The following is a 60,190-nucleotide window of genomic DNA, read 5'->3' on the forward strand; positions in this document are numbered from 1 at the left end:
TGGTAGTGATTTATAAAAAATACTATATATACTAAACTTTTAAGAGTTAGTAATATAATTAGCATATTTTGCCTTTTTTTTGCCACTGAATATAAAATTTTGTCCTAAATTGAACTAAATCTCCTATGCCCTGAGGAACAATAGACTAATACAAGAAAAATCAGAGTTAGCTTTGTGGATATTATTATCCAGAAAGCCCAAACTATATACAGCTAATATTCTTGGAAGCACATTTTACCAGCAGACTAAGCTACTGATTTTATATATATATGTGTGTGTGTGTGTGTGTATATATATATATATATATATGTTTTTTTTTTGTTTTTTTGTTTTTTTTTTTTTTTAAGCAAAGAGTTTGGTTTTACAGTGTTAACATGGCCTGGTGAGAGTAGAGAAGTGTAAGTTGGGAGCCTGAGATTTCCCTCTGATCTCAGATCCACAATGGATATACTGGTTTTCTGTCTCCACTCTGAATAAAGCATATTGCTGCCTATAGAATATATTATTTGAGAATTCTCTGTAAAGCACTTTGGAAGCTTAATTATATATTTTTCTGAAATAATAAAGGATAATTATTTGCTATCATGAAATGTGAAATTCCTACCCCATAAACAAATATGTAAAACGATACATTTTAAAATTTCACCTCAGAATTTATGTCTTTTCTTTTGACATGTGACCCCTCCCCATAAAGAAAAAAAAATTTTTTTCCCCTTTCAACTCTCCTACATTAGGCCTGAATGTGGGAGGGAAGGAAGGTCCTTAAAGTAAGGCAGAGTATTCATTTAGGACAACCATCTGGCATTTATTTTAGGGAGGGGTTCCAGTATCCCTTTGAACTCTGTCTGCACAGGTTTTAGGCTGTCTCAAATTGTGCACACATAAACCTCTAAATGCAATGCCTGCATCCCCAAAATGTTAGTTGCTAGACAGAAAGAACTCATTCTTTATAGGGTACTTAAAAATGAGAACTAACGAAATACAAATAAAGGACTCTACTTTTTTGTATCAGTATTTCATTGAAGGATGAGATGGGTCTACGACTAGCAAAGGGAATAAATACAAAGATGAGTCATATTCAGCTGTTTTCTACCTAAACATTAGAGTTTAATGCCCCACCCCCAAGAAAGAAAGGCACTCAAATTAACACAGTATGTACAGTTGTTTTTAAAAAGACACTGTGTGACAGAAAGTAGAATTCTTGGGGTTGATTTTTCTTACTCTGTCTTTATGATACTGTATTTGCCTAAACTTTCCAGTGCCTCAACACACATCTCAAATAGGAGCTCATTATAGAGCATAAGGAGGCAGCAGCACACAGAATGCTAGAGTTTGCAGTTCTATTTGAGAAATTCATTGGAAAGACAAAAGGTTTAGGTGTTATAATGTTGTTCAAACATTTTAGCATATTTTAAGTATCTTAGCTTTAAACCATAATTTTCTAGTAAGAAAATAACAGTAAACTTATAACAGCTTTTTGCATCCCCCCACCATGTTCTACTTTCTCTTGCAACTAAATCTTCAGCATCTTCTATAATTCAGGGGAGCTCAAGTAGAGATTGTTGTATAGCAAGTGTAGTTCCACTATTAAATTGCATTTAGCCCATGTCATATGCCATCTGGTGCTATGAGAGAAAATTATAAGACTGACAATTTTTGTAGTAATATTACAGATCCTCTATACATGCAGCGCGTGCACATGCACGCACACACATGCACACACATACACACACACACACACATTCATTCACCAAATGCAAATTAGTATGAACTGAACATATCAAAATTACATAAATATATATGCTTTCCTACAGATGCTGCATAAAAATTAAAAAACTTACGTTTCCACATATCACCTAAGTCCTTAATTGAAGACTTAAGTGCTTTTTGGTGACAACCTGTATACACCTAACCCACTAATTATTAATGAATCTAAGTATGATCCCTAGCACTGCTTAAAAAAAAAAAAAAAAAAGGAAAAATTAATGCTGCTCTTAATTTAAATCAGAACTGTATTAGAAGAATAAGAAGTATGACTGAAGGTCTGGGGCTGGAGTTTCTAAAGATGTAATAGTGGATATTAATATTTATCAGATCCTTAAGTTTAAAAAACAACTAATACAGGTTTAGAAAATAATTAAAAGGTTCACAGTTCAAATCAGTGGGGATAAAAGAAGCATAAAATAACTATTCACAAAGATATAATAAACAAGTCATTGAAATCAAAGAATTTCTTCAGTTGCCATCAAAGGGCTCAAGTTTTGTATATAAGATGTGTCCTTATATAAGTAAATAATTAATATTCTTAATGCAAGTGGGTTTCTGTGATTTTTAAATGTAGTTTAAAGTACAGCTAACTGATAATTCTAGAGCTGCATTTCTTGGCTGGGATTTAATGACTTTAAACAAAGTAATGAAAAAAAACAAATTTAAATTAACTTATTCTACATGCAATAGCTCTCCCTAAGTATTATTCAAATCCATTAATTTCTCAATCATCACTCTATCCATCACTCATGACCAATCCCTTCCTTTCTTCAGTTAATCAATCATTCATTTAATAAATGGTCAATGAGTCCTCACAATAAGCAAGGCACACAATGGAGTCTGGAAATACTACATTACCAAAATAGGTATACATAAAAAAGGCAGGGTGAAGAGTGTTATGAAGGTGTTAGTTACCTACTGCTTTTTGCTTGTCAGTAGTATTCTGGATCCATAGGATGATGACCTATTATTCTTACAGTGAAAGTGTGATGAAATGGGTCAAATCTAAACCATCTTTCCCTTTTAACAACTACATATTTGCAGAAAAATAAGGCTAACAAGTCCCTGAAAAGAGACATATTCTTTCTACCTTATGAGCTCATTTAGGCAAAGACATTATCATGCTAGTCAGTTTAAATGTCAATCACTTGGGGAAAAAAAAAAACCATACAGAGCAATTCTAAGTTTGCCTACCACCGAACACTTGAAAATGCAACTTTTAGAAATAAAGTAGCATACAAAAATCACATACTAACAGTATCCTTTGGATGTTTGTATTCTCATTCTCTATTGAAAACTGTATTAAGAAAATAAGACCAAGGTATATTAAAGGACAGCATGGCTTCCAAAAGAGGTGGGTTGAGCAGTTAACAACAAAGATACTGGGCAAAAGGTATAAAAAGGCATGGTGCACTATAAAATTTTAACTAATGTTCATAGGATATTATCTATACTCATGTCCTGACATGTATTCACATCAAAGTAGTTGCACTCACATCAAAGAAGCCCTATTACTTAGGATACTAAAAATGATGCTTGGGAAAACAGTAGCCAGAATTTGGCAACATGTATTACTGGAATGTGTGGAACCTCCCATGTTGTCTCTGTGTAGTTTCTACCCAACCCCAACTGGAGTTGAAAATCACAAATCTACTGGGTTTTATCCATAGAAATTTACATAGACCTTGAGGTATCTGATTCGAAATAAGTTCTGTGCACAAAGGATTGTGGAATTAAGTTCATTATGGCAATTATTTTCTCAAATATTGTATGAACTATAAAAATGGTACTTTTTGCCCCAAGAGATAAGAGCAACATCTGTCTACTGAGGCCAGGCTAGATAATTTTCCTGTTGTTCTTACAAGTGTATCATTCAGTTTGACAGTCTATCACTTAACAAAGTCATGATACTCAAATAAAGGATTTATTCCTCTTCCCTTAAAATAATACTTCTAACTCAAATCCAGGCTAGTCACAAGACTGAGAGAGGAGAGATCTGCCTTTCCCTATAGCCTTCTCCCCACCCTACAGATTACTAAGCAAGTAAAAAGGAGAAGAGGCAAAGCATGGTGGTCATACTTATTTCTACAACTATTACTCACATTTGTATACATGTAGGACAAGAAACAGCTTCTATCATTAGAGGAACTTTTAGAGGGGCAGTTTCTATTTGCATTTCCTGTATGTGTGTGTGTGTTTGTGTATTTATAGACGGGCATGAAATTTACTGAAATAGAGAAGATAATATCTTCAGTAGGCATTCCTGAAATAAGAAGAGAATTATAGACAAATCAAAATGACCAAAAAATATGGAATGGAGTGGTAAAATAAAGAAATGGTATATGGAAAGAAGAAACACAGACAATTTACAAAGGGGAAAATATAATAAGAAAGTAAACATTAACTGACCCTTTCCCCATCCCCACTTCACCAACCTGAAAAACTCAGCCCTTGTTATTGAAAATGTAAGATACAGCATTAATGTAGATACTTTGGTACCTCATCCCTGATAAAATCCAGTATCAAAGTGTTCTGTTTTATTTTCAGAATAAAAACTGAAGAATTAATCTCCTAACTATTCTTTCCCCCTGGCTTTTGCCAGTGAACTTTTCATAGTCCACAAAAAATTTGTAGTTTATCCAGTGTAATCTCAATAACTTAAATTTTTAAAAAGGAGGTTCTATGAATACATTTCTATGTATATTTCTCCCATTTTCCATGAATGATTTTGAGAAGAAAAAAAGTAGTAATAACTAAATATGGCATTCTGGGTTTTTAAAAAAAATTTATTTTATCAGGGTTGATATGACTGTTTTGGCATATACCAAATATGAGGTAAAAAACAATCTATCAAAGCTAGTAATAAAAATAATTTCCAGTACTACACTTACATAAACTCTTAAATTAGATTTCATTTTTAAATAACCATTTAAAAATGGGTTACATTGGAAGCATTTTTTCATATAAATTTTTAATACTTCTGACTTTGGTTATAAGTAGTTTGTAACTTGAGTAGAACGTGCTAGAAAAACAGAACTGATATATATTTTCATATATCCAAATATCTAGCCATTTGATTCTGAAAATAAATTAAGTTCTTCTGCATCTGTGTTAATGTTTATAAGCTGAACTACAACATTAATTTTTAATTTAAAAAAATCTGCCTATATAGCAATCAAAGTGAGGTGGGTGGATGCACATGTGAACCAATTATAAGAACGGAGTGAGAAGCCCCATATATAGAAATACAAAAGATGAGGAGTTAAAAGAAAAAATTTAAGACTCACTTTTTTGTAGGAAGGAGCTATACAATTATTGATCCCCAAAGGAATGCCAGTTCTTAATAAAATAAATAAAATTTGAAAGGTTTCCTATGGACTTTTAACCTACAGATGAGGAACACATAGTTAGCCAGTGATAACAAACAGTCCATGCAACTATGTCAATAAGAAAGGAAAGCAATATTGCACTAAAAGGGGACCCTTATAGGATTAATCCACTTTCACTGACTCAAAGTGACTAGCCATTTCCTGTATGCTTTGGCATACCTGGCTTGCTCTATGTTCCGGCAAGTGGACAATACTTGATCAATGAACCTGTGCTCCATTTCTAGGCCCAAAGAATCTGGAGCTGGGGTTCGTTTCAAGCGTTTGGTTTCCTGGGAATAGCCTTGCTTGCTTGAGTCATTCAGTCCATCTATTTCCATTGCCTGAGACAGTCGAGGATCTGCTGGGATGAGGTGCAAGTCACTCAAAGTCTCGCCAGGGCTGTCTGCAGGTGACAGCTGGGTCATGCTGTGAGGAAACCTACCGTTTTAAGTGATGTGAAGGTAGAAAACATGACGCCTGTGATGAAGGAGGGGGGAGGAAGAGAATTAAAAAAAAATCTCATCACAAAGTCAAGCTTTTCAGGGGGAAAAAAAAAAGTTGATCATATCAACAAATACAAAGTACTGAGTTTGCTACCCACTTCATAACCCAAGGATAACAGGGGGAAGTAGGGAAAACGGTTGACATGAAGTCTGGGTATTTGGACAAATACTGGAGCTTACTGAATTGTGAGAAAGAACACTATTCTAAAAGGTTTTTTCCAATAAGCATTTACTGAGATGTTAACAATAACTTGGAGTTATTACTTTCTGGTAACTTTAGCATGAAAGTAGAAATAGGTCTTAGTCCAATGAATATCTGCCATAAGCTATTATGTAAAACAAAATAGAAAACTAATCTCATGGACATCTTAGAAGACAAGCGATTCTAGAAATGAGGGGAATTAAAGGGTTCATCTAGCTGCTTACTCCATAGCCTTTATCCAATCCTTTTAATTAAAATTACACATCTGTTGCAGTTGGTCTTATTATCTACAAATCAACTGACCTATCTTGTATATAAATCCATCACTAGTTTTAAAACATCCACATGTAGTGGATCTGTGTTGAGCTCTGAGCAAAACACTTTAAAAGATACACTTTCTGTTCTTCCTCTAAAAAGGCAGTTCTCCTGTCCTTAAAAATCACCTGGAACTGTTTATTACAATGAAATACTGATTTTGGGTAGGGGGCACCTTTCCTATAGACAATATGATGAACTACATAGCTTCTAAGTTGTTATATCTCATCATCCATATTAGCAACTCTAACCCCTTAAAAGATAATTCTGTTTATTTCCCCTGATATTCTGAAGTTGATAAGGAACATATAATGTATCCATTTTATAGAGGGTAAAACAAAGGATAATGTAATGAATCAGCAGAAAACTGGCCTATATAATACATAGGTCCTCCAACTTTTTTCCTCCCTTCTCCTCACTCTCTAACTCCAATATTCATCTTGACGTGAATACTTTTTAAGTCCCAAGCCTTGCCACTGATATGCCTAAATAAATACAAAAGAGAAGAAAAATCTTCAATATCAAAACAACCTCAAGTCACTATCTTCTCTTTTGAAAATGTGGAATAAGGGTGTCTTGATTTTAAAAGAGAATTTTTAGCTGGGCTTGATGGTGGATGCCTCTAATTGTACTGACTTGGGAGGCTGAGGTCTTTAAAAGAATCACAAGCCCAAGACCAACCTTAACAACTCAGTGAGACTTTGTCTCAAATGAGAAAAAAAAAAAAGAAAAGAAAAGAAAAGAAAAGAAAAGAAAAAAGGTGCTGGGGATGTGGCTCAGAGATAAAGGGTTCTATTCCTAGTATCAAACACACACACACACACACACACACACACACACATATATAAAAGAGAATTCTCTATTCATGAAGATGCTAAAAAGGAGAGATTGTCGTTAATCTTCTGAATATGCTGAGGATGTATTAGCAGCTGAACACATCTCCTCAAATAGCCTACAACAAATATTAGATTGGACAAGGGTAGATTTCAGTAATTTTATTAATATACAGACTTTTAAAATGCCTACTTCCTGACTAACACAAGCCTTATATTTATAAAATGAATTCTACAGACTGAAGTAGAATCTGTCTTTATGAAGTTGGGGATGCCTACAGAGAGGAAAATCCAAAGTAAATGAAGGGCATTCACGTATCTGGGCCTCACTCCAACATGAAATTTACTCAACATTGAATATACTCAAAACTCAGCTTAATAATTGTTAACTCTCTTTCGCACCTTTCTACTAGTTGTTCTCTGCTTCCCAGAGAAATTCTTTAATTTTTAACATTTAAATAAAGTGTCAAGAGATTATACTTAATTTGCAGATCATTAGAGTAAAAAAATAATAAAACTTACTTTTTTCTCAGGGTTTAATTAATAGTCTCAATTCTGACTATGCATCAAAATGATCAGTCCAGAATTTTTGGTTGTTTTTTCTTTTTAAACAACAATAAAACAAATGAAAACATTCCACCTCAGATATGCTAAATATTAGGGTCTCCAAAGAGGAAGTCCACAAACATTTATTAGTCTTGTTTTCCTTTTATTTTGGAAGTAACACAGGTTATTCTGTTGCAAAGTAAAAGCTGACTACCACTGTCCTAAGCCATAGGTAAAGATCTGCATTAACTTCATGTTAATGATAATGATACAGGAACACAAACCCTTTCTTATTCATATAGGCAAAGATCCAAAATCAGATGCCCATGAACACCCAAACAGGCAGAAGTCAGATGTAACACCTGCTGCAGCTCTCATCAGGACTTGCCAGTTTCATGCGGGAAATGGGTTTTTCTCTTCTCTTACCTATGACACCAAAGGGTTTCATGTCCTGGGTAAGAATCAATAAGATCTGTGCTGAATTCCACTTCTTCTTCAAGGAGATGGGGAAGATTTACCCTTAGTTCCTCTGTTGAAGAAGTTGCTTCTTCATCTTTTGGAAGAACTAGGGCTGGTTCATTTCTCAAAGGATTTTTCTCCAACACAGAACTGTCTATCACAGTTTGATTAATCAAAGATTTTAACAAAAACTGGCGGTAGTGAAATCCACTGTGGTCTGAAACATGCATGGATGCCCAATGTTTAGTAGAAGATAGTTCATCAAGAAGAATCTTGAGGGAAGAAAAAAGGAAAATGAGAAGAATTTCCAAAGGTTTTTCTACTCTATTAGCACCTCTGATTTCTCTTTTTTTTTTAACAATACCATTCCCACCAATATTTTGTATACCTTATCTAGCACAGTGCTGTCATTTAGAAGTTTAATGCATGCTGGTATCTCTTTTCCTCATAAAGTTATAGGAATTTCTTTTAAAACTACAGAATCAAAGGACTGGTCATTCTTTCTCTTGACCTTGACTATTTACATTCTGATAGGCACCTAGAGAAAAGTCAAATTTTAAAATAACATCAAACATTAAGAAGTTACTTACAAGTATGTTAATATAGAAGGAAAATATAAACACAGAAGTTAATCTGATATAAACTTTATTGCATTTATATGTATTATATCTAATATACATGAATATACACTGTATATGTTCAACAATAGACTAATGTAATTATCTGTTCTTCTATTACCTGTAAGTGCCATGAAGTCAGACACCACACCTGTTTTGGTTCACTCCTTAATTCTAAGAGCTTAGTACAAACCATGATATGTGAATATAGGATTTGGTAAGGGCTCATGACTATTTTGTCTCAAATTCACCATCAATGATAAATGACCTTTAAAGTAGATGAAATAAAATTCAGCAGTAAACTGTTCAAATCTTTGTATTACCAATCCCGTAAATAAAAGAATTTCAAATGGAATGAAAGAAACAAAAGCAGCATTTGTTGGGGGTGGAGAGGAGAAAGAAAAGAAAGTTTTGGCACTATCTCAACAGGAAGCCAAGAACTTTGAACAATGAACAGAATTATCAAGGGTCCACCACAATCCATCTGGGGATTTTTAGACCAACTAAAGAAAAACAGACATACACTTGTCAACAATGAATAATAGACAGCACGATGTCAAATGATGCCTTAACCTGTCTGTCACAGGTTCCAAGAAAATACCTTCTGTACTATGATATCCTCTCCACTCCTCACACAGCCCTTTCTTCCCTACAAATCTTTCTCTCTTCTGAACCTTCATAGTACTTTTATGATCCACCATATACACTGAAAATTTTTTTGCATGTCTTCATTCACACTAAATTCTGAAGGTGCTTTAATTTGTTTTTAAACTCTGCAAGATGCTTATTCATTTCTAACTCGTGTGTCCATTACCCCATGCCCACTGTCATCAGAGTGGATACATATTTACAAAGGAATGAATGAATGAAAAATTTAATGAAAGACGTGACAAGTACAAAGGAGTAAGCTCGATTCCAAGTAGGATATTCAGGGTTTATCAATGACGTGTTTTAAACATCTCCTGAAAGTCCTAATCAGTTTATTAATCCATCTAAATTTATTAAGAGGCAATAGCTCAAGAGTCTGAGAAATGGAAAATGAGATGATATTTTTGATTTTAAAAGGGGAGCAAAAATAGTACCAGATGACTTTCCACCTGGAAAAAAATTAATTTTAAGGTCATTACATTTTTTTTGAAGAATCAACCTGCAGGACATGAGGCTAAAATACAGCAGCTTTTTACTTTTAGCCTGGTATCTTAATATGGATTGAAAAAGAATACTCCACTTATTTAAAATGAACCTATATGCCGTGAAAAATTTTTGGATTATTTCTTACAGAATATTTCTATGTTAAAAATGAAATTAAGGTCTGGGGCTGTAGTTCAGTGGTAAAGTGCTTGTCTCCCACATATGAGGCTCTGGGTTTGATCCTCAACACCACATAAAAATAAAATAAAAAGATACTGTGTTCATCTACAACTAAAAAAAATTTTTTTAAATAAAATTAATTTTGAGGAAAAAAGAACATAGGTAAAAGATATTCGACAAGATTTAATTTCTTAAAAAACAATCTTACACTGTTTAAGAAAAAAATCACCATATCCTTTTCCTTAAGATATATAAGGATGCATTATTAATCCAAAGTAGAAACTTTAACAAGAATTTTAGGGCATTTTGTTACCAAAAGGAAAGGTATACAGATAAAGGCAATAACCAAAAACAAATCAATTACTTTAAAATAATCTTGAAGACATATAAAGATAGGGATTAAATCTAAGAAACTGACAAAATGAATGCCTTTATGTGATACACCTGAAATGAACTTATTCTTTTCTAACTTCCATATTAAAATATAAGTAAATAACCTAAAAGAAAACTAAAGAAGCAGGGCTATGAATTAGAGGAATAACAGTTTTAAAATGAAAGACTACAGAAAATACACGTCATCAGTTTTGTACATTTTTTAACAACTTCTAGTTTTCAATCTAATTATAAAAGTGATAATTATTATAAAAAATTTAAATAAAAAATATTTTTAAAAAGCAAAAATAACCTATTATCCTATGGGCCATAGATTACTACTCTTAACACTTTGACATATAGCCAATCTTTCAGCTTTTTTTCCTACTCATGCCTTTACAAAGAGGTTTTATTTATTTATTTATTTAATTAGAGTTTAATGGTTATACATAGTATTTGGGTTCATCCTGACAATCTCATACATGCACGGAAATTGATTTCAGTTCACTGTCCCTCAAAGAGTTTATTTTTAACACAAATTCAGGATATTCTTTTGTACCCATTCTATTCCACTTAAATTATAAGCACATTCTCATGGCATTAAATATTATTTTATAATATACTTTTAACACTTGAAAATTTTTATCCTACAGATAGCACAATTTTAACTATTCCCCTAGTTATTTCTACTCATATAAGTAATATTCTTATATATAAATTCATGGGCATATCTAATTCTTTAGGAGAAATTTCTATAAGTATACTTGCTGGAACAGAGAACAATTGTGTAAGTTTTTGATATATATTGTCAAAGTACCCTCAAGAAATGCTATATAATTTATATTTCTATTGGAAGTACATTAATGCCTATATCCTAAATTTTTCATCAATACCTTAATCTTCACTAATTTACTAAGTAAAAAAACCATGTTTCATTTAACTTACATTTCTTTAATTATCATAAAGCCTAAATATTTTTGTATGCTTATTTTTTCCTTTGTTTCTTCCTTATAAAGTACCTATTTTGCCTAATTCTCTTCATTTATGAGTTACCTAATTTTGTATTTGTAAGTCATTTTTTAGTTTTTAAAATATTTATAAATTAAAGAGATAAAGTTTCAATTTGTCACACATACTGTAAATATTTTTTCTCAATATAATTACAATTGATTTTAAATCCTTTTCCCCACCCCCAGGTTTACTGAGATACAAATGACAAATAAAAATTGTGTATATTTATGGTGTACAATGTAATGTTTTATGTGTGTACTGTGAAATGACTATCACAATCAAGCTAATTAACTGATCACCTCATAGTTGTCAGAGTTAGAACATTTAAGATCTACTCTTTGCAATTTCGAAATACGTTATAAATAACACAGATCTCCAAAACTATTTATCCTAAATGAAACTTTGTACCAGCAACTCTCTATGCTTCAACACACTCCAACTCCTACAACTATTATTCTTTTTATGTAATATGAGGTAAAATATATATATATAGAAAAAATATTCTTTTTAAAAAGTAAGTTTTTATCAACACCGTAAATTGAACAAAGACTCTTTTCTCTAATTATATGAAATGCCATAGTCATCATTAATGAAATCTGTACATAGTATGTAATGGAATTTGTTTCTGGGTTTTGTATTCTATCCATTTATTTTTGAAACAGTACCATAGTTTTAATTATTCTCTTAATAAACATTTAACTATCTAATGCTATAGTGTTCATTTTCTTCTATTCAACAATTTCTTAACTATTCCGTAAAATATTTTTCTAATGAACTCTGTGAAGTCAATTTTTGAAGTTAAAAAATAAATCAGTAGTTTTAGTATACTCAGAATTGTAGAACCATCACTACTATCTAATGTAAAACATTTTCATCACACCCCCAAAATAAAAACAAAAACAAAACCCCAAACCAGACGAAAACAAACCAAAAAAACCCATTCTCATTTATGAGTCATTCCCCAGTCTCTCCTCCCTAGTGTCTGGCACTCAATAATCTGATTTGTATATATTGAACATATCATATAAATGGAATCATGTATTACATAGCTGCTTTCAATCAGTAAAATGTTTCCAGGCTCATTCATATTATAGGATGTACCAGTATTTCATTCATTTATTATGACCAATATTCCATTCCATGCACATACCACATAATTATTTTCCTTTTCACAGATGATACACATTTTGGGTTGCTAACACTCTTCAGCTACTATGAATAATGTAGCTGTTTTGGTATGAACAAGCTTTCAATTCTCTTGGGTATACACCTATGAGCAGAACTTCAGGATTCTCCATGGTCACTATTTTTTTCCCCTAAAGAATATAATATATTGGTGTTTTCAAGTGGCAGACTAGAGGGTGGCTGCATTTCTTGTTGCTCCAGGACTCAGGATTCAAAGAAGAGAGATATTGAGAGACTTGGGACCAATTCAAAGTCACCGGGTGGTCTCTCCTGCTGGGGAGGCGTCCCGGATGGGGCGGTAGTCCCGGAACGCAGGGAACTTTGTGAAGTAGACTTGCCCAATGAGACACCCCTCCCCCCACGGGAGCCGTGAACTTGGACAACTGGGAGCATCGTAGAGGAGGCCGCTCAGCACAGCGCTTGGACTCAGACCAACCCACCGTGGCTCCGGGCGGCTGCCCAGAGAAGGAGGTACGCAGCCAGTTGTATGGACTCAGAGCACTGCTCCTGATACCAGGGGGTTGCCCAGAGGAGGAGTAGGAGTGCGGCGGGGTCGCTTGGACTCGGAGTGACTGCACCAGGGATACAGGAGGCTGCCCAGAGGAGGAGCAGCACGGTGGGTCGCTTGGACTCGGAGTGACTGCACTAGGGCTACGGGCGGCTTGTCGGGAGGAGGAGGTGCACAGTGAGTTGCTTGGTCTCCTGCGCACTGGAACTCCGGGCAGCTGCCTGGAGGAGGAGAAGGTGTGTGGCGGGTCACCTGGACTTAGAGTGACTGCACGGAATACTGGGCAGCGGGTCGCTGGGACTCGGAGCGACTGTACGGGGCTCCAGGTGGCTCCTCAGAGGAGGGGCTGCATAGCCAGGCGATTAGGTGCAGAGCAGGACCTAGGCAGTTTCTTGGTGGAAGAGCTGCACAGAGACAAGCTGAGGGGTGGAGTGAAGGTTCCAGGACTGCGGGCAGCTTCTCTGAGGACGGGCAGCCTAAGGAGAACTCGTCTGCGAAGGACGAGGCTCCCAGGCCCAGGAGGTAGGTCCGGGTCCCTGGAAACGTTGCACAGGAAAGCTGCCCAGCCCAGGCGGTAGTTGTGATTGAGGGGAACCTCTAGGAAGAGGAACTGACCAGCGAGACCTCCCCACCGGGTGAGTCTTCCATGCCGGGTGAGGTTTTCCCACAAGGACGGTAAAACCAGAGACACAGGCACAAACAGGCCTTGCCTCAGGCTGTAGCAGCCTTGTTCCCCTTTGGATGACCATTGGTCCACAAGTGGATGCACCTCTGCCCATTATCAGGGAATATACCCCACTTGAAGGCCACCACCCCTAGAGAGGGCAGCTTCCTTGTGGAGCACCCGCATTATCAACTTCCTCCAAGACTTCAGGCTACTGAAGGCTAAGAGGGGATATACTAGAAATCTTCAGGGACATTATAAGTCAATAGAGGAAATCTGCAATACCTTAATGACCCACTGATACCTGAACGATATGAGAAAACAAGGGAAGAAAAAATGCCCCAAACAAATCTAGATGTTAAATCAATAAAATCCAATGACAGCATGGCAGAAGAAAGGGGAAAGGGAGTTCAGAATGTACATAATTAAATGATCAGGGAAGCAAACGAGGAGATGAAAGAGCAAATGCAGGCATTGAATGATCGCACCAATCAACAGTTAAAGAGCAAATATAGGAAGCAAAGATCATTTCAATAAAGAGTTAGAGATATTGAAAACAAACAACAAACAGAAATCCTTGAAATGGAAGGAAACAATAACCAAATTAAGAACTCCATAGAAAGCATAAACATAGATAGAAACACCTGGAAGACAAAAACCTCAGATATTGAAGAGAAAATATTTAACCTTGAAAACAAAGTTGAACAAACGGAGAAGATGGTAAGAAATCATGAAGAGAATCTCCAAGAACTATGGGATATCATGAAAAGGCCAAATTTAAGAATTACTGGGATTGAGGAAGGCTTAGAGAAGCAAACCAAAGGATGACAATCTATTCAATGAAATAATATCAGAAAATTTCCCAAATCTGAAGAATGAAATGGAAAATCAAGTGCAAGAGGCTTATAGGACTCCAAATACACAAAATTACAACAGACCCACACCAAGGCACATTATAATGAAAATACATAACATACAAATAAAGACAGAATTTTAAAGGTTGTGGGAGAAAAGAACCAAATTACATTCAGGGGGAAACAATATGGGTATCAGCAGATTTTTCAATCCAGACCCTAAAAGCTAGAAGGGCCTGGAACACATTTACCAAGCCCTGAAAGAAAACGGATGCCAACTAAGAATCTTATACCCAGCAAAACTTACTTTCAGATTTGACGATGAAATAAAATCATTCCATGATAAACAAAAGCTAAAGGAATTTACAAACAGAAAGCCAGCATTACAGAACATTCTCAGCAAAATATTCCATGAGGAAGAGATGAAAAACAAAGAAGCCAATCAGCAAAGGGAGGAATTATCCTAAAGGAATGTCAAATAAAGGAGGAACCAAGTCGTGTCAAAAAAATAAACTAAAATAAAGAGCCAAATGACCGGGAATACAAATCATATCTCAATAATAACCCTGAATATTAATGGCCTGAACTCATCAATCAAAAGACATGGACTGGCAGATTGGATTAAAAAGAAAGATCCAACAATAAGTTACCTGCAAGAGACTCACCTCATAGAAAGAGATACCCATAGACTAAAGGTGAAAGGATGGGGAAAAACATACCATGCACGTGGACTCAGCAAGAAAGCTGGAGCATCCATCCTCATTTCTGATAATGTGGACTTCAAAGCCAATGTTAGTCAGAAGGGATAAAGAAGGACATTTCATACTGCTTAGGGAAGCATAAATTAGCAAGACATAATAATCATAAATATCTATGCCCCAAACAGTAACCTCATCCATGTATGTCAAACAATCCTTCTCAATTTCAGAAACCAAATAGACCATAACACAATAATACAAGGTGATTTTAACACGCCTCTCTCACCACTGAACAGATCTTCCAAACAAAAACTGAACAAAGAAACCATAGATCTCAATAACACAGTCAATAATTTAGCCTTAACAGACATTTATAGAATATACCATCCAACCAAGAGTGAATACACTTTCTTCTCAGCAGCACATGATCCTTCTCTAAAATACACCATATTATGCCACAAAGCTAATGTTAGCAAATATAAGAAGACAGAGACACTACCTTGTATTCTATCAGATCACAATGGATTGAAATTAGAAATAAAGAGTAAAAAACAGAAACTACTCCAACACCTGGAGATTAAACAATATGCTATTATATGATGAATGGATAACAGAAGATATTAGGAAGGAAATTAAAAAATTCTTAGAGGTAAATGAGAACAAAGAAACATCATATCAAAATCTCTGGGACACTATGAAAGCAGTACTTAGAGGAAAATTTATCTCATGGAGCACATTCAATAAAAGAAGTAAAATCAACAAATAAATGATCTAACACTACAGCTCAAAACCCTAGAAAAAGAACAGACCAACACCAAAAGTAGTAGAAGACAGGAAATAGTTAAACTCAGAGCTGAAATCAACGAAATTGAAACAAAAGAAACAAAACAAAAAATTGACAAAATAAATAGTTGGTTCTTCGAAAAAATAGACAAAATTGATAAACCCTTAGCCACACTAACAAAGAGGAAGACGAGAGAAAACCCATATCACTAAAATTGGAATGAACAAGGAAATATCACAACAGACACGAGTGAAATACAAAACATAATTAGAAGCTATTTTGAAAATCTATACTCCAAAAAAATAGAAAATTTCGAAGATATCAACAGGTTTCTAGAGACATATGAATTCCTAAACTGAACGAGGAGGATACACAATTTAAATAGACCAATTTCAAGTAATGAAATAGAAGAAGTCATCAAAAACCTACCAACAAAGAAACGTCCAGGACCAGATGGGTTCTGCAGTCCGAGTTCTACAAAACCTTTAAAGAAGAGTTCATTCCAATACTTCTCAAAGTATTCCATGAAATAGAAGAGGAGGGAACCCTCCCAAACTCATTCTATGAAGCCAATATCACCCTTATATCTAAACCAGAGACACATTTTGAGGAAAGAAAATTTCAGGACCAATATCCTTAATGAACATCGACGCAAAAATTCTGAAAATTTTAGCAAATCGCATACAAAAATATATTAAAAGATAGTGCACCACGATCAAGTGAGTTTGATCCCAGGGATGCAAGGTTGTTTCAACATCCAGAAATCAATAAATGTCATTCACCATATCAACAGACGTAAAGTTAAGAATCACATATTATTTCAATAGATGCAGAACAAAGCATTTGATAAAATATAGCACCCCGTCATGCTCAAAACACTAGAAAAAATAGGGATAGTGGGAACATTCCTTAACATTGTAAAGGCCATCTATGCTAAGCCCATGGCTAATATCATTCTAAATGGTGAAAAACTGAAAGCATTCCCCCTTAAACTGGAACAAGGCAGGGGTGCCCTCTTTCACCACTTCTTTTCAATATCGTCCTTGAAACTCTAGTCAGAGCAATTAGACAAACCAAAGAAATTAAAGGGATACAAATTGGAAAAGAAGAACTCAAAACTATCCCTGTTCGCTGATGACATGATTATATATTTAGAGGAACCTGGAAATTCCACCAGAAAACTTTTAGAACTCATAAGTGAATTCAGTAAAGTAGCAGGTTACAAGATCAGTGCTCATAAATCCAATGCATTTTTATACATAAGTGATGAATCTTCAGAAAGAGAAATTAGGAAAAACTACCCCATTCACAATAGCTTCGAAAAAAATAAAATACTTGAGAATCAATCTCACAAAAGAGGTGAAAGACCTCTACAATGAGAACTACAGAACACTAAAGAAAGAAATTCAAGAAAAACCTTAGAAGATGGAAAGATCTCCCATGTTCTTGGACAGGCAGAATTAATATTGTCAAAATGGCCATACTACCTAAAGTGCTATACAGATTCAATGGAATTCCAATTAAAATCCCAATGACGTACCTTACAGAAATAGAACAAGCAAACATGAAATTCATCTGGAAGAATAAGAAACCCAGAATAGCTAAAGCAATCCTTCTCAGGAAAAATGAAGCTGGGGGTATCGCAATACCTGAACTTCACCTATACTACAAAGCAATAATAACAAAAATGGCATGGTATTGGTAAGAAAATAGACAGGTAGATCAATGGTACAGAATAGAGGAAATGGACACAACCCCAAATAAATACAATTTTCTCATACTAGACAAAGGTGCCAAAAATATGCAATGGAGAAAAGACAGCCTCTTCAACAAATGGTGCTGGGAAAACTAGAATCCATATGCAACAGAATGAAACTAAACCCCTATCTCTCAGCGTGCACAAAACTAAACTCAAAATGGATTAAGGACCTCAGAATCAGACCAGAGACCCTGCAGATTATAGAAGAAAAAGTAGGTCCAGATCTCAACATGTCGGCTTAGGACCAGACTTCCTCAACAGGACTCCCATAGCATAAGAAATAAAAGCAAGAATCAATAATTGGGATAGATTCAAACTAAATAGCTTTCTCTCAGCAAAGGAAACTATCAGCAATGCGAAGAAAGAGCCTACAGAGTGGGAGAAAATCTTTGCCAATATACTTCTGATAGAGCAGTAATCTCCAGAATCTATAAAGAATTCAAAATCTCTACACCAGGAATGCAAATAACCCAATTGACAAATGGGCTAAGGAAATGAATAGACACTTCACAGAAGAAGATCTACAAGCAATCAACAAACATATGGAAAAATGTTCAACATCTCTAGTAGTAAGAGAAATGCAAACCAAAACCACCCTAAGATTCCATCTCACCCCAATTAGAATGGCGATTATCAAGAATACAAGCAACAACAGGTGTTGGCGGGGATGTGGGGAAAACGGTACACTCACACATTGCTGGTGGGCCTGCAAATTAGTGCAGCCACTCTAGAAAGCAGTGTGGAGATTCCTTAGAAAACTTGGAATGGAACCACCATTTGACCCAGCTATCCCACTCCTTGGCCTATACCCAAAGGACTTAAAATCAGCATACTATAGAGATACAGCCACATCAATGTTCATAGCTGCTCAATTCACAATAGCCAGATTGTGGAACCAACCTAGATGCCCTTCAATTGATGAATGGATAAAGAAACTGTGGTATATATATACAATGGAATATTACTCAGCTATAAAGAATGATAAAATTATGGCATTTGCAGGCAAATGGATGAAATTGGAGAATATCATGCTAAGTGAGATAAACCAATCTCAAACACGAAAGGACAAATGATCTCGCTGATAAGTGGATGATGACACATAATGGGGGGTGGAGGGGTTAGGGTTAGGGAGGGGAGCAAGAATGGAGAAAGGAAGCACTGTATAGAGGGAAAAGAGGGGTGGGGGGAAGGGAAAAAAATAACAGAATGAATCAAACAACATTACCCTATGTAAATTTATGATTACACAAATGGTATGCCTTTACTCCATGTACAGAGAAACGTGTATCCCATTTGTTTACAATAAAAAAAATTTAAAAAACCACCAGAAAAAAAAAAGAATACTATATATTGGTTTTAACTATATGTTTTTGCATATATACTAATTCCACATATAATGTGAGGAAATGCCATAGGAACTGTACCATTTTACATTCTTACCAGCAACAAGTAAGTCCTCTAAAGTCTCCATATGTTTATAAACACTAGTTATCTATTTTTCTTTTAGTCATTTTAGTTGGTTTGAAACAGTATCTCATTCACTGTGGCTTTGATTTGCATTCTTTTAAGGTTAATGATGCTGAATGCTTTTATGTCCTTACTGACCATAACACATTCCCAGCCCTTACCACCACCATTTATTGGGTATTGAACTCAGGGTCACTCCACCACTGAGCCAGCACTATTTTGTATTTTATTTAGAGACAAGGTCTCACCAAGTTGCTTAGGGCCTCTTTTTACTGAGGCTGGCTTTGAACTCTTGATCGTCCTGCCTCAACCTCCCGAGCTCCTGCGATTACAGGTGTAGGCCACTCCGCCCAGACTCCGGGCCCTTTTTTTCTGTTTTATTTTGAGGCAGTGTCACACTAAGTCTTTTGAGACAGGGCCTCATAAAGTTGCTCAGGTTGGTATCAAACTTGCAATCTTCCTGCTTTAGCCTCCCAAATCGATGTGATTACAGGCATGTACCACCATGCAGAGCTGTATATCTTTTCTGAAGAAGCTACCATGTGTTTTTTTCAGGTGATGTACCATATCAATTTAAAAAAATTGATTAGTACTTCCGTTTGACATTTAAAAATTGTCTAAAAATACATGTTCACTTAAACACAGACATCATAGAGAAACATAAAATAGCACTATTAACCATTTTTTAGTCTCTAACCCTTTTTTGACTAAAAAACTAATATATCCATATTATAAAATTAAGAAAAAAATATCCATTAATTATACATGTATGTATAAATATCTGGAGCATTTACTATATACTAGGCAATGTTCTAAACACTTATAAGTGTTTTATTATCTCATTCAATGCTTAAAAGATTAAAATTATATGAAGCATCCCACATATTTAGCTTATGACCTTAACCTATTATGAATTTCTATCTTAAGATAATTTTCTAAGTACTATGTTTAGCAGCAACAAAATATTCTAATCTGTGATAAACTGTAATGTAACTAATCCCTCAATACTAGACGATTAGTTTTTCTCCATTTTAAATGCGCCTTTTATATATTAGACCTTCATATTTAATATAATGGCCAATGTTTATTGGCTTCTTAGTAAAAGCACTGTCATAGCCTCTTTATGTGAATCTGTCATTCAAAGGAAGCCAAAAGTTAAGAGACACTAACTTGTTCACGGTTACAGAGCAAATTGTAGGTACAGTCAGGATGCAAATTAGGTCTGCATGAACATAGAATGGAGACTTAAGTCATTATACAATACTGCATCCCTGTTATTTCTTTAGGATGAATTCCTGTATGTAGAATTGTTAAAGATAACACCCTGCCCCATCTTTTAAAGTCTATTAAATGCTGACATGTTGCCCTTCAGTAAGATAACAATTTTTACAATGTTTATTTTCATACTCATATCATGCTGGATACTAGAGCACTTTAAAAAGTCATTTTCAATTTCCTAAGTTAAAAAAAAAAGCCAGTTTATTTTTCATATATTTTTAAGTTGCTCTAGATTACTGGTACTTTTGATATTACTTCCTCTAGTAGACAAAGCATAGCAGCAGAACATGTTATCCTAATTGGGTCCAATGGCTTGTAACAACAGCAAGGGGATTTTGAAAAGTTAGCACTCTTTCCTGAACACAATGAGAGCAAAAGATGCCGAGTGGCAATGGTGACAGGAAGAATGGCAGGCCTCCACATCCCCCAAGGGAGGTCAAGGAAGGTTGACAACATGTGAGCCTATGAGTAGATCAAGACAGCTCAGCCAAGAGTCTACTAATGAGCTGTCATCTTTAACATAAGATGGCCTCCAATAACAAAAATGGCACCTTGGTCCCTTATTCCTGATTTTATGGAATGCCACTTGAAAAGGTCTACAACATGGCAGGAGTGTTTCCAAAGACCTCTTAGCTCACCTGGAATCTGCCTTCCTTTTAACCCACATCACTTCCCATTATCAAATTGTAGAGTGCTTTAAAGTACTTCATAACACTGACAACACATCAGATAACATGTATGCGCGCTTCAGCTGTTTCCAATGGCTAGAGGAAGAGGTATTTTTCTGTTCTCCCGTGTATCCTGAGATTCCCTCAGTCCCTTCACGTATCATACTGCTTTATAAGTGTTGATTTGCTTCACCAACTAGTTTCAACTTATTGAGAGCAAGCTCTTGTCTTTACTACCATAATCAGTACACAGGAGAGTGATTGGGAATGATGGAGGTTTGGCACTTTTTCATGAATAAATTACACTGAATTGATCGAGCAAACAGGCAGCCAATTTTACCTAAATTTTTATCCATGGGAGAAGAAATAAAAGAACTAAAATTTAGTGAGCCTCTATAAGATGTCTAGTACCACACATTAATTCAGGCAATAATTCTCACAATAATCCAGAGATAGACAGTAGAGTCCTCATTTCAAAAATGAAAACATTAAAGTCTTATTCTCCATATATAGCTGGTAAGGGCAGAATCTGAACTCAGGATGATGGGAGTCTAATCTTTGATCTTTTTTCTACTCTAGCAGGTGGACTCCTCTCCTAAAACTCATAGCCATGTAAGCTGGAAAAGAAAGGGATACTCTTCCAAAATTGTTAGCTTAAAATCTTCTAAAAGTAAAAAAATCTCTCATTTGTCCTGGAACAATCTCTGGCTAGGAAACAAAATAGGGAATGAGAACATGGGAACAGAGAGTATAAAACTACAGAAAGAGAGTATAAAACTACAGAAAGTTTCCCCTGAATTTGAAAACATCACTCAGGATACTATGACCTCCATTTCAACCTCTTTTAAACATCCCAAGCATGGGAAACTTCTAGAAAAGTACCTTAGATTCTTATGGCATTGTAATACCATAAGAAAAAAAAGAAAAAAAAAATTGGGATGATATAATATGTAAAAAAAAAAGAACAAGGGATACCTGGCTTTCAGTGATGAACAATAAATGGTGCAACTGTGGCTAAGTCTAAACCATTAAAATTTTCTGGAAACCTCCACCTCCTCATTTTTAAATGAAATTAGGTTATGAGAGGTTCCAACATGACATTGCATCCAAATAATTCCCTGAACTTGTAGATACCACCCTCACTCTGATTTGTAGGCCTGGAATAGAACTTAGGAAACCCCAGGTAATTTACAGGCTCTGTCAAGTTTGGAAACACCTGGGTGGTACCAACTCTTCTCCCCTCAACTTCTAGGAGAGAAAATTGGGAAGAGACAGCCAAGTAATTCAGCACAGTAAGTCACATAACCAGAGACTATCAGAAAATAGTTCCAATTCTAAAACACTTAATAATCTTTTCCAGTTCAGGAGAAAGTGAGTGTGCAACCTTCCCTGAATGTTTTAACCTCCCTTTGGTCTACCAATGCACTAGCCTTACTGGTGCCCCAAAACCACACTAGTGAATAGTGTAAACACTTCTGTACTTGGGTTTGATCACCAGCACCACAAAAAAAAACAAAAACAAAAAACAAAAACAAACCCACACTTCTGTAATTGCCAGGTGTTCTCTAGAGGTATTAGCAGACATTATCTGCTCAGGCTGCTGAACCATTACTTCCTCTACTTCTTTAGAGCTAGCTTTGAAGTTCTTTTGAGGAAGAACTACTTCCAGAAGATTTAAAGGGCAGACTCAGTCTGCCCCCTGGGACTGAATAATAAACCTACCTTGACATCTAGCTTGGCCAAGTGTTGTAAAACCCAGATGCGATGAGACCAGGCATTATAATTGCTTGGATATCTCCCTGCTGCTTCACCACAGACTTCCATCTCTTCTTGTATTAGTCGCTGTGTCCTCTCTGCAGGAATTGTTCCCAAGTTTCCTTTGGTCACAAAGGAAGGCAAGGAAGTTTCCTGAATTAGGTGCTGTAGCACCCATCGCCTGTTAAGGAAGCATGTGGGGAAAGAAGAGGAGGAAAGAACATAAACCAGAGAGGAAAATAGTCTTCTTTGTTCAGTGTACTCTGCATTTACAGACAATGCAAAATAGTCCTAATCCATAAGTCCAATTTTGGGAGAGGTAAGAAGGGGTTGTTGTTTGAAGACAAATTTAGGAGCACAGATAAAACAGGACAAACAGCAAAGAAAAATCTTTCTAAAACTTTAAAATCTGTCCAAAAAAAGAATGTCATCAGTTCTTAATTACAACTCCCAAACTCCATTTGATCAGGAAATATAAAGGGAACTAGTCTGTATATTTGTGTGTAGTGGTGATGGTTATGGACTATTAATTAATGGCTGATAAATATTAGCAGCTGAGTTGTGGTTCACATCTTCAATTACATGTGCATGCATATTTGTTTACAAATAAGCAGCTGTACTTGGAAAGTTTACATTATGCAAAATTTCTATATGATAGCATAAAATCTAGAAGGAAATAAATATAATTTAAACCATCAGAAGTTTTAAAATGTCTTTATCCATAGATTTTTCCCTGTGTCTATCTAAGATCTGCATTAGTATATATTCAAACCAAAAGCAGAAAAAAGAATTTTTAATTACTTAATGCTTTTGTTTGTACAAATATTTTCCTCTTATAAAAGCATTCTTTTAGACTAAAAATTTCCAACTCAGAGGTAGAAAACTGAGTAAGAAAACTCATTTCGTTATGTTTAATAGAAGGTTTTGTTTAACAAAATTATTATTTATTAAAAAAATTACAGACAATTGTTGGACGCATTTTTAATATTTTCCGTGCCCTGCCCCACCCCCTTTTAAGCCCCATATAACACAATCCCATAACTCTCTGAGCCGATTCCAATTTCTAGTAAAGAAGAAAATACAACTACAGTTTGAGAGGAGCGCCATGCAACGCTAGCCAGAGGAACAATTATAGCTAAGACACCTTGTACTGACAAGATCACAGATATGCCCAGGATTAAAAATAAGTTAGAGTGGCTTAATGAGAATAGACTACAGAGTAACTTCTCCACTACTGCCAGGCAGCAAGCCCATAACATTTCATTTTAGTTAAATAAAAGCAGTTACAAATAAGAGGTATAAGCTTTCAGTTGGTCATGATTTTGAGGGTCCTTATTTGCATTCTGGCTACCTCAGGTCTTTAAAATTACTCTTTGCATTTATGATCTTAGTAATTTTAGCTCAGTCTATGCACCCTTCACCTCAGTTGCCTTCAGTTTACTTTATAAGTTAATTGTAATAACTGTTAACCGTCACCACCAACATCTTTATCAGGAATGCAACCTAATGTATTTAAAAGCAAGATGCTCATAATAGTTGAGTCTCTAAATGCAGTCTTCGCTCTGCTACAGACAGTAGTAGCTAACATTTACTGAGTATTTAATACATGACAGACACTTTGGTAGTGTTTATATGTGGAAGTGTTTCCATATACATTGAACTATTAACCCTATAAGTAATAATTACTGTCATTTTACCAGTGTAAAAAATGAGATTTGGAGATGTTAAATCATTTCTCAGGTAGCCAGTGATAGCCTCTAGATTTAAAATGTAGGTAACATGACTTTAGAATTCATGCTCTGAATCAATGTGCAACCCTGCTTCACAATGCTATCTTTCTTCCTGCAGCCATTCTTAATCTAAACAGGAATACTATGCTGTAAATTAATCACACCTGTGAATCCATGTTTCTGGACTCTTTGGAAACTTAGTTAAGGCCAGTTTTCCTAGATGTAAGTCCTTAATTGGATTTAAAGTGCCAGAGAGGATCAGCTCTTTCCTGTAAAAGAAAAACATTTTAAAAAAACGTTAATTTATTCTTCTGTTCAAACGTTCTGAATGACTTTTAATATAACTTCACTGTGAAGTGAATTTCCAAGAATTAGAGAGAGAATATTGAAACCCCAAACCACTGTGGCATATAAAACTATCATAAATATATTACACACAGTTGTCAAGAATGTATTCTCATAATCTCAAAATAACTAATAGGCAGAAAGAGAAGTGCTTAAATAAACAACAGAACTTTAGTTAACCATTTGGGAGTAGAGGAGTTTTCTAGCTTATGTCATTTCTAAAAGTTATATGACCTGAGAACGGTATCTATAGGGCATATCCAACAGTAGTCAAGAATTGTTCTAGCTTCTTCAATAGGACTTAATATGGTCAAGTTCATTAACAAAAAATAAATTATCCCCCAAACAACATTGAAAGAACATTCATATTAAAAAAAAAATGATTGAGATGTAAGGAAAAAACAATTTGTTGAATCATCATCCTAATAATAAAATTATTTTTATTTTTGAATAGTTCCTTCTTTCCCTGTGTGCATATATATTTTATACTGTGCTCTCATCACAAGAATTTCCCTATAGTTTCATATAATTTTTATAATGAACACTATGAATGATCATAGTTTTCATCTAGTAGCTGTGATGTAATTATAATGTCCTTTCTCCCATTGTTACACATTTAGGTTGCTTCAAATTTTTTGCTATTCTAAAAGAACTGTGGATGGGGGGGACAAAAAACAAAAAAAACAACAACCCTGTGCTCATAACATTTCTTTTGTATTATTACTTGGGGTAAATTTCCAAAAGAGGTATTACCAGGTGAGAGTTGCATGGCCCCTGGTACATAAGGCCACTCTTTTCTGAAATATAAACAAAAGTAACAGATATGTAAGGTTTTTGCTGTTTAAAGCTGGTCAAGCCCAATCGAAGCTTCAGTGCAGTTATAAAGAACATCATAGAAGTATTCGATACCTATTTCTCACTAAATAAAATTTGACATTTAATTTCTTGGATAATAGGTGCTGGTATTTCTGATTATACATCCCAATTAATTCTCAATGTATTCATTATTTTATAATAAAATCAGATCATTTGCTTTTACTTATTAATCCTAAAATGTTCTTCTTGTGGTAGAGCTGATTATTAATTTATTTTAGAGAAGTTTATCCCCAACAAAACCAGAGCTAATCTCTTATACTTAACTTGATTAGATGGATTTGGTTCCTAAACACCACAAAAAATTCTTTTCACCAGCAATGAACTATTTCTAAATTTTTATTTGATAAGGAAAATAACTTCCTTTTTAATGAAAATACTAACTAGTGGTAATGAATACTTGCATTTTATAATTGCTTTAAGGTTAGTAATTTTATAATGTGAAGTGACATCCAGAAGGTTTAGTCATTTTAATGAATGGATTTATGGACTATTTTCTTTTCAATGAACAGGAAACCTATTTATCATTTAAGAAGAAATGTAATGCAAGTCAAGTGCTTTTGCAGTCTTAGAAAATTACTGTTCTGAGATCACTAATATTTTCTGTATACAGTAAACAGGAATACTTATGAAGTAAAAGGAGGTAAAACATCACTCTGTGATTTTAACTACTTTTTTTTTCAGTACTCTATATATGTTTACTATATTACAGCTTGTTAATAGAACTTTTAAAATCTTCTATATGGCTAATGATATTTTTGTCTGCTCAACTGATAAATGATATGAGATTTATATTAAATTCTTCCATGAAAAAGTTAGATTTTTTCAGTTCCTCCTTACAGTACTATAAAGTGATGCTCTATTCTGTTTTTTTTTGGTGGGGTACAACTTTTCATTTCTATGGTTGTACACAATGTAGATTCACACCATTCATGTAATCATACATATACCAAGGGTAATAATGCCTGTCTCAGTACACCATCTTTCCTTTCCCCACCCCTTTTCCCTCTAAACTATACAAAGTTCCTCCATTCTTCTTTTACTGCCCCCACTCCCTTGTTATGCATAATCATCCACTTATCAGAGAAAACATTCGGCCTTTGGTTTTTTGGGCTTGGCTTATTTCACTTAGCATGATATTCTCCAACTCCATTCATTTACCAGCAAAATTATGATTTTATTCTTCTTTATGGCTAAGTAATATTTCATTGTGTATATATACCACAGTTTCTTTATCCATTCATCAACTGAAGGGCACTGAGGTTGGTTTCACATTCTACCTATTGTGAACTGAGTAGCTATGTATATTGATGTTGCTGCTTTACTGTAGTATGCTGATTTTAAGTCCTTTGGGTATAAACCAAGGAGTGGGATAGCTGGATCAAATGGTATTTCCATCCCAAGTTTTCTAAGGAATCTCTACACTGCTTTCTAGAGTGGCTGCACCAATTTGCAACTCCACCAGTAATGTATGAGTGTACCTTTTTCCCCACATCCACACCAACACTTATTATTGCTTGTGTTCTTGAGAACAGTCATTCTAATTGGAGTTAGATGAAATCTTAGGGTGGTTTTGATTTGCATTTCTCTAATTACTAGAGATGATGAGCACTTTTTCATATATTTGTTGATCACCTGTATAAAGCAGTGCTTCTCAACATGATTCCAACATCAGTCATCAGGAACTCAGTATAAATGCAGATTCTCAGGCCTCACCTGGACACACTGAATTGGAAACAGTGGGCAAGTAATTTGTGTTTTAACTAGCCCTTCAGATGAGGAACATTAACGTTCAAAATACACTATTACACAATTTATTCTATTAAGCTTAATTTCCATTCACTAAATTTAAGCCCTGTCCTTATTTGCAACTGCTTTCCTTTATTCCCATATATGAGAAGATAAAATTTTTCTCCAGAAAAGAGTCACCTAATAACTAAGTCTTTACTAAGTTTATTTAATAAGGGGCACTGATGAATCAAACACTATTACCCTATGTAAATGTATGATTACACAAATGGTATGCCTTTACTTCATGTACAGATAAACTATGTATCCCATTTGTTTACAATAAAAACAAATTAAAAAATATAATGGGCACTGAATTTATTTTGAACAAAGAAGTAGCATTTGGGGAAGATACCTCAGTCTAAAACAACCTCAATTAATGGTATATATGAATGCTTAAAAAGATCACACAACAGAACCATAAAAAAGAAAGCAAAATTTAAATATCAATTTAATGAACATTCCTGGAGGCAGGACTGAACACCTGTTAAGTGTTGGATATTGCTATAAACAAATTTTTTAAAGATCACCTTAAAAACAAATATGCTAAGTGGTTAAGATATGGCAATTGCATATCTTACAGATATAATTAAAAAACAATAATTGCTCTAATGAATTCACAGATTCAGATAAGAATATGGTTGGAGATAAAATTTCCAGTCACTCATGGATTCAGAAAGTACTGTAACTCAATCAAATTAGATACAATATGATAAGCTCTGGAAAACTACTAGATAACTTTAAAAAAGGCTTTTGTGATGATAGTCACTGATTAAGTCATGTGAGGCGCTTCAATAAAACTAGTTAATGAAATGTGAGTAGGAAAGTGAAAAACATAAACTAGTATATATATATCGCTTAATGTGCCATTTTACAAGTGTGTAATGACACTGAAATAAATATTTTAAGAAGGTCTTTACTTATTTCATGGTACATCCCCTAAAACTTACATAGTGCATTAGCCTAAGAAAAAGAATATAAGTGTGTGTGTATATAAAATAAAATTTGTCTCATTAGGGAAATGAGGTTCTACCTAAAACTTGAGGTGGGTTTACTTAGAGAGCTTTCATTTTTCAGTCAAAATGAATATGTTTAGCTTTTATTTTCATGCTAAAATTCTTAAATGACTGTTCACAGAAAAAGAAAAAAAACCAGGATCATCAAACAATCATGGAGTAAACTAACTAGAAAGGGAAAAGGCAAGGCGTTGGGGATAAGAGAACAAAGTTAGTGAGGAAAGTACCATGGTACAGGTACAACCTTTGTGGAAAGAAATTATGAGGGCTGCCTTCTAAAAAAGGTGAGAAGGAAAAAGAGTGAGGGACTTCTAAAAAACAACAAAAGAGGGCTGGGAAGATAGCTCAGTCGGTAGAATGCTTCCCTTGTAAGCACAAGGCCCTGGGTTCGATCCCCAGCACCACAAAAATAAAAATAAAAATAAAAAATAAACAACAAAAGAATTATAAAATGAATGCAGTCTTCCACAAAGCAGATTTTTCAAACAATAACTTACTACATTAATATCTATGCTGCATATTTCACTTAGCAACTTAAGATAGTATATGAAAAAAAAATAGTCCTCCTGTTCATCATATGAAAATTAGCTAGCTAGCTAAACAGGCCCATAGGAACCTTCAGGAATTACTAAGGTAAGCAATATGATTTCTTTCTCTAGGAGATAGTGTACCTTTTACACTTCCACAAAGTTTATTTTACTTTTCAGGTTTTTCTATTTTTGATCTCACAGTTTTAGTTATGGCTTCTCTTCTGCTCTCACTCAAAGATTTTTTGGAAGGGCATAAGTATATTGATTATGATCTCCATTGGTTAGTTCAGTAACTGACACATAGTAAATACTGAATAAGTAAATGTCATCTTTGTTCCCTTCAATCTCAATTATTTTGTCTGAAACAATAAAAATAGTAAGTTATCCTTATAAAAATTATCTACAGAACATTTCCTGAGTCAGGTACTGTGTTAAGTGATTTACATACATTACCTAACTACTATCACAACAATCTTATAGGTAATATTTGTTGAACCATAAGAAATTGCTAGCATTTAACTTTTCTAAAAAATAATTTTTTAATTTATAACTTCCAGATTTCTATAGAAGGTTATAAAGATAATACGGAGATTTTCTACACACTCTACCCAATTTCCCTCATCAATATCTTACATTACTGTGGTACATTTATCAAAATTGGTGAATCAATAATGACATATTACTCATATTACTACTGGAAGTCCATACTTTATTCAGAATCCTTATTTTTCCAAATGTCTTTTTTCTATTTCAAAGTCCCACCCAGGATTCCACATTCTATTCAGTTGTTATGTCTTCTTAGGTTCTTCAAATTTACATTGCTTTTAATAGCCTTGATAGTTTTGAAAGTATTGGTCAGGTATTGTATATGATGTGTTTCTCATGATTAGACTAGGGTTATAGGTTTAGTGGAGGAAGACTACACAGGTAAAGGGTCATTCTCACTTCATCACAATAGGGACACATACTACCAGGACAACTTATTCCTGTTGATATTGATTTGGATTACCTGGCTGAGGTAATGTATGTCAGGTTTCTTTACAACTTTTGCTAAGGAAGTCACTAAGATTTTTGTGCACGATGCACACTTAAGGAGTAGGGAATTAAGCTCCATGTCCTTGAGGGAACTATCCACATAAATAAGATAAATTAAGAAAAATAAGATAACTAACAAGATATCTGTCTATTCTCCTACTTACTAAATGATTCATTTATATCAGTACAGACTTAGTGATATGGGGTGTAAGCCAATACTATATTACAAAAGTTTCCCTTTATTTGAAATTTAAGTCACCCACAATCAACTGTAGTTTGAAAATTTTAAATGAAAAATTCCAGAAATAATCCACAGGTTTTAAAGTGCATGTTGTTCTGAGTAGTACGATGAAATTTCATGCTGTTTGGTTCAGGATGTGAATTATTCCTTTATCCATGCCCATTAATCACTTAGTGGAAAAAAATATATTCTCCTCAGTTTGAGGCACCCAGTAGGGGTCTTGGGACATATCTCCCCAAGATAAGGAGACGATATGTATTTATTTGTTGTTCAAATCATTTCAGCTTGTTACTGAAAGCTCTTTCAGCTGGTTTTGTATTCCTTTAGCACACCCTCACCATGTTTTTTTTTAAATTTATTTTTATTGTAAACAAATGGGATACATGTTGTTTCTGTTTGTACATGGAGTAACAGCATACCATTTGTGTAATCATACATTCACATAGGGTAATGAGGTTCGATTCATTCTGTTATTTTTTCCTTCCTCCCCACCCCTCTTTTTCCTCTATACAGTCCCTCTTTCCTCCATTCTTGTCCCCCTCCCACCCCCCATTATGTGTCATCATCCGCTTATCAGTGAGATCATTCATCTTTTGGATTTTTGAGATTGGCTTATCTCACTTAGCATGATATTCTCCAATTTCATCCATTTGCCTGCAAATGCCATAATTTTATCATTCTTTATAGCTGAGTAATATTCCATTATATATACATACCACAGTTTCTTTATCCATTCATCAATTGAAGGACATCTAGGTCGGTTCCACAGTCTGGCTATTGTGAATTGAGCAGCTATGAACACTGATGTGGCTGTATCTCTGTAGTATGCTGATTTTAAGTCCTTTGGGTATAGGCCAAGGAGTGGGATAGCTGGGTCAAATGGTGGTTCCATTCCAAGTTTTCTAAGGAATCTCCACACTGCTTTCCAGAGTGGCTGCACTAATTTGCAGCCCCACCAGCAATGTACGAGTGTACCTTTCTCCCCACATCCTCTCCAACACCTATTGTTGCTTGTATTCTTGATAATCACCATTCTAATTGGGGTGAGATGGAATCTTAGGGTAGTTTTGATTTGCATTTCTCTTATTACTAAAGATGTTGAACATTTTTCCATATGTTTGTTGACTGCTTGTAGATCTTCTTCTGTGAAGTGTCTGTTCATATCCTTAGCCCATTTGTCGATTGGGTTATTTGTATTCTTCGTGTAGAGTTTTTTGAGTTCTTTATAGATTCTGGAGATTAGTACTCTATCTGAAGTATGATTGGCAAAGATTTTCTCCCACTCTGTAGGCTCTTTCTTTGCATTGCTGATAGTTTCCTTTGCTGAGAGAAAGTTATTTAGTTTGAATCTATCCTAGTTATTGATTCTTGCTTTTATTTCTTGTGCTATGGAAGTCCTGTTAAGGAAGTCTGATCCTAAGCTGACAAGTTCAAGATTTGAACCTACTTTTTCTTCTATAATCTGCAGGGTCTCTGGTCTGATTTCAAGGTCCTTGATCCATTGTGAGTTGATTTTTGTGCAGGGTGAGAGATAGGGGTTTAGTTTCATTCTGTAGCATATGGATTTCCAGTTTTCCCAGCACCATTTGTTGAAGAGGCTATCTTTTCTCCATTGCATATTTTTGGCCCCTTTGTCTAGTATGAGAAAATTGTATTTATTTGGGTTTGTGTCCATTTCCTCTATTCTGTACCATTGATCTACCTATTTTGGTGTCAATACCAGGCCGTTTTTGCTACTATTACTTTGTAGTATAGTTGAAGTTCTGGTATTGCGATACCCCCTGTTTCATTCTTCCTGCTAAGGATTGTTTTAGCTATTCTGGGTTTCTTATTCTTCCAGATGAATTTCATGATTGCTTGCTCTATTTCTGTAAGGTACATCATTGGGATTTTAATTGGAATTGCATTGAATCTGTATAGCACTTTTGGTAGTATGGCCATTTTGACAATATTAATTCTGCCTATCCAAGAACATGGGAGATCTTTCCATCTTCTTAGGTCTTCCTCAATTTCTTTCTTCAATGTTTTGTAGTTTTCATTGTAGAGATCTTTTACCTCTTTGGTTAGATTGATTCCCAAGTATTTTTTTTTTTTTGAGGCTATTGCAAATGGAGTTGTTTTCCTCATTTCCCTTTCAACTGTTTCATCGCTTGCATATAAAAATGCTTTAGATTTATGCGTGCTGATTTTATAGCCTGCTATTTTGCTGAATTCATTGATGAGGCCTAGAAGTTTTCTGGAGGAGGTTTTTGGATCCTCTAAATATAGAATCATGTCATCAGCAAATAGTGACAGCTTAAGTTTCTCTTTTCCTATTGTATCCCTTTAATTTCTTTGGTCTGCCTAATTGCTCTAGCTAGAGTTTCGAGGACAATGTTGAATAGAAGTGGTGAAAGAGGACATCCCTGTTTTGTTCCCGTTTTTAAAGGGAATGGTTTCAGTTTTTCTCCATTAAGAATGATGTTGGCCATGGGCTTAGCATAAATAGCCTTTACAATGTTCAGGTATGTTCCTACTATCCCTATTTTTTCTAGTGTTTTGAGCATGAAGGGGTGTTGTATTTTGTCGAACACTTTTTCTGCGTCAATTGAAATAACCAGATGATTCTTATCCTTGTCTATTGACATGATGCATTATGTTTATTGATTTACGGATGTTAAACCATCCTTGCATTCCAGGGACGAACCCCACTAGATCGTGGCGCACAATTTTCTTAATATGTTTTTGGATACGGTTTGCCAATATTTTGTTAAGGATCTTTGCATCTATATTCATCAAGGATTTTGGTCTAAAATTTCTTTCCTTGATGTGTCTTTGCCTGATTTGTGTATGAGGGTGATATTAGCTTCATAGAATGAGTTTGGTAGGGTACCCTCCTTTTCTATTTCCTGGAATACTTTGAGAATTATTGGAATGAGTTCTTCTTTGAAGGTCTTATAGAACTCGGCTGAGAATCTGTCTGGTCCTGGGCTTTTCTTGGATGGTAGGTTTTTAATGGCTTCTTCTATTTCTTTGCTTGATATTGATCTGTTTAAATTGTGTATGTCCTCCTGATTCAGTTTGGGAGGAGCATATGTCTCTAGAAATTTGTCAATGTCTTCGGCAGTTTCTACTTTATTGGAATACAGATTTTCAAAGTAGTTTCTCATTATGTTCTGTATCTCAGTGGTGTCTGTTGTGATATTTCCTTTTTCATCACAAATTTTAGTAATTTGAGTTTTCTCTCTCCTCCTCTTTGTTAGTGTGGCTAAGGGTTTGGTTCAACCTAGTATCTCAAATTTACAGATAAGGAAACTGAGACTTGAAGAGATTGAGTAACTCATTCAAGGTTTCCTAGCTCCAAGTGTCAGAATCAAACACTGAATCTTCAAATATTTTAAATCGATATGCTAAGTAAAGAACTTGAAGCACTGGAAGCTGGTGTCAGTTATTCCAGTTGCTCAAAGATGTTTTGCTTTGACTATGAAAAAAACTGGATATTATTATGAAGCCAACCTCTTTCATTAAGTAATCCACAAACATTCAAAGCAAATTCAAAGCTGAAAAAACAGCTTTTTTATAACCAACAGAATTTTTTAAATTAATTAATTTATGTATTATACTTGGAACTAAACTCTGGGGCCCTCTACCACTGAGCTACATCACCAGCTCCAGTCCTTTTTGTTTTTTATTTTAAGACAGGATCTCACCAAGTTACAGAGACTTGTGATCTTCCTGCCTTAGCCTCTGGAATAGGTGGGATTACAAGCATGTGCCATAAAGCATAGAAATGTGCATTACTCACTAAAATCACAGGAGATAGCTCAAAAACGTATTCTTGTCCCTATATTTTCCCCTAAGACCACAGAACTTACAAACTAGAGGAGTATTATCTTTTAGCAGTTTGTAAAATATAGTAAAAATGACTCAATGTCTCCTAGGGCTACTGCAGAAGAAATATACCAACAATTAAACAAAGCGCTGATTATCTGATTTGCAATAGAGATCTTACACGTTAGACCAGTTTACTTCAAAATCTGGTTGATTTTTACTCAAACAGTACCCATGATTCTCTGTCCTTAAATCAATCAGTTACACTAATAAATAAAATTTACTAGAACCCATATCTGCAATTGACTTTTTAAAAATCAAGATTCCCTTTCTATTCATCCAGTAGAAAACCTTACGCATCTTATCAGAATAATTTCAAGATCAATTACTATAAACATCACAGAAGTTATAGATTTATGGGCCAATGTTCATCCCTTCATAAGACCAAATCACATATAATAAAAAGTCAGTTTCAAAAGGACCATAAAAATTTCAAATTTTTTAGTTCACAGATATAGAAATTAAAACTCTTGAGAAATTTAAAGTTTTGCCCTAAGCTAATAGATAATTGATGAAACAGAACTAAATTCTCTAGATCTTAAGAGTATGTTCTTTCTCCTACATTGAATTGCCTTAAAAACATAAAATAGTGTATATGTGTACACATATGTATACAGATATATGTATGTATACATATACACAGGTCTGTATGTTATGCTAGTTAAGAATTTTTTGCTGAGATTTTCACTTCTCAAACGACGAAGAATGTAACAACGTGAATAAAACTGAAGTGTCTTCATCTCTTTTTCACTTAATGTTACTTATTTTCACTTCCCAGCTTTCAAACTGCATATATATTATGTGCCAGGCACTAGAGAAACATAGGGGGAAAATAAATAAGACATGGTCCCCTCATATCAAAAAGTCTTCAACTGTAAGGTCATAGTACCTTCCTAAAAGTCCCCTTTGCTGATTCTTCCTCATCTTGAAATGCTAAAACTGTGTGATAGAAATACAATGTGAGTTACCAAGTGAGCACATACATGATTTTAAATTGTCTATTTCATATTAAAAACAAATGCAAATGTATTTCATTGAATTCAGTATTCGACAAGTAATCAATATAAAGATTATTGATATATTTCACTTTGGGGTACTGGGCCACTTGTGGTCCAATGGCTACTGTACTGGACTACACAACTCTTAAAACACTTAATGTCCCAGGGCCCAGTCTTTGGACTGGTTGTTTTCACTATCTGTACCCACTCCTTTAAAGATCTCAACAGTTTCATGGCTTTCAAACCACCTGTATGTTATCAACCCCCAATTTTTTATCTGGCCCAGACCACCTCCCTGAACTTTAGATTAATATAGAAATACATGGACAAAAACCAAACATGTCCCAAACTAAAACTCTTGACTGCCAACTAGCACCGCTCTCCACCACACACACAAATACCTAAAATAAACTCCTCTTTACACATCTCCATTTTGGTAAATGGCAACTATATCATTCAAGTAGCTCAGGGTAAAAATCAGAGTAAGAGTTGACTCCCTTCTTTTTATCATCTAAAGCTTAAAATCTATCTAGAATTTCACTACGTCTCACCATTTCTATTGAGCATCAAGCAACCAACATCTCTTACCTGAATTATTGGAAGTACTTCCTTACTTCCCAACCACTCCCCTCCCTATGCTCTTTATAGTCACTTTCCACACAGGAACTAGAATTTTAAAACCTAAGTTACTGTCCCTCCTTAGCTTGTAGAAGTTGAATGACTTTCTTTTTAACCCAAAGTCAAAGTCCTTACAACAGCTAACCCGTGTGGGAGCTGTCCCGTTTCTCTGGGCACATCTCTTACTCTGACTTTCACTCATGCTCCTCTAGGTACACTGGCATCCTCGCTATCCCAGCAAAACCACAAACATTGCAGGCAATACTGAGGCTTTTCCACTCGCTGTTCTTTCTTCTTGAAAGGCTTTTTACCCCATTAATCAAGGGACTACTCGAATATTACCTATTTAAAATTGCAATGCACCACCTCCCGTTGTTTCTGGCCTTCCCTATATTCTTTTCCTACCTACTTTTTCTCCATAGGAATTACCACCACATGGTCTGCTATGTATTTCACCTATGAATGTCCTTATTGCTTTTCTTCCCCTATTAAAAATTCCACAAGAATAGGAATTTTTGTTTGTTTTATTCATGGTTCTATTCCCAGGATCTAAAACCTAGTACATAACAGTTAATTATAAATATATGATGAAAGAACAAATGTTGTCAAGTATTGTTTGAAACATACCATATAAAGTCACAGGACAGTCCCTAGCATACAGTAGCTTCTCAATAAACATTAGTCTATTCCTTTACCACTACACTGCTTTTTGAAAGAGAATCAGATGTCTAAAATCATAAAAATGTACAGTCTTATTTCTTATTCTATGCTTTTTGTACTTTTTAAAATACCTAATTATTAATTATTCAAAGGACACTGTAAGAAGACATATAATAGAAGTTTTTTAACTTCCTAGAAATCCATTACACATATAAAATTCAGTAGGTATTATAAAACACTAACTCAAAATGTGATTCCTTAAAATACAGAAAATTATAAAGTTTGATTTAAGACATCCTTAAAGATGAAGAATTATAATCTCTTGCTCTTTTCTATGGGAAAATTTGAAATATATCTTGATCTGAATTGTGATATTTCTATCAAGTATTTTGTGTTTGAAAGCTGCAATAATCAGAATCCAAGAACATAATAGGTAAATAAAATGTGACATCAAACTATTGAGTGTCAGAGATTTTGAATGATTTGCCCCTCAATGTCAGTGATAAACCAAGACTGAAAGGCCTTGAATCCTCATTCTATGTACTTTCTACTGTACTGCAGAGCTTCTTATACACAAGATCAATTATGCTAGTTGCATATAACCCCTAGAAAGTAAGGAAAGTAAAAGCACATATCAAATCAAACAACATACTGTACATACTGTAACGCAACATGGCTATTTATATTTCAGACAAAAGTTTACAGAAAACAGACACAAATGCAAAAAGGGGCACAGTTTGTGTTAGAATTGCTGTGAAGATATTATAAAGAAGGAGTAGAAGAAATATGTAGGATGCCCTGGACATATGGTTTACATGCCATTTTTCAAACAACTAACAATTCACAGGGCTTCTAAGACTTCAGAAATATGAACAAATTTTATCTTAATACTCATGAAAATCACATACCTCACATTCCATGCCGTGGTAAAGTCTGGGTTTAAAAGCAGCAGAGTACACGTGACATCTATCAATTCTAAAATAAAAAGAAGTCATGTTAAAAACAAATAGTCTCACCCTTTACATTTTGGCCTCTTTATTTTAAGGTTCTCTCCCTTTCTGTCATATAATAGCATATATCTCAGGTAGTATTAATTTTAAAGACAGACACCTGGCTCTGAAGATTATCCTCAAGACTTTCTTCAACTTGGGTAAAACTTTTCTAAAAGTTGACTGTGAACAATTTTACAATATGCCAATAAAGAATAATTTACCTCTTCATTCTTTCAGTAGTTTTGGCACTGATTTAAAGTTTACCAAGGAAAAGAAACAATTTCTATACCACTTTCATTAGTCTATTCCTTTACCACTACACGGCTTTTTAAAAGAGAATCAGATGTCTAAATATCAAATATCTATGTGCAACTTTTCAAAAGGAAATAAAACACTCATAATACAACCCATTTAACATAATTCATTTAAAATCTGAGAAAAATTTTCCCTTCTCATGCTTATTTTTACATAGCTATAGCAATAATAAAATTATTATAAACATTTTTAAACAGACTTTGTATCTTATAGAATTCTTTTCTTATGATGTGTTTCCTGAAGTGGAACCACCATGTCAAAATATAAAAAACAAGTATGGGTCCTACTATGCATTTCCAAATTATCCTCCAAATAGCCTGTATCTATATATACTGCCAATAATAACATAAACGTATTTATGTTCCTCCAATTCTGACCTATATAATTGTTTTTAAAAGTCAATGTGATAAATTTTAAAAACTGGACTTTTGTTTTTAATTTTACACTTTTACATTTATTCATATAAACATTTTTTTCATTTGTTTGTTACTTATAGTTCACCAAGAATAGCCTACTCATGTGCATAAGCTATTTACCAATCATGGTCTTGACAAAATTTCAACATATTCTAATAAGCTCCATAAGCCTATTTTTAAAATAAAACAAAATGAGTAAAATTTATATAAAAATGAATTCTAGAATTCAGATTATCAATGTAGGGAAAAAACTCTAATCAGGTAACACTACCAAACTAAATAAAACTAAATAAAATAATAAAAATAATTGTTATAATTTATTTACCATTACTATGTACCTGACATATTATTCACATTCCTTCACTGAATTCTCATAATCATGGTACAAGATACACTTATTCAGCTCTATAGACAGGGAAAATAAGATATTCAAAGTTTAAGCAATTTGCTCACAGACATTCAATTAGTATGTGACAAGATTAATAACTTATTGCTTTTAACAAATTACATTGCAATTGAAATGTCTGTCTACATTAAGTAATTGGGATATTTTCAGTGTTTAAGTAAAAGATAAATTTTTTAAATCTAAGAACAAACATATAAGTGCATCCTATCATCAATTAAATATATTTTAGTTAACAAAATCAATTATTGTATTTTCATACCATCTTAATAAAAAAACATTTATTTTGAATTTGTGATTTCATCACTATCGAACATACTATAATGTTTAATAAATGAGCAAAGGAGGATTAACACACATTTATTTTTGACCTGTGTTCTTCCCACTATAAGTTATTACATGCATAAACATGTATGCTTATAAAGAATATCTAAATTAAGTTCTTGATTCTTTTAGTTTTAGGTATTACTTTACTATTTGCCAAGGAAAATACACTTTTAATTTACTGCTCTATGCCACTAGTCATTTAATTGCACAAACACTACAAGTACTGACAAAAGGCAAAGAATTAAATTGGACCCTTATAACTGAAAGAATGAATATAATTGTAAAAAAAGTCTCATTTTACCCCTGATAAAGTTACCCTCTAGTTGGAGAGAACATATAAATAATTATAAGGCAAAATTAAATAATTGTGAAGTAGAAGCATACACCATACCAAGCACACCAAAGAAGATAAAATTAATCGTTAGTGGAGGACCTATGGGAGACTAAATGGATATGGTTGCAAAGGCACTGCAGACCATGGAAATGTATGGCATGCACGAAGAAGCATGAACTTTAAGTACAGTCGGCTCTCAAAGAGACTATAGGTAGCAGAGCATGACTACACCACAGGGTGCTGGAGATATGTACTAGAAAAATGAAGCCTCTGTAACCTGGTCCCAATTTCTTTTCTGCCTGGCCTTCTACAACCTCCCTTCAACATGCTATGCTCCACCTGAAACCAAACCCCATCATTCTCAGACCATACTTCTAATCACCTGACCTTCTATTCTCCGGACATAACTCAGATTTACCTGCTTGCTATTCTTCCCACCAGAAATGGCCTCCTATGTTCAAATATTTAGAATAATAAATCTTTTATATCTCCAGAGCACATAAGTGTATCTTTCCCATAAAGGCTTTCCTGTCCTACTGAGCTAGAAAGAAATCTTTCATCTGTTTTGTATGAATCTTACTTTGTTACTTATATAAATATTATCCTCTTAATTAAACTTTAATTCAGGAGACAGATCCTCCCTCCTAACACATCTTCAAATTACTCATTTACTCAAAAATTCTGGAAGCATATACAACAAGCTAGATACTGAGCTGGGTCAAGAAGATTAAGATATAGCCTCTGCCCGAAAGAAATTCCATGTTTGTCCACAGAATTGAGGAGTGGAAAGAGCACAAGACTTAAAGACAACACCTGTGGGGTGCAGGGGTGCATACCTGTAATTCCAGTGGTTCCAAAGACTGAGGCAGGAGGATCATGAGTTCAAAACCAGCCTAGTAACTTAGGGAGGCCTTAAGCAACTCAGTGAGACCATCTCTACATTTAAATTTAAAAAGGGGGGTGGTGATGCTGGGGATGCTAACTGGTTAAGGGCCCCTGGGTTCAATCCCCAGTACCAAAAAAAAAAGGACACAACACCTGGGTTTACATCCAAGTCGCTCTGCTTACTTCCTACAAAATTCCTTTTAAAACCTCAGTTTCCTTACCTATGAAATGGGGATACTAAACACTGCACAGCATTTAATAAAATGTGACTTATTCCATTTCTCCAGTTTGGAGAAATGACTGCTCAGTAAGTATTTGTTCAACTAAATACCACTGTTACCAACCAAGAAATAAATATTTTTGACATTAACCAAAGAAATCAGATGAGTCAGTTGTTCCTATAGTGAATCTGTAAATTTCTAAACTTGTAAAATAAGTGACAATAATAACAACAAAAACAAATACTTAGTAATTGAGTAGTTAGGTAATACTTAGTAAATGAGTGAAAAGTTTGTGCACAAGGAGTCTCTAGAATTTCTTTGATGGCTACAGTTCTTTAAAAAGCCATTATACTAGTTAGGTACACTGGTACTTCATCCCTTGTACTTTCTTCCTTAAAAAAATGTCTGACTAATGGTAGTTGCTATCTGCACTTCTAACAACTCTCTTCCCCCAACTGCTACAAGGGAAGACAAGTTCATCCTTCATTAGAAAGAGATCTCTGTTACAGTAGCACAAAGCAAAAACCTACAAATAAATACAGCAAATACTCAAGCCTCCACTTTTCAATTTGTGGTTGATCAAAGTAACATTTTGTTTACTAGAAGATTTCCTTCTCCTTAGGAGAGCAAGAGCAAGTTTGAGTTCACAGCCTAGCTCTATCACTTACTGGGAGATCCCGGGCATGTCACTTACTCTGCCTTACTGTTCAGATTTATAAACTGAAGTTAGTAATAGTACTACCTCAGAGGGGTATTAAATGATTAAAACCATGGAATATCAGGACAGTACCTGACACACACTAAGCACACAGAATGAAAAATCCTGTTAAAAAGGTATATCATCTTGCCCAGTTCCACAGGTCATACTGGGCCTGGATATCTTCAGAGGAAAGAAAAGAATTTCTTAAGTGGGATGAGTAATGACCACGGAGTAGAGGAATACTTTCCAACTTCAAAGAATCACAGGACTTAAAACATTCAACAGCCCTGAGCAACCATTAGTGGGCTCAGTAACACATGGAACCATGGAACCATGGGGCCTTCCTCTTTGACATACTGCCAACTCTTCCTGATTCATGACTCAAGCTGAAATGCAAGCAGTGGGAGTGAAGTAGAATGTCAGAAGCAGGAAAGGGCTAATCAAAGAAAAGTAACTAGTTTAGAAATATTGGGTATCATTAGAGACAGATCCTCACAGAAACCCTCTGAGGTCTTGATTAGTATTCCCTGCTTTTGGTGTGGAAACAGGAAGAGTTTAAGTCATTTGCCTGAGGACTTCAGGGTGCTGATAAATTGAACTTTTATTCTTTATTTTTATTTGTTCTTTTTAGATAAACCTTACAGAGTGTATTTGACATATCATATATACATGGAGTACAACTTATTCTAATTGGGATCCCACTATGTGGCTGTACATGATGGGGAGTTTCACTGGTCATGTATTCATAAATGAACATAGGAAAGTCATGTCCAATTCAATCTACTGTTTTGCCATCCCCACTCCCTTCCCTTCATTCCCCTTTGTCTAATCCAATGGATTTGTATTCCCCCAGCCCATCACCATTTTGCATTGGCAACCACATATCAGAGAGAACATTCAACCTTTGGTTTGGGGGGACTGGCTTATTTCACTTAGCATGATATTCTCCAGTTCCATTCATTTACTGGCAAATCATTTCATTCTTCATTATGGTCAAGTAATATTCCATTCGGTATGTACACCACATTTTTTTTTATCCATTCATCTGCTGAAGGGCACCTAGGTTGGTTCCATAGCCTAGCTACTGTGAACTGAGTTGCTATAAACATTGATGTGGCTGTCACTGTAGTATGCTGATTTTAAGTCCTTTGGTTATAAATCCAGGAGTGGAATGACTGGGTCACATGGTGGGTTCATTCCAAGTTTTCTGAGAAATCTCCATACTGCTTTCCAGAGTGGTTGAACCAATTCGCAGTCACAACAACAATGTATGAGTGTACCCTTCCCTGCTACCCTAATATCCTCACCAACATTTATTACTTGGATTCTTGATAATTGCCATTCTGACTAAAGTAAAATGAAATCTCAGTGTGGTTTTAATTTGCATTTCTCTACTTGCTAGAGATGTTGAATATTTTTTCATATATTTGTTGACCATTTATATTCTTCTGTGAAGTGGCTGTTTAGTTCCTTTGTCCATTTTAATGATTGGGGTTTTTTTTTCTGGTGTTAATTTTTTATAGTTCTTTATATATCCTGGAGATTAGCAATCTGAGGTGCAGGTGGTGAAGATGTTCTCCCATTCTGTATGCTCTCTCTTCATGTTCTTGTTTCCTTTGCTATGAATAAGCTTTTTAGTTTGACACTATCCCATTTATTGATTCTTGATTTTACTTCTTTACTTTAGGAGTCATGTAAGGAATTCGGTTCCTAAGTCAACAAGATGCAGATTTAGGACTACTTTTTCTTCTAGTAGGTGCAAGGTCTCTGGTCTAATCCCTATGTCCTTGATCCACTTAAGAGTTGAGTTGTGTGCAGGGTGAGAGATAAAGGTTTAATTTCATTTTGCTACCCTATGGATTTCCAGTTTTCCCAGCACCATTTGTTGGAAAGGGCTATCTTTTCTCCAATGTATGGCTGATGGTGTCTTTGTTTAGCATAAAATAACTGTATTTATGTGAGTATCTTCTATTCTGAACCACTGGTCTTCATGTCTGTTTTGGTGCTGATACCATGCTGTTTGTGTTTCTATAGCTCTGCAGGATAATTTAAGATCTAGTATTGTGATGTGTCCTGCTTCACTTTTCTTGTTGAGGATTGCTTCAGCTATTCTGGGTCTCTTATTTTCCAAATGAATTTCATGACTGCCTTTTCTATTTCTATGAAGAATGTCATCAGAACCTTAACAGGAACTGGATTAAATCTGTATGGCACTTTTGGTAGTATGGCCATTTTGACAATATTAATTCTACCTATCAAACAACGTAGGCAATAATTCCATCTTCTAAGGTCCTCTTCAATTTCTTTAGTGTTCTATCATTTTCATTGTAGAGGTCTTTCACTTCCTATTAGACTGATTCCCAAATACTTTTTTTTTTCTTTGAAGTTTTTTGAATGGGATAGTTTTTCTAATTTCTATTTCAGTTGAATCATTATTGGTATATAGGAATACAATTGATTCATGGGTGTTAATTTTTTATCCTGCTACTTTGCTGAATTCATTTATGAGTTCTAAAAGTTTTCTGGTAGTTTTTTGGGGCTTCTAAATATAAAATCATGTCATCAGCAAATAGGGATAGTTTGAGTTCTTTTCCTATTCATATTCCTTTAATTTCTTTCTTCTGCTTAACTACTCTGGCTAGAGTTTCCAGGACTATGTTGAAGAGAAGTGGTGAAAGAGGACATCCTTGTGTTGTTCCAGTTTTTAGAGGGAATGCTTTCAATTTTTCTCCAATGATGTTGGCCTTGGGTTTAACATATGAAGCTTCTACAATGTTGAAGTATGTTCCTACTACCCATAGTTTTTCATGTTTTGAGCATGAATGGATGCTGTATTTTGTCAAATGCTTTTTCTGCGTCTTTTGAGATGATCATGTGATTCTTGTCTTTAAGTCTACTCATGTGATGATGTATTATGTTTATTAATTTCCACATGTTGAACTAATCTTGCATCTCTGGAATAAACCCCACTGATCATGGTGCACTATCTTTTTAATATGCTTTTGTATGTAATTTGCCAGTATTTTATTAAAAATTTCTCCATCTATGTTCATGATGGATATGGTCTGAAGTTTGCTTTCCTTGATGTGTCTTTGTCTAGTTTTGGTATCAGGTGATACTAGTTTCCCAGAATGAGTTTGGAAGGGTTCTCTCCTTTTCCATTTTATGGATTAAAATGAGGAGTACTGGTGTTAGTTCTTCTTTGAAGGTCTGGTAGAACTCAGCTGAGAATACATCTGATCCTGGGCTTTTCTTTCTTGGTAGGCTTTTGATGGAGTCTTCTATTTCAATGCTTAGAATTTACCTTTTTAAATTTTTCATGTCCTTCTGATTTAATTTGGGTAGGTCATATGTCTCTAGAAATTTGTTGATGTCTTCAAGATTTTCTACTAGAGTATAAATTTTCAAAATAGTTTCTGATTATTGTAATTCCATCATGATATCTACTTTCTCATCATGAATTTTCATAAATTGAGTTTTCTCCTTCTCTTTGTTAGCTTGGCTAGGAGTTTATAAATTTTACTTATTTTTTCAAAGACCCAACCTTTTGTTGATTTTTTGAATTTTTTGTTTGTTTGTTTGTTTCAATATCATTGGGTTTGGCTCTGCTTTTAATTATTTCCTATTGTCTACTGCTTTTGGTGCTGGATTGTTTTTCCTTTTCTAGGGCTTTGAGATGTAATGTTAGGTTATCTATTTGCTGCCTTCCTATCCTTTTAACGAATGAGCTCACTGCAATGAATTTGCCTCTCATATCTGCCTGCAGAGTGTCCCAGAGATTTTGATATGTTATCACTATTCTCCTTTACCTCTAAGTATTTTTTTACTTCATCCCTGATTTCTTCTGCTATCCACTGATCATTCAATAGCATATTATTTAGTCTATTATTTAGCATATTTAAGTAGCTTCTGTTTTTTACTTTATCATTGATGTCTAATTTTATTCCACTATGACTGGACAGAATGCAAGGTATCTTTTTTTTTTTTTTTGTATTTGCTAAGAATTGCTTTGGGGTCTATTATATGGTCTATTTTAGGGAAGGATTTGTGCACTGCTAAGAAAAAGTGTATTCAGTCATTGATGGATGAAATATTCTATATATATCTATTAAGTCTAAATTATTAATTATATTTTTCAGTTCTACAGTTTCTTTGTTTAGTTTTTAATTTGGAGGATCTATCCAGTGGTGAGAGTTGTGTCAAAGTCACCCAGTATTATTGTGTTGGGGTCTATTTAATTCTTGAGATTGAGAAGGGTTTGTCTGATGTAGGTGGATGCTCCACTGTTTCGGACACAAATATTTACGATTGTCACATCTTGTTGATATGTAATTTCCTTAAGCAGTATGAAATGACCTACTTTTGTCCCTTCTGACTAACTTTGGCTTGATATGAGGATAGAAATCCCTGCTTGTTTATGAGATCCATTTTAATGATATGTTTTTTCCCCCATCCTTTTACCTTCACTCAGTGGATGTCTTTACCTATGAGGTGAATCTCCTGGAGACAGCACACTGTTGGGCCTTATTTTTTAATCCATTCTGCCAGTCTGTGTCTTTTGATTGATGAGTTTAGGCCATTTGCATTCAATGTTATTTTTGAGAAATGATTCTTATTGTCTGCAATTTTGATTTATTTCTGGTTTTCAATTTTAATTAGTTTGATGAACTGAATTTTAATCCAGGTCTGTCTGTCTTCCTACATACAGATGCTCTTTCCATGTTAGCAAAGTATTAGCAAATATTTTGCCCTCTGTACAAAGGATGAACCAAAGATTTAAAGACACCCATGTGTAACCAACAGTTAATTCACTTTCTAAATTTCACCAATTATATACTGTTTCCTGTATAGGTTTATCCAAAGGTAAGAAGTACTGAAAAGTACTATAATCTCTTGAAATTAAAGAGGCCTTTCTCCAAATGCCAGAACATCTATGAGCAAACAGATGTTCCTTACACACACTCCAATATATGACCAACTCATGATCATATCATGGGGAAAAAAATGAGTCACGACACATTATACATAAAAAAGTACCTAAATTCCAGCTGTCACAGGGGAAGGACATAAGGATACTACAGAAGTCAGGGAAAATTCATATGATTTATTTGTTGCATTGCAATTCTAGAAATGATTCAAGGCCAGGAGCACATCATAATGATCACTAGGTTTGAAAACTGTCTTTGATAGAGAAAGGTTTATATGCATCTAGAAATAAGTCCAAAGTCAACTTGGATTGGTTAATCTCTTCATCAAGTATATTCAGGTTACTCAGGAAGAGAGATTTAAGGTAAATAAAACTATGTTTATGAGAGTGCACAGTCAATGAACTGACAGAACTCTTGCTTATCAAACTCTCATTATTCATTTGACAAGTAAAGGTGCTAAGTAAACAAAGAGAAGCCATAATCTCTGTTCCTAACAAATTTACTATCCAGCAGGGAAAAATATTGCTCAAATAATCAACTAGAATATGGCATACCAAGTGTTCCTATTATTCAAGTATCTGAATAAAGTACTTGCATAAGAGTGCAAAGAATTACTGCTTCCTGAAACTGTAAAAAAAAAAAAAGGCTTCACACAGTTAATTCTGTGTATATGCTGGCAACCACACCATTAAAACATGAAGCTGGCCTCCACAAAGGCAGAAAAGGTAGTACTACATAATTGCATCAGAGAATTAAGAACTGTAGGCTGTGGCTGGCACATATATCAAACAGCTACAAATGTAAATGCCTAATGGGTTCAAATGAATATCAAAACAGAGGCAAAGCAAAATTCAGTACCTGAGGGGTGTGAAAAGGTATGCTAAACCTGAAGACTTGCTCAGTTAAGAAAAAGAGAGGTCCTGAGACTTGACCAGTTGTTGCTGTGCAGAAACTTGTACAGTCAAGCTTTCTGATTTTACAAGTGAAGACAGAAATCCCAATTTCCATCCTGATTTTACACATTTATGCACTAATTAAGAACCATTTTTAAAACTTTATACAAGCCAAAGTGTAACCTATCTGTAGACAAGATTTAGCCTAGGGGCTCAGAATTTACCACCTTTGATGTTGAATATCAAGTCTGTTGAGGTAGCCTAGGAATGGACTGTAAAAAGCCTTGAATACCACACTGAAGAGTTTAAAGTCTACAATGACTCTGAAGGCATCATGAAATAAGATGAGCAGAAATATATTTCAAAAAAGAATCTCTCATTTAAGAAATGTTATTGGGAGTGTTATTTTAAGTGATTAGTTAGTAGCATGAAGGGCATGGACTATAGAAAAGCCTAAAAATGGGGTAGACCAGTTATGAGGTACAACATTTGTCCAGAAATAATCTACCTAGCAAAAGAAATGAGAAGCAGAAAATGGCTTTTAAAGAGAAAGCTCAGTTTTGAACTGAGATGGGGGGTGGTGTGAGAAATGGAAGAGTGAAAAAAGATGACATGAGGGCACACTAGAACAGAGAAAGAGTGCAGAAGAAAGCTCTGCCCAGTCAGGGTTCCTAATGTTGTGGTCATCTTTCTAGATTTGTATTTGTCATGGATTTCTAAAAAATCTGATTTATAGTATCATTGCTCTCCCAAAGCAAATATGGCTATTACTATTATAGACTTTAAAAAACTATCAATCTCAAACTTACTGCAAAGGATGTTTTCCAAATACCTAAGGAACTTTGATATATTAAGAAGAACATGAATTCAGTTTGGCCAAGAAGGAAAAAAATCTATCTTGGGAGTAAAGGTCACCTTGAGTTATAGAATACATTCTTATAAAGATGCCTAGGATTCTGGCCTGATCAATCATACAGACACTGATATTCTGAAACTCTTCCATAAGTTGTTAGTTTTCTTTACTTCACTCTTCTTACACGTATAGTACTTTCTTAAAAAAATGGTTTTAAAGGAATGCCATTTTCATGAAATAACTTTTCTTAACAATTTTGACATTTTATTTCTTAGCAAGATTTACCTCAATGCTCTAATTGCTTCAGTTCTTAAGAATAGTAGAAATATTCATATTAATGTTTTCAGATATCTTATTGTTGAATCAAACATTTACTTCCTTATTTTTACTAATACAATATACAAAGTGAGTTATATGTGATACCACGTTAAATCACCTCCAAAAGAATGAAATTGAAAACTGCTTCCATGAAGATACAGAATAGGGATAAACTCACAACCTATTTCCATGCATATGTAGTCACAACAGAACTTTAAAGTTAAGACACCAGATATTTGAGTGAGTGAGCTTAACCATCTAATCTTCAAGGTCCTCCTGGGTGTACCAATATGAAAAGCATGTGATAAGGAGATAGAGCCTGCAATACTGAGTCCAGAAGGACAAGAAACAGAAATGAAGGATGTGGATGGCCACAGGAAGGAGGTAGGTTTTTATGTAGCTAGCATACCTAAATGGGCAAAAGCTAATGCTCTGAAATGAACATAGCCTTTGGCTTTTTAAAACTCTTGTTTCTTCTCTACAGAAGAATCCCTCTACTCTACACCATCAGCATCCCCCACCTGCAAAGTCAATTATGTACTGGCTCAATTGTATATTTCTGTATACCAGAATACAAACAATGCAGTTTTGTTTGGCAAAAATAACATGAAGGATTCATATGATAGCTTCTACCTCAATGTTACTGAAACCTATGACAGGGTGATGAAACAGAACTACAGAGGGTCTATCAAAAGATACTCTCATATTTATGTCTAAACTTATACCTCAAACTTTATGCCTAAGTTCAGGCACAGTCTTCTAATTAAGAAATATGTTATCAAAGGACTAATGGTTTAGATATGAAGTGTCCCAGAAAAGCTCATACGTAGACAATGAAGAAAATGTAGAGGTGAAATAAGTGTAATGAGAGCCTTATTGTAATCAGGACATTAATCCACTGATAAGAATTAACTGATGGTAACTGTAGTCAGGTAGGATGTGGCAGAGATGGGCCAGCAGGGGCATGCTTTTGGCGTTTATATTTTGTCCACGGTGAATGAAGACAGCTCTCTCTTTGCTTTCTGACTGTCATGTCCTGAGCTGCTTTCCTCCATGCACACCTTCCACCATGATGTTCTGTCTCACCTCAGGCACAGAGCAATGGAGTCTGCCATCTATGGGCTGAGACCTCTGAACCTGTGAGCACCAAATAAACTTTTCCTCCTCTAATACTGTTCTTGTCAGTTCTTTTGGTGGCAACAAAAAAGCTGACTAAAACATCAAGTGAAACAATCAAACAGAAAATAGAAACTAGTTCTTACTAAACCTTCAAAGCAGACTCTTTTTATGGTCTAACCAGGAAAAGGGCTAACCGATTATGACACTATGTTAAGGCCAGTGCTGAGATGAATTCAGAAAAATCAGTACGTGATACCTTTGGCAACATTCTTCTCGAACTCACACCCCCAAAAAGACTGTCACTCAACTGTAAACTTCTGAAATAAAGGGACCATGTATTAGTCATCTTTTATCCTCCACAGTACTTAGAACAGCTTCTGGTATGAGTAGGCCTTTGGTAATGGCTACCAAACTGGTAATTAAAATTCTCCAGGAAACAAAGTTCTCATTCAAAATCAGCCCACAGGCACACTGAGCACTTCTGAACATACTGCTGTATGTAGGAAGAGAAAGAAGCTTTACAAAACAGTTCAGGACATGGTCTTGGGTGACTACTCTGCCCCAAAGTAAGACCTAAGGTGGGCCTAAAGGGATAAACAGAATTTGTGCACACAGAGGATAATTTGGGGAAACACTAAGAAAAAAAAAAAAAAAAAAAAAAACAGGAGAGTAATTAGGGATTATCTATTGCAGTAAAGAACTGTTTCAGAGATTGGATGCTCTCCCCCACCCCACCCCACCATTTCAGCACAAAAGCAGGACTCAGAAGGCCACAGCTCAATTGGGATTCACAGTGCAACAGTACATTCATAAATCACTGGGGTGGTTCAGAGCGTAACTATGACCATCACACCTCTGTTATCTCATTTGTAGTGCTACAAAACCAATTTCTGTTGCCCATAAAATGCTAAAGGATCAGAAATCAAAGGTAATAGAAATAGGGTAACAGTCCTCTTCAGTAACAGTTAAATTTTTATTTAAAAGGCATAAGATGCTATCTTCAAATAAAATCTTTAAAATGACCTCAATATATTAACAGATAAATAAAAATTGTTCTGGTTGCAGCAGGTGGTCTGGAATTCTGCTTAAGGCACTGCCGTATAATCACTGTGCAAAATCTGAAAACTTATGATCTAGTCCAAATTCCTCACTTCACAGAGAGGCTGCACACCTGCCCAGGCAGTGAAGGGAAGAAACGAAACTGGAATCCAGGAATATCAACAAGCAAATGAGGACTTTTTTCACTATGTTCGAAGCTGCTTCTCAAAACCAGAGGAAGACATATGATTGATACTTACCATCTTTGTTCAACCACTGCTTTCTTGTTCTGTACAAAAGAAGCTTATTGTGGACGTATGGTAAAAGGAACTTGACGCACCAGCTCTCCACACCAAGTTTGTTTTCAACCAGGACTATGGGACTCCGGTTATACCTTGCTTCAGGGCATGGGATCAGGCCAATTTCATCTCTTAATATGTAAAACAAAAAAGAAATAAAGATGGTTTTGGTATTTTCAAAAATTTTCTAATTCTACAGAGTACTTAAATACTTCCCTTTCTTTAAAAATATTATTTAGCTTACCTACTGGACTAGTAGAAATAAAAAACAAAACAAAACATTACCAAAAAAAAAAAAAAAAAAAAAAAACCCCAGTTTGTAGACAATGGCAAGAGTATGGAAAAATCAGTACACTCCACTATTCTGTTGACAGGAGCAAAAATTGATACCTTTAGATGACAATTTGAAAATGTTTTTCAAAATTATCCCATTCCCTTTGACCCGACAACTTCACTGCTCAGAAGTTACCCTGTTCCAAAATATACAGATAGGATTTTCACTGAAATATTGTAAGCAACACAGTAAACAATCTAAATGTTTATAAAAATAAGACTGGTAAAGTAAGAACAGCTCATCCACGTAAGAAAGTTGTTAAAGAAATAATAAGGTAAATCTGCATATACTGATGTGAAAAGTTTGCCAAGGTATACTAAATGAAAAAATTTAAAAATGCTGAACATAATGTACAGCACAAAGGCTTTTGTATAATTTCTTTAAAAATATGTAGATGCCTAAAATTTTTCTTGGAAGGGTATCAAGAAATTTTTGGAGAAAGAAAGGTATTGAGGAAGGATTTTATTTTTATAGTTTAAGTTATCTAGTTACTTGTAATATTCCTGTTTTAAAAATGTAAAACAGGTTTTAGCCTGCCTGCTAATAAATGTATATGAAACAAACACAGATGATCAAAGTTAATGTTGTTAGTAAGCTATTTGGCCATTTTTTCCCCTCTTAATACTCTTCTGAAAACAAAACAAAAATACTGTGGTAAAAGTCAAAACACAAAATACATTTCAGAATTTGATCATTTTGATTTGTGGTAGCATCAATATCCCTCCATTCACAACTTAAGCGAAAAGTTACATTGCAGGCAGAGATTTAAGAAGCAATATGTAGGGCATTTAACTTAACAACATAGTAAATCAGCAAACAAAAAAATGTTTTGCTAAACCTATTCTTGCCTATAGGAAGCATCCTTTCTCAGAATGTCCTTTAATGAATAACGAGAACTCTTGTAACAACAGTTGAAATATATAATATTTTGTGTCTCTATATTTTTTAAATGTGTCTTTAAAAAATAAAATGAAAAACTGGTTTTCAGAGTTTGTATATGGCCTATGTTCCTGGCATTCCCTTGTCAAGAACACAGCTGTTTAAAAGACTACCATGGGGGCAAACCCATTCAAAACTGCAGGTTTTAAGAAAAATCCTGTTTTGTTAGGTCATCATCACAAATTGGTAAAAGACTGTGGATCTTAAAAAAAAAAAAAAAAAAATTCCTCCTGGAAACTCTAAACTGGAGAGCTCAGAGGTAACCTACTTTCTACTGATCACTTTATTAGTGACACAGGGATATATCAATAAACAAGAGTACCCTAGGGGATGCAAGTCACTATAATTCTAACTAATTTAACTCTTGAGAAGTTTCTGGGACCTAAGACTTTTTATACTGACTTACAAGTTCAGGAGATTCAAAGATGTTCTGATATGCCTTGTCAATACTATCATGTATGTTTTCCGAGTACCTACAGCGTACTGGGTACTATTAGGTTCTGAAAATGCAAAAATGAATAAAAAAAAAAAAAGTGGTCCCAGACTTGAAGAGACAAGTTTTTTGAAAAGTTGTGTCTGTATCTGTAAAAAAATGTTACCATTCTGTCATAAATAAAGTTATGTAGGAAGAACAGGAGCAACATTGAGAAGGTATCTGGGGTTAATGTCCGGTATTTCAAAATATATTTTTGCATTTATACTTGATATTAAACTGAAATGCATCTAATTCATTATTAGAACAACGACGAGCCACATCTTGTATACTGAGTAATATATGACAATTGATGGTATTTAGGATTTACCATATAAAGTAAAATATTAAAAAATAAGCTAAAATTAATAAAAGAAAAAATAATCTCCCAATCTTAACTATTCAGAAAATTCTGTTCTCTGATATCTGATAACTACTTAAAATGCTTCAAAAAACTGCAGGAGCCAAAACTATGATATAGTAACAATAAAAAAAAAGAATCCTGGCTTCTGGGATAGTCTGTTTGGGGAGAGGATTTTGGTTTTTAACTTAAATTCACAATGTAAAAACCTGTCTTGCTCACTAGTTGAACCAAAATTAAATTGCCCAACTACCTAAATTAATAGGACAAAGCCATCTGCACAATTAAAAAACACATTGCTTTGGCTACTCTTCTTTCAAGAAATACTTTCAAAACACAAAAATGCCTTGGAGATAGCAGGTGCTCAATAATTGCTTATTGAAAGGTTGATTATCCCTGAACTTCAGTGATAATATTCACGTAAATAATTCACAAATGTTATTACTTCTCGACTCTCCAAAGGAATATTACCCATGATTGTCTTCTAATATAGTGTAATGAAAACAGCACAAGTCAAATGTTACTTTTGCCTCTCAGACCTCAGTTTCTTCATTTGTAAAAAGGTAAAACTGCATTATACCTCTAGTAAAGGAAATGACTTAGATCTCATTCAGCTTCCAAATTTTATAACAAACTCAGTAGCGATTTGTACGTGGGACTGAAAACAGTCATAACAAATGTAAAGTTTTAGGGGAAAAAAAACACAAACACATGAAAAGAGAGGTAGTAAGGTGTACAGAACAAAAGCACTTGATGGAAAGTCCAGGACTGTAACTGGTCTCCACTCTACCACTGACAGCCAGTGTGAATTTGCTGTCATTTGCCATTAGGATCCTCATCTGAAATACAGGGAAAATAATACCTTCCCTATTATGAGAACAAAGTAATGAAATGTGAAGAATGTGGTAAACTACAAAGTGTTAGGCAAAAATGAAATTTATTAATTCATTTAAGAGCCTGAGGTTAGCTAGTGAAGTTCCTTGGTTAACAGATAATGGGAAGTTGAGAAAAAGAATATTAAGCCTTTGTCAAATATCTGACGCTTAGATACAGTGATTTTGATGTTTCCTAAAAAAACACTTTTACTTTATAAGGCAGGTCAGTAAGTTTCCAAATAATAGTTTGATTGCAGACTTCTGTGCCTAGTCCCTTAGGTCATAGTCCACTTTTTTTCAGACAATTTAGAACAGGATTCCAGAATCATTTTAAAATTGCAAAGGACCTCATTCCTCTAGTCTCATTTTATCAGATGAGGAAACTGAAGTTCAGTGGGGTTAAAGGGATTACCTAAGGCTAGCTGCTAAGTTAAGAATCTGGGCCTACCAATACTTCATCAACACCCTTGGCAATAGAGTGAAAAGCGTAACCGTATTTAGACTAATTCCTTCTAGAGTTCTGGAAGCTTAACTTCTAATTTCATATCCAAGGAAAAGGTGGAAAACTCAGGGTAAACAACAACAAAAACTAAAAGCAATCTGTCATCTCTCTACCACTATTAATTTGGGGTATTTTTCCTTTTCTTTGTTTTTCCCCTAAGGATTTTACAAAAAGGGGAATACTGAACATAATTCTTTTAAAATAAAATTTAGCAATTCACATTAAACATTTTCCTACATATTTGAGTTATATTTTTAATGGCTGTAATGAACATGCTATAAATATCAAATACATTTCTGGTTATTTTCTCACAAAAGAGCCTTATAAGGAATCCACTGGTTTCTGATGAAGCTCAAGATTCACATACTGACTTTGTTCCACACTTTGCTTCTCTTGTCTACACTTTTAAGATGCATCAGTCAACTAGAATAAATTCACATAGTATTCTCTGACCAGCTTCCCTCTTAGAAAGGATGGACAGTCTCCAAATACTAAAACTGAACCCTGTAATGTTGCAAACTAAACAGAAAACAGATCAAGTACTCAGGAAATGGCACATATCTTTTTAATCTAATAATTACTTTGGTTTCATTTATTCTTTTTTATTAAAGTGGAGTTCTTTCCAGAAAGACTGAAATCATAGTAAAATATCTAATTGAGTCTTGCCAATTGGTAACTGAAACTTTACTAGTGATTAAGATACTTGAGAGACCTCATAGGCTTTCTCATTAATTTTAAAGACTACCAACTTTGTATATCACTGAAATTATATTACAGTCCTAGAAAAAAGCTACACAAATGACTATTGTGTATTGTTTATTATATACGAAGTTTATATATTTACATGATTTCATTTATTCTGTGCAATTTTATACAGCAAAAAATTTATTCCCATGTTTAAATGTTTACAGATAAGAAAATAGTCTTGTTTAAGTTTATTCATTCAGTAAATGACTTTCAAACCCTAAACCCAAACTTTTACAATGCTATTACTGCTTAAACAAATACATAAAATTCAAAACAAGATTTTAGATCCTTTAGTTTCCTATTCTCAACTTAACTGGCAGACAATTTAAAAGTACCTGCTCTATTTCCTTACTCACAAATTTTCTCTGGAACCTGCTTAGGAAGTTATATTTTCCCTAAACCAACCATCCTTCATCCCTCACATCTCAATTAAATGCTATTTCCTCAGAAAGCACAATCTTGACCTTCTAATCTAAATAAAGCCTCCCTGTTATTATTATTTCAAAATACACTTCATAGTTACCCTTTCTGCCTCTTTTCAGAAATCTGTGTACTGATTTGTTTTAAGTTCCATTGGAGGACAGGGATCCAAGGGTCTGCTGACCCATCTACACCCAACTCCTAATCTGCTATCTCCAGAAACTAGCATTTTGTCTGTCAAACAGGTGCTTCTTTGGAGAACATATGAATGGAATGAAATAAATTTGGCCAGATTTAGTCAAGACTTCCATGATCTGTGCCTACAGTAGCTTCTTAAAACATTTTGCTACTGTTGGTTATTTCCCTGCTCCCAGTGGATATCTTTGCCTCTTAAGACTTTAAATCCTAAACAGATTTCAAAGTTCAACTTAAAACCCACCTCCCCTAAGAACCCAGAGGTACCCAGTCTCCCCTCTACTTCTGAAAGACTCATAGTATGTGCTCACAGTTTTGTTAATATAGTCTTTACCATTAACTGCTTTGCAGGGTTACTTTACTGTTCAAGCATGTAGATCTTAGGCCTTCATCTAGATCTGTACAATGCAATACAGTAGTCACTGGGCTTATGAGGCCATTAAACATAAATCAACTAAAAGTAAATAAAATTTAAAATTTGATTACTCATTCACATTAAGCATATTTCAAGTGTTTGACAAGTTACATACACCTAGTATGGCACAAATACAGAACATTTCCATCATCAGAAATTTCTGAGTGCCTTCAGTACAAGAACTGTATTTTATACTTCTTCCTGTTCCATATAGTGAAGATGGTACCTACAGCACCTCAAAACAGTCAAAAAAAAGTAAAAATACATTATTCATAACTTTAATGTGACCCTAATTACACTGTAAGTAGTTGTTTTCCACATTAACATAGGGTCTGTATGTTGGGATAATAGCTATCCCTGGATCAAGTCTTCAGTTATAGAAAATACACTAGGATTCTCTAAGTCAACCCATGAATATAAACAAAATTTGCAAGGTATTTTCCAGTTTATAAAGTCATCATTCATTTGGTCACCATATTTTCAGCAAAGAGCACAGAGACTCAGGTTAAATCTAGTATCTACCTAATGGTAACCAAACACGAGTGTGTGAGATGATTTTCTTGTGTTTTCATTAGTCCTACAAGATCAAGAGGAAACTGAGGCTGAGAGGGTAACAACTCCACATCTCACTGTATCTTCAACTGTTTCCAGTTAGCTATTTCTATGTAAGCAAAAGTCAATATATTCAAAGGAGTAGATGTTGGCAAATAAAATTATAATATACATTGTGTTTGGAGAAAAAAGGAAAACAAAAAGAATAAAACTTTTATAATATTGTAATATTGTAAATCAGATACTAATGTTAAAGGTAAACAATGTTATTCCTTTTAAAACTAGATATATAACTCTTTTATTTTGGGAGTAAAATGGCTAAATTACAGAAACAGGAGCCTGTAATTTTAAAAAGCCCAAATTATAAGACATTTTAAAAGATGCATATTACTGAAGTTATTTTTACTGTAAGAAATATGTACTAAAATACAGCTGCTAATATTAAGCTAATGAAGCTATTTATATGTCTTGAATCTATTATATACCATTATTTCAAATTATTTCAAACACCCAACTTATCTCTAACTTAAATCTTGACTGACTTCAATGCTTATTAATTTTAAGTTACACATTGATAAAAGATATGTTAACGGCATTTAACAAAAAAATATGAAGGGAAGGTTCATATTTTTAGGACTTAAAGGGTTTAAGTCCTTTATGAGTTCTGATAAATATGATACAGAAGAACTGGGGCAGGTTCCAAACTGCATTGTGTCAACCTGCCAAACCCATTAAAACTCAATCAGAAACTCTCAGTTTCTTCAAATATAAAATGATACATTTAGTCTACCTCAAAGAGAAACTACGGTGATTACTGTATTTTATTAACTTCTAACCTCTGCTACAATTTCTTCTAAAAAAATAACACCAGTGATGAGAAAATAGGATCTTCATTTGTCCAACTTGTTTTTGAGGATGTCTCTTTATTTGTACTGAAGCTCCCAGTTTCAAATAAGGATTGAAAGGCTGACATGCAACAAGGCATCAAAGCATTCTTTAGAAAGCCCAGCAACCACTATGGTTACTGCCAGGAAGTCATTCCAAACACTGATTTTGAAAAAGGCAACAGTCATAAGGGAAAGGAAGGGAATCCTGTCAAAGGTGGCAGGTGTGTTTTGAGGCCAGCAGTGTTTTGTTTTTAATGAGGCACAGTTGCAGGTCTCCAATTGTGTGCCACAAGAGAGCAAGACATCTGAGGGCTTCTAAATCTTTTCAAAGCATTACCTTGGAGGAAAAGAACACTTTGTTAAAATATAGGTTTGGTACTTCTTTTAGGCAGAAAAGCTGAAGGGGCTGGAATGCTTAAAAAGAAGAATTCATGTGCCCCAGTTTAAAGGATAAAATATTTAAAATAAACTCCATGAACAATTAAAGAGAAAATAATGCAAAACTGCATTCCTTGTTTCTTTCCCTGGGGATGAGGAGGAAAGGGAAAGGAACTACACTCTTGTTTCTCCCTCACTCTTGTATAAGAGTTGTAGACAACTCTTTTAATAGCTTCCTTTTCACTAGGTAAATAAAGTGTCAGAAAGCGTACAATCTTGTGGTATCTTCCCAGTGTGCTGGAAGCAAAATAGAAAGGAAGCAGGAAGAGATAACTTGTCAGTCCTATAGTGTCCTGTTAAAAGGGCAGCAGTGCTGGGATAAATACTAGTTATTATGCTCCCTTGCAACTATGAATCTGCTTATGCTAAAAAGTGTCGAGTTTTGATAGCTTTATCCCAGACCACGTTATGCCTACAGGCTCACTCTTGAGAGAGCTCTGTTAACCTTCAAAACACAATGTTTCACTGGAATCACTTTACGATCTTGTGACAAGCAAGGCCGAAGTCAAAAGCAGCCTCGAACTACCTATACTTAGAAAACTGAGGGGGTTTGGGCCCGTTAAGGGGATCGATAATCCCTCTTAGCAACAGCCGGGATGTAGCCGAAAAAGAGTTGTCTACAAAACACAGACACCCACACTGCTGTGGGTACCTTAAACGCCTGTAGGCTAAGAACCTAAAGGTGAAGTCATTCGAGTCCCGAGAACTCCTGGGAATGGATGGGGAGGGAGAGTGAAACAGAGTCGTTCCTTTTTGATTTTCCGAGGTCACTTCTAGAGACTCGCCCCGCAGCGCGTCCGGATAAACAGAAAGCCGGCCCCGCGAGGCAGACAGGACCACCCCAGTCTGCCCGACCTCGCTCAGCCTCCTCGGAAGGGCGCGTGGGCCAGAACCCGCCGTCCGCCCGCCGCCCGAGGTCGGCTCGAGGCGTGGTCCCGCCCCCGCCCACCGGCCCAGACGACGCGGAGGGGCGCGACTCACATATGCGGGTTCCTCCTGAAGGCGTTGGTGATGTCCTTCACCACCCGCTGCACCAGCACCGCCACCTCCTCGCTCGTCTCGGCCATGTTGGCTGCGGCCGCGGCGGCTCGAGCGCGCCTCCGGGAGAGCAGAGCCGCCGGCAAGAGTTCCGCGGGCTGCGCGCGCGCGGGCGCGCGCCAGTTTGGGCGCGTCGCCGCCGCCGCCGAGTACTTCCGGGTCAGCCCGCCAACGGCCGGGGCGTGATGCCCGCTGGGGTGGCGGCCGCTGGAGATAGGTATATGGGTTTACCTCGGCTTGAGTAACCGAGTTTCTAAACCTTGGAGCAAACTCCGCAGTTTGGTTTGCAAAGTTACCTTAGGCCATTGAGGGAGGGTCCCCAAAATTCTCCGCGAGAGCCAAATGCCTGCCTTCCGCGCTCTCCCTCCCCCGCCCCAGGTGCCCGAGAACTCCTGGAGGAAAGTTGAACCGAGTGCAGGTCCTTTTGAACAGCTAGTCCAGGGCCGTTTCGAAGGCTTGTTGGCTTTCTTGTCCCAACCTGAGGAAGACCAGAGACGTCGCAGCGGAGTGAGTTCGGTTGACCGTGATGGTGACCTGCTTTTGTACCCGCGTGCCAGCGTGGTTTTCTGAAATTGAAAGCAGCCTTTTAAAAAGAGCTAAAATTTTTAAATTAATACAGGAAAAGGAGAAAAGGAAAAAACAAAAACAAAAAAAAAAAAACCCTTGCGCACTCTGGATCCAGGAAGTAAAAGTGAATTTTGTTTTACTCAACGTTCTGAATGCTGTTTCAACTTTGGAGTAGGAAATTCAAGGCCCTGACGGTTTGCTTAAAATAGCTGTTTTTCGTGCTACAGATAATTTTTGTAGGAAAAAACGAACTTCGTTGCCCATTCCGATTTGAAATGTCACTAATTAAGGTTTGGGTCTTGTGTGCTTGCCTGCAATAGAAAAATTTGGTCGGTTTTAGTTCACTTTTCCCCCCACTTTCACCCTTGAAATCTGTCTCTTAAAAACTTTTTTTTTTTTAAAGCAAGCTCATGATGTGTGATGTGAACACATATGTGTCACATGAGATAGGATTTATAATTGTGAAAGTAATAGACATTCATTGTTTGTAAAGTGAATCAAGAAATAAAAATTACTACGTCCAGTAGTCCATATATCATGTGAGTATGTTTGTAAAGGAATTGGCCTTTTGGTTTTTAAAAAAGCAAGACAAGTTTAACAGAATTGCAGAAAACAAGATGAGACAGGTTTAATAAGTAGTAACATCACACAAACCTTACCCTCTAGCAGGTTCTGGAATGGAAGAGCAAAATGAGTGGAATGTTTTAGATTCCAAGGCCAAGACAACCTCAGTATCTTGGCTACTCCAAGAATAACAGGTCTCAAATTGTTTGAGTTAA

General features: G+C 35.1%; 1 protein-coding gene across 1 annotated transcript; it reads right to left on the minus strand.

Annotated features, from left to right (window-relative positions):
* Positions 1 to 276: 276 nt before the first annotated feature.
* Positions 277 to 58,989, minus strand: Ptar1 (protein prenyltransferase alpha subunit repeat containing 1). The gene is given in 7 exon segments (XM_047524638.1): positions 277 to 5,612; positions 7,961 to 8,265; positions 22,892 to 23,105; positions 24,819 to 24,923; positions 37,537 to 37,603; positions 50,631 to 50,800; positions 58,788 to 58,989. Coding segments are annotated over 7 exon segments (1,290 nt in total). The 5' UTR covers positions 58,874 to 58,989; the 3' UTR covers positions 277 to 5,269.
* Positions 58,990 to 60,190: the final 1,201 nt, after the last annotated feature.

Source organism: Sciurus carolinensis, chromosome 14 (assembly GCF_902686445.1).
Source record: "Sciurus carolinensis chromosome 14, mSciCar1.2, whole genome shotgun sequence".
Lineage (NCBI taxonomy): Eukaryota > Metazoa > Chordata > Mammalia > Rodentia > Sciuridae > Sciurus > Sciurus carolinensis.